The 70,114-nt window shown below is 47.6% G+C and overlaps 2 protein-coding genes and 1 pseudogene across 2 annotated transcripts; 2 read left to right on the top strand and 1 right to left on the bottom strand.

Annotated features, from left to right (window-relative positions):
* Nucleotides 1-6,370: 6,370 nt before the first annotated feature.
* LOC140532079 (SUN domain-containing protein 2-like) lies at nt 6,371-11,203 on the top strand. The gene is made up of 11 exons (XM_072650626.1): nt 6,371-6,445; nt 6,689-6,940; nt 7,095-7,172; nt 7,904-7,947; nt 8,299-8,464; nt 8,779-9,000; nt 9,182-9,266; nt 9,476-9,591; nt 9,743-9,910; nt 10,754-10,846; nt 11,090-11,203. Exons 1-11 carry the CDS (start codon nt 6,371-6,373, stop codon nt 11,201-11,203), a joined length of 1,413 nt encoding a protein of 470 aa, XP_072506727.1.
* Nucleotides 11,204-23,540: 12,337 nt separating this feature from the next.
* On the top strand, nt 23,541-45,264 carry LOC140534744 (SUN domain-containing protein 2-like). Its single transcript, XM_072656160.1, has 18 exons — nt 23,541-23,637; nt 26,943-27,107; nt 27,785-27,984; nt 28,543-28,677; nt 28,927-29,022; nt 29,293-29,386; nt 30,542-30,612; nt 31,561-31,688; nt 40,116-40,367; nt 40,522-40,599; nt 41,324-41,367; nt 41,719-41,884; nt 42,199-42,420; nt 42,602-42,686; nt 42,896-43,011; nt 43,163-43,330; nt 44,174-44,266; nt 44,510-45,264. Exons 2-18 carry the CDS (start codon nt 26,974-26,976, stop codon nt 44,621-44,623), a joined length of 2,196 nt encoding a protein of 731 aa, XP_072512261.1. The 5' UTR covers nt 23,541-23,637; nt 26,943-26,973; the 3' UTR covers nt 44,624-45,264.
* A 3,919-nt stretch (nt 45,265-49,183) lies between these two features.
* On the bottom strand, nt 49,184-49,826 carry LOC140532078 (large ribosomal subunit protein eL29-like; annotated as a pseudogene).
* Nucleotides 49,827-70,114: the final 20,288 nt, after the last annotated feature.

Here is a 70,114-nt window from a genome sequence, read left to right as displayed (position 1 = left end):
AGATGAGGTGCTGGATGTCAGATGCACAATGAGGTCCACGATTTTGGACACAGCCAGTGTCAGAATTTGATTTGTCTGACTTCTCATGTCAGCTGCAAGGAGTTTTTTTTTCAGATGTGGGGGGGAAAACAATCAGTGGAATGATCACTCACAGGCAGAAGAATTTGGAGGAGGCAAATCAGCCTCAAGGATTAGATTTCATCACATTTTTAAAGGCAACTAAAAAACCCCATAGTTGCTATTCCAAATGAGCATAAGGCAACAGAGGGCAAAGGAAGTCCAGGAGGAAGCTGAGAAGATCATTTTGTCCTTGTGACCCCAACACTCGGCATAGCCTGTTACACTTAGTGGGAGTGTATCAGTGTTTGTTGGCTGTCATTGTACTAAGTCCACAAAACAACGTGCAAGGGAAGAAGACACAACTATTATTTGTCAGTAAGAAAGTCCCCAGGCACAGGATACATGATCAGCACCAAAAGATGTCACAACGAAACCAAAGGACCATCTTCACGGAATGAGAAATGCTGGTTACACGAATCATTTCAGCATCAAGGACCAGATCAGTGACTGGGCCCCACAAAGGTCAAAATCCAGCAAGTTAGAAGAAAGGGGGACAAAAGGGGAAAAAACATACCGTACAGCTCCAACAGCTCCAGTCCTTCCTCTTCAGATGTGTCAACCACTCAGGCACGGCAAAAGGAACACTGACTCATAGCATCGTTTCCTAAGGATGTTTGACTGCTGCCCCAAAACATCACATTCCAGTGAGAAGGCCAGCAATCCTAGAGGCTGCCTCCGTCAGAGACCAGCGGCTCTTGGCAAGCAAAGAAACCAAAGGCAACACTGGATCTGAAAATAGGCCACTGGCGCAAGAGAAGAAGAGGGTGGTGACTAAAGGATACAAACAGTGGCCCCGTGAAACGGCAAACATCAGGAAGGGCCCTCAGCCTCCCTCTTCAGCTCAGTCCTGAGAGTGGAGGCCCCCAAATTCTTGAGTCAGCTCCTTCCCCTCTCAGTGACTCACCTTGTTAGGAAGCTGTTCCTGCCTCTGAAATGTGCCACAACTTCTACCTTGCCAGGACAAGCAAAGCAACTCTAACCCCGTCCATGTCCACAAAGTCTGAAAACCGTTTTCACGTCTCCTCATCGTGTTGTGTGTTTCCAAAAGTTTTCTTGATATCATTGGTTTTTACATAACCTACCTTTCCCAGTGTGTCTTCTCAGAAAGAGAAGCAGGGAATTTGGAAAAACCCTGCAAAGCTTGTGTGATCTACTAGTGAAAATCATTTTGAATTAGGTACATCTTTACACACACACACACACACACACATCCCACTGACTTTGAAGACTTGTCTCTAGCTTTTGCTTTCATGTGACCCACCTTGCTCAGTGTATCCTTCCCATTTTGCCCTCCCACAGAGCCAGCCCTTAAGCAAAAGAATAAACCAAAAAGGGGAAGAAAAGTTCAGACAGCAGGCGAGCCCAGCATTAGATGCAGGTTCCCTGCCAGTATTTCCCACCCTAGCCAGGACGGGAAGGGAAGAAGATCCTCATGGGTCATCTCTGTTCTTTCCATTTCCATGGTTGTCTGTGGTGCTTGTTTTCTTGTTCTCCTCATTCATTTATTCCACTTTTCCCCAGTTCATGTAAGTCTTCTAATTAAGCAGAGTTGTGGCTTCGTACAGCATAGACATATTTCTTTGTATCCATAAGCCACTCCTCTGTCAATGAGTTCTTTGCTACCAAAGAACTTTCTTAGTGGTTCAATTGGTATGGCACTGAATAAGTTAATTTAGGTAGTTTTATCATTTTTATGCTACTGGCTTGACCTACCCACGAGGAGTGAGTACATCTCCAACTGTTGAGATCTCTACGTATGAAGAATGTTTTGTAATTGTGTTCATATAGTTCCTGTGTGTGTCTTGGCAGGCAAACTCTCAGGTTGTATACAGTATACAATTGTATACAGTTATTTTCAATGGAATTTCTCTTTCTATCTCTTCCTGCTGGATTTTCTTGATTAATGTATAGAAATGCTGATGGTTTTGATGGGCTTCCAACTTTCTTTAAGTAATTGTTTGAACTGGTTTTGTTTTAAACTGGTTTTTTAGATGACTCTCTAGGGTTCTCTTGGTAAACCATTGTATCATCTACCAAAAGAGATAGTTTTGGTTCCTCATTGCAGTTTTTTCCCTTCAGTTTCTTTTCTGCCTTATTGCTATATCTAGCAGTTGCTGTAACTGGTACAACACTGAATAGCAATGGTTGGCAATGGACTTTCTTCCTTTACCGTGATCTTACTGGGAAGGCTTATCCCCATTACATATCATGCTTGCTCTTGGTTTTAGTTAGATAATACTTATTTTAAAGAAGACTCCATTTATTCCTGTGCTTTCTAGTGTTTTTCAACAGGGATGAGGCATTTTGTCAAAAGCTTTGTCTGCACCTGTTGAAATCATATAAATTTGTTGTCTATGTTATTGATATAATCAGTTACATTTATAGTTTTCCTAATAATTGACCCAGGCCCAACTTCTTGGTATCAATCCAGCTTGGTCACAGTGTCACAATATATCTTTGTGATATATTCCTGTAATCTCCTTTCTTAGCATTTAATATTTTTCATCAATATTCATTAATGAAATTGATCTATAGTTCCCTTTCTTGGGGAGACGTGACTCTCCTTGGTTTGGGTATCAAGATTATATTTTTGTCATAGAAAGAATTTGATAAGATTCTATCTTTACCTGTTTTTCAAATCGTTTATTTAGTGTTGGAATTGATTACTTTTTAATCATTTGGAAAAATTTGATTTAGTCCTGGGGTTTTTTCTTAGAGAGATCATTTATAGCTTGTTTCGTTCCTTTTTCTAAGATGGGGTTATTTAAGGGCTCTGTTAAACAGGACTATTTATATTTGTAAAATTCATTTCATTTAGATTTTCATTTTTATTATTGGCATGTAGTTGGGCAACAAAGCTCCTAGTAATTACTTTTATTTTCTCTTCATAGATTGTAAATTCACTGTTTTCATTTTCTGATGTAATAATTTGGTTTTCTTTTGTAAAAATTAAATTAGCCAAGGATTTATCTATTTAATTGTTTTTCTCAAAGCTTATAGTTTTATTTATTAGTTCATTGGGGTTTTGTTCTTTCAATTTCGTTCATCTTTCTATCGATTCAAGATTTTAATTTTGGTGTTTAATTGGGAAGGGATTAATCTGTTGGTTTTCTAAATATTTTAGTTGCATGTCTAATTCTTTAATCTTTTTTTTTTCTCTCTTTGATTGATGTAAGCATTTGAAAATATACATTTCCCTCTAAGTCCTGCATTGACTGCATCCCCAAAATTTAGTTATGTCATTGTCACCATGAAATTGTTAACCATTTCTATGATTTGTTCTTTGACTCATCCATTCTTTAGGATCCATTCTGTAAGATCCATTCTTTTTCTCCAACTCCTCTATTTGTGTATCTTTCTGTTTCAAGCATATTTCTTGTAAATAACATATTGTTGGATTCTGGTTTCTAATCCATTCAACTGTATTCTTCCATTTTATGAGTGAGTTCATCCCATTCCCATTCACAGTTGTGTTCATTAAATGTATATTTTTTTCCATGCTATTCTTTTACACTCATCCTTTTGTTTTTTACTCTGTCCCTTCTTCAGTAGTCTTTTGTTTCTGACCTTTGCCTCCCTTAATCTATCCCGTCATTCTTCCCTCCCCCTCACCTTTCTCTTAGACACTTTTCCTCCTACTTCTCCTTGCGTAAAATGAATCTCTCCATCTCATTGTGTGTGTATGTGTATTCTTCCCTCTTTCAACCAGTTCAGATGAGAATAAGGTTCGTGTTGCCTGTTCCCCTCTTCTGTCCCTCCCATTGTATAAACTCTTTCTAGTGCTCCCCATTTATGAGATAACTTTCCCCATTCTTTCTCTCCTTCCCCACAACCTTCCAGTGCATTTCTCTTCTCCACCCTTCCATTCTTTTGAGATCCTCACAACATAATACAGTCATTCAGGTCGCTATCTATTTAGACTGCTTCTAGGACCCGTGGTGATCATAAAATTCTGAAGTGGTTACATGTATCATCTTGCCACACAAGGGATCTAAACAATTTGCCCTTTTTTAGTGACTTGTGATTTCTCACTCATGTTCACCTTATTATTCTTCTCCTGAGTTCTGTGTTTGAATGTCAAATTTTCTATTCTGTTCTGGTCTTTTCATCAGGAATGCTTGAAAGTTCTCTATTTCAGGAAGGGTCCTTATTCCCCTGTAGGACGATACACAGTTTTGCTGGGTAGTTTAATCTTATTGTGGGCTCTAATCCTAGATCTTTTCCACTCCAGAATATGATATCCCAAGCCCTGTACTCCTTTAATGTGGAAGCTTCTAAATCTCATGTGTCCTGACAGTACTGGATTATTTCTCTCTGGCTATTTGCAGAATTTTCTCCTTGACCTGGCAGTTCTGGATTTAGAACAGTTGCTGGGAGTTTTCATGTAGGGGTTTCTTTCAGGAAATGATTTGTGGTTTCAAGTTCTACTTTGCCCTCTGATTCTAACACATCGGGGCATTTTCCTTTGTAATATCTTAAAATATTATGTTGAGCTCCTTTTTTGTTCCTGGCTTTTGGATAGACAAATGACTCTCCAATTCTCTCTCCTCAATCCATTTCTAGGTCATTGGAGTTTTGTATGAGATCCTATACATTTTCTCTTGAATTGATTTTATTTTTTGTTGTTGTCTCCTAGAGTTATTAGCTTCTATTTGCTCAGTTCTAATTTTTAAGGAATTCAGTATTTTTGTGCCTCTTTTACTAATTATTCATTCTTTTCTCATATCTTTCTTGTACCGCTTTTTAAAAATTTTTCCTCTTCCACTCTTAAAATCACTTTTTGTTCATTTTTATCTCATTCTTTAACTCTTCTAGGAATTCTTGTTCAACTCTTATCCAATCTACCCTTTTTCTTGGAGGATTTGCTTAAAGATATCTTCAAGTCATTGGCTTCTTCTGTCTTTCTGTCTTGAGCCATAGTAGCCCTTTGTGGTCAGGTTCAGTTTTGTTTACTCATTCTTCCAGCCTATTTCTTGACTATGAACTTGATGTTGGCATTGGGCTCAGCTCACCTCTGGGCTTTCTTAGTTCAGTCCGCAAACTTTCAGTGCTTCCATAGTGGTGATATCTGTTCACTGCTATTCTTGTCTGAGTTGTGCAAGTTCCTGACTCAGGTTTAGGTCTTCTGGCTTGCGGGTGCTGGAGTTTCTGTAGAATGATATTGGACTCAGTCATTGTTAGCACACTTTGAGGTTCTGCAGGTTCAGAGGGACCGAACTTATTGACTCTTCTTGCGTCTGGGTCTCCTACCCGAGGTATCCCACTGCAGGACTAAAAGTGAACATTGAGCCCCCAGCTGTGCTCTGGGGCTCAGGTCCAGAACCTCTTTGCAGAACCCCTTTCTTGATCAGTGCTCAGCTAGGGCCTCGCTCACTCATAACTGCTCCTCTCAGCCCTACGTCTGTAGCCTAGAAGAGTCATTTGGCCCCCTTCATGCTCCCAGGATAGCCTGGGATCTGCTCCTGCTCAGGGATTCAGTTCTAGCCCTTTTACCATCCTTGGGCAATGAAATGCTTCCCACTGTCCTGGCTGCCATTATGTTGGGCTCCTGGCCAGCCCCCACCTCAGTGTCCACAGCTCTCTTATTTCTTAAGCTTCCCTGGGCTGGAGAAATGACGCACAGGGATGTTTTCTTGGCTTTCCTCATGAGAATGTGGTCTGGCACATTATCTAGATGGTTAGAGAGGAGGTGGGCTGGGCTCATCAAAAATGCCCACCCTCCCTCTGTTCTCTTGGTTCTGCCCCTGTGCTGTGTGGTTGGTGGGGAGGGGACCTTCTGCATGCTTAGCCTCCTTTGTACCTCTTGGGGAGTTCTCTGACCTGGCTTTTTGCCCTGAGCTCTCTCAGCTTCTTCGACATTTCGACCCTGGTGACCCTGGCCCTCCCTCATCACTCTCCTGGCTCACTGCCGCAGTGTCCTGAGTGGCCTCCCTGCCTCCAGTCTGTTCTGCACTCTGCTCTCAAAGGAACTTTCCTTAAGAACAGAGCAGACCAAGTGACTTCCCTCCTCAGTCAATGGCAGGGCCTCCCCTTTGCCCCCCAGAGGAAAACAGCACCACCCTGTCTTTCCAGCCTTAGCCTCATTGGTCTTCTGTACTCCTTTCACACTCGGTGACCCTACCCAAATGGCTGCCCCCATGCTGAGAATTCATTCTGGTGCTCTTTCTTCCAGTCAGCCTGTCAACCCACATGTATTTATTAAGCACTTCCTCAGTGCCGGGTCCCGGCCTAGGGGACACAGGTACACAAAATGAAACCATTCCCATTGACCAGGAACTTCCATTCTCAGGCGGAGACCAACAATGCTTACGTTTTTGTAAATAGCGTAAGTGTGAAATGAAGAAATCTGCCGACAGCAGTTAAACGACCTGGTGGCTTTTAATGTCCTTGTCTCCTCCATTCAAATGGAAGTTCTTTGTACACAAGAAAGGTTTCCTTCTTGGTCCTTGTGTTCTCAGCACTCAGCCCCACCTCGGGCACACAGTGGTGCTTAACAAATGCCCAGTGCTCCTTGTTCCTCCTCCTAAGAGACTTTTCATCTTTGTGTGTTTTCCTCCTTGTTCCCAAGGCTGAACAGCATGTCCTGTCCAAGGTTCATGCCCTAGAAAGGCGGCTGGAAACTCTGGCTTCTGAATACTCTGCACGTTGGCAGAAGGAGGCCATCAGGCTGGAGTTGCTGGAGCTGCAGGGGGCCAGTGGGAATGGAGGTGGAAAAAGCCTGAGCCACGAGGATATTTCAACTCTCCTGGAGGGCCTGATGAGCCAATGGGAACCCACCCTGAAGAAGGACTTCCGTAGGGACACCACTGCCCACATCCAGGTGAGGAGAACGCTCTGCTAAGAAGACCAGGTCGGCAAGCCCAGCTAGTGGAAGGCATAGAGGTCTTGAGGTGAGGCAGCACTCTGGGCTTGGCAGGACCTGCCAAGTTCTCTGGGTCTTGTTGAACGCCTGTCTCCTTTTTTGTGGTCTCCAGGAAGCACTCACCACCCTCAGGGCAGAACATCGGCAAGATTTGGATAATGTTCTAAAGAAGATTTCTCAGGCATCCCAGGTAATCCAGAAGCTCTGACGCTTCTGGAGGCAGAGACACAGGGGATGGAGGGCGGGGGGGGGGGGGGGGGGGGCCGGGCCGAGGGGGGCGGGGTGGGGGAGAGGGGGCAGAGACGTCTTGGGGGAGGTCACTTGTAGCTGGAAATGTTGGTGCTGCTGTCAGTAGACCTAACACTTGCTTACAGGTTTCTGGCCAGATTCCATACTTGTATGGGAGCATATTCGATTGACTCATTGTCCCTGAGAGCTCCTGTCTGAGGACTCTGGATCCCCTTGTCCGAAGGATAAGCAGAGAGCTTACTGATCTAAAGCAACCTAAGCCTCCTCCTGTAGCTCCTTTCTGGAACCCCTTTCCTGTACTGAGCACATCCATGCATGAAGACTAGGGAGGGATAAGATTGTCAATGAGAAGACTGTAACTCAACAGCTGAGTTTGAAACTCTTTTCAGGGACTGAGAAGTGACCTCACCACTCTAGGGAAAGTGGTTCATGCCTAATCTCAGCTGAGTTGGGGTCTCTGTCAGATGCCTCCTCTTGGTGGGATGATAAGGGAGGAGTCCAGTCTTTGAAAGGTCTAGCCCAAACTCAAGGTCAAGATTTCTGGAGCCCAACAGTTTGCAGAGACTCAGATCCTCCTTAGCAGACAGAGGGTCCACCCAGAGGAGACAATGAGTCCCCAGAGTGTGGTTTGGTGTTTTCATCAGTCTCATTGTGCCATCATCTTCCTTACAGGAGCTGGAAAGCTGGGTGCTCCAGCTAAAATCTGAATGGCAGAGGTAAGGCCCCAAACTAACTGGCAAAGAGAAGAGGAGGGAAGGAAGGCTAGAAAACTAGACCAGAGAAAGCACCACTGAGATTCTCTGGGGGGGTGTCAGTAGAGCCAGAATACTTGGGTTAGCATGTCCATAGGATTAATCCCAGCTGGTAAGGACCTCAGAGAGCAGATGAGGGTCCTGAGGCCTGGGAAGGAAATGACTTGCCCAGGGTCACACAGGGAGTAAATGTCAGGGAAGACTTGCACCCAGATCTCTGGTTCTGTTCTTTCCCTTTGATAGTGGTTCTGCTTGACTCTATCCTGTGTCACTAGCCAGTGGCTGCCCTTCCCTTTTCCTTTTGTCACTGTCTAGTTTGGCCCAAGAAGCCCTCCAGGAAAACATATTAAAGGCTATGGGTCCACTGGAGGCCCAGCTGGCTGGCCTGAGACAGGAACTGGCAGCCCTGAGCCAGAGACAGGCTGCAGTGGCAGAGGAAGTAGACCTTTGGCCACAGAAGATGGCAGCCCTGCGCAGTGATGTGAGTCCTCCAGTCCACCACTTAGACCACATGTGCCCCTCTCTCCAAGGTGGGCTGCCTGAGCATCTGCCCAGGGAGACCCAACCCTCTAAGGTGTCCACTGGGGTCCAAAGAGATCTTTTTTGGTAGACCTGAAAGCAGTGGAAAAATGCCAGTCACTTGGTTCACAACCGTCCCTTCCCTGGCACCAGGAAGACATGCATAGGCTCTGAGCTCTCAGAGTCTTTCTAGACACCCCCTCCCCAGGTCCCCTGTCCCGGCCCTCTTTCTTCCTTACCTCTACTGTTTTGTGGATGGTCTCTGGTGGTTTCTAGGTGGAGTCTCAGTTCCCAGCCTGGATCAGTCAGTACCTTCTTCGAGACAAGGGCGCTAAGGCTGGGCTTCTTCAGCTGGAGGAGGTACAGGCCCAACTTCGGGACCTGGAGCACAGAATCCTCACTCAGGTGGCAGAAGGGCAGGTCAAATCTGCCAGTGAAGCTGCTGCCAGCCTGAGGCTGACCCTTCACAAGGAAGGAGTGACTGGGGTCACAGAGGAGGTGAGGCCTGCCCCATTCCCTGTCTGCCTGTCGGAGGTCATGGGTTTGCCCTGAGAGGAGCCTCCAGGGAAGGAAGGGGAAGCCCTGGCAGAGCAGGTAGCACACGTGGCCCTCTGGTGAAAGGGCTGGGCCAGTTCTGCAGGCAGCTAGGCCCATGAGTCCATCCATGCCTGTCTTTTAGGATGTGCACCAGATTGTGAATGAGGCCCTGAAGAGATACAGTGAAGACCGCATTGGGCTAGTGGATTATGCCCTGGAGTCCTCAGGTAGGTAGCCTGTAGAAAGCCAGAGGGCTGGGGACATGATGGTTGCCCATTAAGGGACAGCAGGAATTAAAAACTCATGATGCCCCTTATGGGACGGGGCAGTTGAAGGGCTGATGCCCTGGCAGTGACCCCTCATCTTCAGGACTACCTCTGTGTCCTGCCAGCCCTCAGCTGCCCCCACCTCACTTCTCTCCCTCTTGTTCTTTCAGGGGCCAGCATCATCAGTAGCCGCTGCTCAGAGACCTATGATACCAAGACGGCCCTTCTCAGTCTGTTTGGCATCCCCTTGTGGTACTATTTCCAGTCCCCAAGAGCCATCCTCCAGGTATGACAGAACAAAGGGCCCCCAGCTTGGCTCTCTGCCATCTCCCACCTTCTGTGGGGGCTGGGCTCTCAAGGTGGGAGGATTACACAATGGAAATCTATTCCATTGGCTGCCCACCTTACTTGTCACCTGACTTGTCTTCTGCCCACAGCCAGATGTTTACCCTGGCAACTGCTGGGCATTCCGGGGCCCCCAGGGCTTTGCTGTGGTTCGATTATCTGCCCGCATCCACCTCAGTGCTGTCACCTTGGAGCATGTACCCAAAGCCCTGTCTCCCATCAGCAACATCCCTAGCGCCCCCAAGGATTTTGTCATCTTGGTGAGTATCTGAGCCTTGCAGCTCTCCATTCCAGTATGCCTGACAGCCATTTCTTAACAGCAGCATTGTGAGGTGAGGAATGGAAGGATGTGCCCATTTTACAGCTGGGATATTGAGGCTGGTCTCTGGACTCCACAACCAGCCCTTTCCCTGCTCCCCCTCTTCTTAGAGAGAAGCCAGAAGAGGACAGCTGACAGCAGTCAAGATTTCAATGCTGTCTCAGGGTCCTTTTATACAACTCCTTTATACATGGGTGCCTCCATGGCCAGGTGTCCCATGGGGGAGCTGAGTGGGGATGATGAGCACCATTCCCTACAGTCACCTCCTTAGGGCAGAGTTGGAATGTCCTCATAAGGAGGATGTGGGTGAAAAAAGTGGAGCCAGAGGAGAAGAAGAAACGTGTAGGGGAACAGGATGCTTCAGGACCTAAATCCTGATAGATGAAGAAACTGAGGCACCTACAATTAAATTGTGTGTCCCAAGCCATTCAGCAGCTTAGGGGAAGAGGCAGAGAAGGAGGCCAGGGGCTTGGAGGGAAAAGGATCTGTCTACTGAGTTAGTGAGAGATGCTGGAAGGTGAGGGGACCAAAGAAGGAAACATCATGGTGGCTTTTGCTTTCTCCCCTTTACTCTCCCCAATGTATCCCCCACTACACCCCCTTCCTCCTCCTCTTCCACCTCCTCCTCCACAACCTCCCCTTCCTTTGCCTCCCTGGATTGATCTGGATTCATGTCCTAACAGCATGACCTTTCCTCTAACCCCCTCCCATCCATCCATCCATCCATCCATCCATCCATCCATCCATCCATCCATCCCTTCCCTTTGCTTTTCCTTCTCTGTAGGGGCTAAATGAAGATTCACAGTCGGAAGGGGTGGCCCTCGGGCACTTTACCTATGATAATGCTGGGGAGTCCATTCAGACCTTCCACTTTCAGGTATGGAGGGCTGGCCCCACAGTGTCCCAGGGAGGCTGGTGCTCTTGAAGGCTAGATCACCAGCCATGGGGATGCTGTGGCTTTGCTAGGAGCTGCAGTTTGAGCCAGGACCCCATGGTTCTGATAGCAACCTGAGGGATAACATTCAGCCACTGAAGAAGGCCTGGGGGGGACGGGCTCTGGGGTCAGGATGTCCACCAAGGGATCACGAGCCTTCCTGACCCCAGTCTCCTCTTCCCACAGGGCAATGACACAGCCCCATACCAGGTGGTCGAACTTCGGATCTTAAGCAACTGGGGTCACCCTGAGTACACCTGCATTTACCGCTTCCGGGTCCATGGGAAGCCTGCCAATTAGCCTCTCCCCCCCAGGGCCTTTCCCCTCTTTCCCCCTTCAGCCCCTCCCCTCCCCCAGCAAGCACTTCATCCCACTTTCTCGCCCTCTCCCACACTTCATCCCTTATGGCCACTGTGGCTTCTGGGAGAGATACAAGGTGGGAGCCTACCACCATGGAGCAGTTTGGCCCCACCCTGCCCTCTCTGATGGAGAGGAGATCACCAGCTCAGCTATTTGTTTCACTCCCCATCCTCTTGAGGGTCAGGTGGCCCAGCTCCCTACCAGGCCCTGCCTGCCCTCAGGAGGTGTATACACAGCTATGTATGATATCTTGAAGGTGTGAGTCAAGACATCATGAGGGCCTTATTATGCTCAGCAGCACTCAGAACCACAGCTTAGGCCACCTTAGCTTACCTTGCCCAAGAGTCTAGGTCAAAGAACTTGGTTTATTGAGGGCATGACAACTTGGGCAGTTCCAAAGGGCAGACTGGTAGACAGTCTGTCTTGGGCATGCCCCAGCAGGTGGCTAAAGCTCCCGTCCATGGTAGCATGCATAGTTCTCTTTACCATGGGGCATGATGGGGGCAGTCTTTGAAATCTGAAGTATCTGGGACTGGCCACAATTCCCTGGTGTTAAGTTTATTGGGATAGAGTTGGGGTTAGTTTTTTGGAGTTAAGGCTGGGATGGGAAGGGAAGGGCAAATTCTTTGGCCCTGCGGGCCGATTGTATTATGTATATAGATAGATATTTATATTTATACATAGATCTCTTTGTTCTTTGTTATCAGACAGAAAAGCTACAGGCTTCATTTCCGGCTTCCTCCCCCTGGGGCCCAGGGTGATATTCACTCCAGCTCCAGCTTGGGGTGGGGGGCAGGCTGTCAGGCACGGATCCTCACAGTGACATTGCCATCCTTCCTGCCTTTTACTGTAGGAGGGAAGGCAGGCCTTCACACCACAGGGCTGGCCACTGGTCCCTGAAGCAAGCAGGGGCACTCACTCATCTGCAGGCTTTGGGGGTCACCAGCAGACAGTGGCAGGCTGACCCTAGCTGGCCCTCAACCCAGTTTGCTCCCTCTGCTTCTGTTCGCTTACCAGGAAGCTGGCGTCTGAGCAGCCCTGCATAGGAACCTACAGATGGGGTCTTAGTTCTTCCCCATCACAAAGGCTACTGTTTAATTCTTTACTTTGATTTTTTAATCAACAAATTCTAATTTATGCCTATGCAAATATAAATTTTCCCTGGGATCTGTGGCTTCTCCTTGTCCACCTGTTGCTCTTGAGGCCAACTTGGAGTAGTGGGGAAAAGAAGGTGGTATTCTGGTAGAAACTCCCTGGTTAAAGGGTGGCTTCCTTGCTGCTGAGTGAGGCCTGGGAGGGATTGTCCTGGGCATCGAGAGGGAGCTAAGCCCAGGCCTGGGCTGGGAGAAGCAAAGCTGGGTAAGGGAACCAGAGGAGGCTTTCTCATTTCTGCCTGCTCCTTTAAAGCTCACCCAAGGCCTCTCCTGGTCTTAATCCTCCCTCAGTGCGCCCAAATTGATGTTTTATACTTCCTTGTGTGTGTCTGCATATCCATACATAAACACACACCTATCCAGACAGACATTCCTCTGTGTGCCTGCTCCATCTTTCAGGAGCAGGACAGCTTTCTAAGGAAAAGAGCTTTGTGTCTGCCTTGGTCTCCCCCATAGCTAGCACAAGGCCTGCCACCCAGCAGACACTTTATCTGAGCATTGCTATTCACTTCAACTCAGGTGTAAAGAAAGAATATACTCTACAGCCTTCTCAACAAGGGGTCACCAGCATGCCTTTGACACCCTCCAGCAAGGGTTAAACACGTCACAAACTGCCAGCCGTCCTCTTCCACTTTCAGACAGCTCAAGTTGTTGGGAAATTTGTCCTGAAATCAGGCTGAAATCTATCTTTGGGCATCTTCCACCCACTATTCCTCGTTCTTTCATCCTGGGTCAAGCAGAACACGCTAATCCCCCTTCCACATCACTTTTCAAATAGTAGCATTAGAGAGTGGCTACTGCGTGCCAGCCACTGTGCCGAGCACTTTACAAATATCTCCTTTGATCCACACAACAACCCTGTGAGGTAGGCACCATTTCTAGACCCATTTTGCAGATGAGGAAATGTAGGCACAGAGGTGAAATGACTTGTCCAGGGTCACACAGCTGGTAAGTATCTGAGGGAGAATTTGAACTTGGATCTTCCTGCTTCCAGGTGCAGAGTTCCATCTCCTGTGCCACCTGAAGACAGTTCTCATGGTCCTCTGACAGCTTCTCAAGGGCCTTACACCATGTTCTTGGAGCCCTTCATCCTTCTGTTCACTCTTCTCTGAATGCACCTCACCTTGGTCATTTCTTTCCCACACTGTGATGCTCTGGCCTGAACACTGCCCTCTAGCTGTGGTCTCCTCAGGACAGACTTGGGCTGACCTATTACTGACCCCCCTTCCTAGATCGTAGGCCTCTCCATGCCCCTCAGGAAGGCACTGGTCATTCCAACCATCAAGTTTAACTAGTGATTCACACAGACACTGCTATCCCCTAAAATCCCCAAATCCTTTAACAGGAGCCATGGCTGCATCACCCTCCCCCACTCATTGGTTTTTCTTTTCTAATTCTTGTTGAGGACTCTGCTTTTACCTCCACTGGATATTTTCATTTGGATAGAATCCTAAATTTTAGCTAGCTGAAACCTCCTCCATCCTATCAGTCATGTGACATCTCCACCCCTCCCTCCCAGCTCTAGCATTGGCACATTTGGACAAGCACACCTTGTGCTATTTCACTGAAGTCGTTGATAAAAATGCTGAACAAGCACGGAGAAAAGGGGAGATCCCTGGGGCAATCAGGACAATTCCCCTGAGACCTCCCAGGGAGCTGGCATCAGCTCATTAGCCAGCACTCGACAGGTAGGGCAATGTAACCCGTTAACCCTTTCCAAATCCACCTGTCATCTGAGATTCAGACTGTGCTAAAATCTGACTGCACTTTGCAGAATTGCTCTGATCCAAGCAAAGACTAGCAGCTCATCAGACACCATTTTACAAGGGATCTGGGATCTTGGCAGCGTAGGCAGGAAATGCACATTTTTATCCTGTGCAGTTCTGCCCTCCTGTCACGAAAACAAACTGCTTCGTGGACCAAAGGAGAGATAGTGCTCAGAGTCTGAAAAAGTGCTTGTTCAACTGAGGTTGGAAATGGCTTTCTTGATGGAGCAGTTCCCACCTGCTTGATGAACTCATGCACCTTATATAAAGCAGTGAACAGGAAGGGAGAGTTCAGGATTCTCTGTCCAGAGTCACTTGCCCATAATGTCTCATTGAGGCACAAAGCACAAATGGGGCAAGAACATAAAATCAGGGTTACCTAAGGGACATTTAGAATAGGCTGGAGCTCACCTTGAGATGGGAGAGAAGGGAGAGTGAGGTTAATAAACCTTTGCCTCTACGCTTCTAACTTAAGGGGGGAGTGGTGGGGGGGAAGAGTTTAAAAAGGAAAGTAAGTTAATCTGGGTCCTACAATTACCTAAAGGTAACCTGTCCAATCCAGTAGGCAGAGATGCAGAGATTTTACAGAGCTCTAGGGAGCCCAGCCTCTTAACAGGCATGACCTGGATGAAGATCCCGACCAGGAGACTGAGAAAGGGCAGTCAAACATGAAGGAAGAAAAACAGGTGAGGTTGGACTCATGAAAACCTGGAGAGAAAAGAGTGGGAAGGAGAAGAAGACCCTGGATTCAATCCTGGGTCCGTTACTCTTCTCTCTTCATTCTACTTCACTCAGTGATCTCATCAGCTGCCATGGATTGAATCACCCTCTCCATGCTCATGATTTCTCAAATCTACCTATTCTGCCTAAAACCCTGTGCTGACCTCCAGTCTTTCATCTCTCGTTGCTTTGTTGATGCCACAAATTGGATGTCGTGTAGACATTTTCAACTCAACATGTCCAAAACAGAACTCTTCATATTCCCCCTGTTCTTTCCCCTCCTACCTTCCCTATTACTGTAGAGGGCACCACCATCTTCCAGGCTCCTAACCTTGGCATCATCTTCAAATCCTAACTTCTGTCCAAGGGATTGCCAAAGATTGTCCAATTTACCTCTGCAACATCTCTTGTGGATTTCAGCTTTGCAGCACCTCTCATCAGTTTCACCTCTCCAACATCCCTTGCAGATTTCACCCTTCAACATCTCTCAGATTTCATCTTTGCAGCATCTCTGATCAGTTTTACCTCTCCAACATCTCTTGTCCATTTCAGCTTTGCAACATTTGTCATCAATTTCACCTCTCCAACATCTCTTGTCCATTTCAGCTTTGCAGCACCTCTCATCAATTTCACCTCTCCAATATCTCTCACAGATTTCATCTTTACAGCATCTCTCATCGGTTTCACCTCTCCAATATGTCATGCAGATTTCACCCTTCAACATCTCTTGCAGATTTCACCTTGGCACCATCTCTCCTCAGGCTCACCTCTGCAGCATCTTTCAAAAACAGAACTTTCTTCTCTGATGCTGCCCCTACCCTAGTCCAGGCCTCATCTCCTGTGCACTGTTGTTTTCTTATGACTCACCATTTATTTTATTTGTACAAAGTAGTGAAGAATCATACCATGGCTGGGGGAAAATGATGTTTTAGGATTTAAACAAGTTCTTTCATTTTGAAACATCTCTTTTGAAGGCTTGGGACTAGCAATCTTAGCTCCAGCATCTTTGGGTTTGGACTCAGCAGGCTTCCCAGCCTTGGAATCACTGGGCTCTGTGTCCTTAGAATCAGACTTGGCTGCCGTGGGATCAGACTTGGTGACCTTGATGGCAGACTTGGTGACCTTAAGGTCAGTGCGCTTTGGAGCCTTAGAGTCAGGCTTCATGATCCTGAAGCCTGGACGTTTGGTGGCAACCCTAGGGCCTGGATGCTTAGTGGCCACCTTGTGGCCAGCATGCTGGGCACTCGCCTCAGGGATCTTAGCCCTAAGAAGTTTGACCTCGAAGGCCTTGGTGGCTTCATGGCTTCTGCTTGGACCTTGGGAATTGTTTGGTTTCTTTGGTTTACATCTTCTTCAGCTCCTTCTTGTGTTTCTTGGCAAAGCATGTGTTTCTCAGAAACTTGGAGTTGACCCATCTCAGAGACATGTATCACCGTGACTTAGGTTTCCTGATGCCCTTTCTGTGCCATTTTTGTGATTGGTTGTGGCTAGTATGGTTCTTAGACTTAGCCATCTTTACACAACAACCTTCACTAACAGGCATTCCACCCACTAGAAGAAGTCAAAGCTAGAGACAGGATAGGTCATGCCTGCACTACTGCAGTATTTCCTGGTGGATGTGCCTCCCTCAAGTCTCTCCCTCCTCCTTCCAGTTGTCAAACTGATTTTCCTGAGGTGCAGGTCTATGCCACTCAACTCCTCAATAAACCTGTGACTCTCTATTGCCTCCAGGATCAAATACAGAATCCTCTCTGAACGAGAGTTCAAAACCCTCCCTAACCTAGCCCTCTCCTGCCTTTCCACTCGTCTCGCACTTCACTCCCCACTTCTTCAATCCAGTGACACTGGCCTCCTGACTCTTCCTTGCACATGACCGTCCATCTTCCATGCTGGGAATGTTGTCCCTCCTTTTTTCTGCTTCCCTAGCTCCCTTCAAGCACCAGTTAAAATCTTACCTTCTACAAGAAGCCTCCCCCAACTCGCCTTCATTCTGTCTTCTGCTGACTTTTCCCTCTTTTTCAGTACATTCTTTGTACTCATTTTTTGCACATTGTCTCTCTCATCAGATTGTGAGTCCCTTGAGGGCAGGCACCCTGTTTTTGTCTTTCTTTCTATTCCTACCTTTTAACACACCTGGTGCATGATAAGTATTTAATAAATATTTATTGACTGAATGATCCTATTAAAAGCTGCAGAGCGATGGATGGAGGATAAGGACTGAGAGAGGACTGAGAGAGGATCGGACAGTCAAGAAGTCACCAGTTTGGGTGGAATAATGAGGTTGGAGGCCAGACTACAGAGGGTAAAGAGAGTGAAAGAAAGGAAGTGAATGTGCCTCTTGTAGACAATGTACCCAATCAATAAACATTCCTCAATCCAGCAGAGGACATGAGGGACAGAAACATCCAAATGTGGTCAATGGTAACCTCATTTCTTACAGAAACACCAACACATCTGCTGCATTTTTAGTATTTTTGTTGTCTCCTTGGCAGTTTCGTTTTTGATATATACTCTCGGGGTGGTTCAATCTCACACCTAGATTGCTGGAAATTTAGCTTTTCCTTCCACAATTTTTCTCCGTTTTTATAAAGGCAGAGGGGATCTTTCTTCATGATCTTCCATCGCCCTAATTCAGGTTTTGGGAACGAGGTCATGTTCTAAACCTGTGTTGCCCTTGGTTGCCACATTTCTCTATTTGATAATGGGATCAGGTGGTGCTTGGCTAAATATTTTCTAGGATATTTTGACCTCCTCTAGGTGGCAATTGCTTTATGTTGATTCAATTTCTGCCCTTTCCTTCCTCTGTTTCCTACTTTTCACCACTTTTCACTTACTTGAGTGGGTCAAGTTGAAGCTATTTGGATTGCATGCCATCTTATCTTTCTCTCTAATTTGGGGGTTTTGTCCTCTGCTTTAACAAGATGATTTGACTGCAAAGATTATTCAGAAATGATTCCCACATCGATAACCAATCATTTCTTATCCATTAAGATACATTTTAGGCTGAGATTGTTTGGCATTTGACACACCCAGGGATTTCCTACACTCATGTTTTTTGTTTTTGTTTTTTAAATTAATTTATTTATTTAACTTTTAACATTCATTTTCACAAAATTTTGGGTTCCAAATTTTCTCCCCATTTCTCCCCTTCCCCCTAAAACGCCAAGCATTCTAATTGCCCCAATCACCAGTCTGCCCTCTCTTCTTGCCCTTCCCTTGTCCCCATCTTCTCTTTTGTCCTGTAGGGCCAGATAACTTTCTATACCCCATTACCTGTATTTCTTATTTCCTAGTAGCAAGAAAAATACTTGACAGTTGTTCCTAAAACTTTGAATTCCAACTTCTCTTCATCCCTCCCTCCCCAACCATTCCCTTTGGGAAGGCAAGCAATTCACTATAGGCCATATCTGTGTAGTTTTGCAAGTGACTTCCATAATAGTCGTGTTGTGTAAGACTAACTATATTTCCCTCCATCCTATCCTGCCCCGCATTGCTTCTATTCTCTCTTTTGATCCTGTCCCTCCCTAAGTGTTGACTTCAAATTGCTCCCTCCTTCCACTGCCCTCCATTCTGTCATCCCTCCCACCCTGCTGATCCCATTCTCCCCCACTTTCCTGTATTGTAGGATAGGTTTTCATACCAAAACGAGTGTGCATTTTATTCCTTCCTTTAGTCGAATGTGATGAGAGTAAGCTTCATGTTTTTCTCTCTCCTCCCCTCTTTTTCCCTCCACTGAAAAGTCTTTTGCTTGCCTCTTTTATGAGAAATAATTTGCCCCATTCCATTTCTCCCTTTCTCCTCCCAATACATTTCTCTCTTGCTGCTTAATTTCATTTCTTTAAGATATGATCTCATCCTATTTAATTCACTCTGTGCTCTGTGTGTGTGTGCATGTGTGTGTGTATGTGTAACCCTACCAACTACCCAAATACTGAAAAGTTTCAAGAGTTACAAATATTGTCTTTCCATGTAGGAATGTAAACAGTTCAACTTTAGTAAGTCCCTTTGACTTCTCTTTGCTGTTTACCTTTTCATGCTTCTCTTCATTCTTGTGTTTGAAAGTGAGATTTTCTTTTCAGCTCTGGTCTTTTCATCAAGAATGCTTAAAAGTCCTCTATTTTATTGAATGACCATTGTTTCCCCTGAAGTATTATACTCAGTTTTGCTGGGTAGGTGATTCTTGGTTTTGGTCCTACTTCCTTTGACTTTGGGAATATCATATTCCACGCCCTTTGATCCCTTAATGTAGAAGCTGCTAGATCTTGTGTTATCCTGATTGTATTGCCACAATATTTGAATTGTTTCTTTCCAGCTGCTTGCAATATTTTCTCCTTGACCTGGGAACTCTGGAATTTGGCCACAATGTTCCTAGGAGTTTCTCTTTTTGGATGTCTTTCAGGTGGTGATGGGTGGATTCTTTCAATATTTATTTTGCCCTCTCATTCTAGAATATCAGGGCAGTTTTCCTTGACAATTTCATGAAAGATGATGTCCAGGCTCTTGTTTTGATCACGGCTTTCAGGTAGTCCCATAATTTTTAAATTGTCTCTCCTGGATCTATTTTCTAGGTCAGTGTTTTTCCAATGAGGTATTTCATGTTATCTTCCATTTGTTCATTCTTTTGGTTTTGTTTTGTGATTTCTTGGTTTCTCATAAAGTCATTAGCCTCCATCTGTTCCATTCTAATTTTGAAAGAACTATTTTCTTCAGTGAGCTTTTGGACATCCTTTTCCATTTGACTGATTCTGCTTTTTCAAGCATTCTTCTCCTCATTGGCTTGTTGAACCTCTTTTGCCAATTGAGTTAGGCTATTTTTAAAGGTGTTATTTTCTTCAGCATCTTTTTGGGTCTCTTTTAGCAAGGTGTTGACCTGCTTTTCCTGTTTTTCTTGCATCTCTCTCATTTCTCTTCCCAGTTTTCCCTCCACCTCTCTAACTTGATTTCCAAAATCCTTTTTGAGCTCTTCCATGGCCTCAGCCCATTGAATGTTGATTTTGGATGTTTGGGATACAGAAGCCTTGACTTCTATGTCTTTCCCTGATGGTAAGCCTCGTTCTTCCTCATCTGAAAGGATGGGAAGAGATGTCTGTTCACCAAGAAAGTAACCTTCTCTGGTCTTATTTTTTTTCCATTTTTTGGGCATTTTCCCAACCAGTTACTTGACTCTAGGGTCCTTTGTCAAGAGTAGGGTATACTTTGAGAATCTGTGAGATCTCAGTTGCTCCAAGGTGGCACGATCAAGCATGTGCTGCTCTGGACGCAGAAAGGGATTTTTATGTCCAGAATCTTAGCAATTACCTCTCCACAGCCACCTAGCCTCCAGTTCCATCAAGTCAGCACTGGGGGCTGATTTTCAGATAAGCTGTATGGGCAGGTGTAACGGGACGAGTTAGAGCCAACCCCTATCCATTTCAGGACGCCACACTGAGAGCCTGCCTAGATAACCTAGGGGCTTGTCAGTAGGGGTGGAACTAGATGGATTTCAGGAGGAAGGGTCTCGTCTTTGTTTGCAACGTGGCAGTTCTTTGTCCTGGCTCCGGATGTCCAGTGGAGAAGACACCCATATAAGGAAAGGTGATAGGTGATAGGTTCAATGTGAAAGGTGATAGCTGATAGGTTCAACGTAAGGCTTAGGAATGTTTTACATAAAGACTACATATGCATGTGAATGAGATGAAATACACGGAGTCTTCACCACCTTTGTCTCCCGCCCCATTTCATTACTCACGAGATCAAGGCCTCTTGCTGGACAAGAGCCTTGGGTTGCGGTCAGGGGTTCCCGTAAATGGTCTAGGGGACCCCAACAGGCGGGGCCGCCATTCAGTGTGAGACAAAGACCAGCTAGGCCAGGTCCTCCACCCAGGGCTGAGGTAAGACTCAGCTCTTCAGTGCCCCCAGGGGTTTGTACGCTGTATGGGCTGCTGTGCACCCTCTGTGGCTGCTGCCTGCTGCTGGAGCTATAGGAAGGCCCTGCTCCCTTCCTGGCCAACTGAATAAACCACATCACAGATCTTTGGCGACTGTGGGTTGAGGGATCTGAGAACCTGCTGCTGCAACTGGAGATTCCACAACTGGAAATTCCACTCCTGAGGTGTCCTCCTTCCAGAGTCTCATCGCGTTGCTCCACGCCAAATCAGGCGGGCAAGGCCAGGCTGGGCTCCACGCTCCGCTCAGCGTCCAGCACAAACGATGTTTCTGTGGGCCTTTCAGGTCACCGTCGGCTGAAAATCTCCTCCACTCTGTTGTTCTCCACTTCTGCTGCTCCACGATTTGTTGAGAGTCCCTCTCTACAGGTATTTTGTGGGCTGTGTGGGGAGACCCTACATAAGTGTGTTTTTCTAGTCCCCCATCTTGGCTCCGCCACCCCACTCATGTTTTTTCATATTAACGAAAATCCACCTCTGGTCTCCCTTATCTATGGGAAAAAAACCCTTATAATAAATATATACAATTCAAATTCCTGCAATTAAATTTTTTTCAATTCTTCTAACTCTTCCTGAAACAAGTATTTCTGCTACATAGATGACTGAACTCTTTCCTTTCCTAATCCTAGGTTACACTTTGCAATGTCTTTTTTGCCATTTTCTCTGCCCACCTTTGCACTGAAATCACCAAATATCAAGGTGTATATTGACTTCATCTGGAGAAATCTACCGTTTTTCTCCATAGAATTTCTTGTCCTCATCTTTTGCTCTGATGTTGACTCCAAAGCTCCAAGGAGGTTTCGGGAGCTGCTGTATTTGCGTTTGGCTAATGAGATCTGTAAAGTAAGTAGGCTGAATCACCTGAGTCACTTCTTGTTTGTTAGATCCAATGATATCAATCCTTTTCTTGATTTCTCAAAGAGCCTGTGAGCCATCCTTCCATTTCCTGATTTCTGTGGCTTCATTTATAGCAAAAATGTCAATATTGATACACATGCTATCCTCCAATGGAATGCTGAATAGGAATCAATGGAGAAGGATCTCACATTTAAGGAAGTGCAGTTCAACTGAAGTTCAAACTATACCCAAAGGACTATACAACTGTGTTATATGTACCCTTTGACCCAGCAATACCACTACTAGGTCTGTATTCCAAAGAGATCATAAAGAAGGGAAAGGACCCACATGCACAAAAATGTTTATAGCAGCTTTTTGTGAGAGCAAAGTATTGGAAATTGAAGGGATGCTCATCGATTGGGAAATGGCTGAACAAGCTGGGGTGTATGAATGGAGTGGAATACTACTGTGCTATGAGAGTCATGAGTAGGCTGATTTCAGAAAAACCTGGAAAGGCTCACATGAACTCATGCTGAGTGAAGTGAGCAGAACTACGAGAACATTGTACACAGTAACAGCCACTTTGTGTGATAAGTAACTTTGATAGACTTCGTTCTTCTGAGAAGTACAAGGCTCTAAGACAATTCCAAAAGACTCGTTGGAAGAAATGACATGGACCTCCAGACAAAGAACTGTGAAGTCTGACTGCAGATTTAAGAGCACTATTTTTCTCTGTTTTTCTTTCTCGTTTTTCCCTTTTCTTCTGATTCTTCTTTCACAACATGACTAATGTGGAAACGCGCGTAATATGATTGTCCACATATAGCCTATATCAGAGCGTTTTCTGTCTTGGGGAAAGGGAAGGGGAGACGAAAGGAGAAAATGATTCTGGAACTCAAAACCTTATAAAAGTGAATGCTGAAAAGAAGTATTTTTTTAAATAGAAAAGAAAATGAGGTTCAAAGCTGCAATTTCATAGCCACCTTCTGCTTCCTTTTCTGACACTGTCTGTTATCACTGGAGTCCTGCAAGAGGGATGCCCACAAATTTTGTCTTTTTGTTTTAGGAATTGCCATGGCCAAAAGTCACCACCTGGTGGCGAGCCCATAGCTAAGACTGCTCAGGATCCTCATGCTCCTATCTCAGCAGCCTCCTCTTGTCCGATGCCTTCCCTGCCCCAGTTGTCAGGGTTCTCGCCATCCTCATACTGACTCATTCATGTACACGGAACAGAAGAGACGCTCTCTGAGGACAGAGGCCACTTCACTGCTCTTTCTGTATCTCAGTCCCTACAATGTAGCAAGAACTTCTCAGATTATACAGAGCTGAATGGACTTACCACCTCCACACTGATCTGGGGCTTCCATTCCCCATTATCCATTGTGGTGTCCGATCCTTCCTATCCCAGAGATCATTCTCCTCAAAAGAGAAAATAGAAGTAAAGGAGAAGATTGTATCAGCTCATTTATGCCAATCCCTTCCTTGTACTTTCTCTTACCTGCAACATAGCTTGCTTGCAATGCACTCGCACGCACGCACACACACACACACACACACACACACACACACACACACACACGCAGAAATTTACACTTGAATCTAAAATATTGAAGCGAGTTAGACCTAATTATGGGAAATCGAATGATTCCAACCATTCTCAAGTTATTTCCATTTTTTTAAGAGCTGGAGCGGGAGGATAAGAAGGTAGTCTAATCGGCACCCAAATAAAGGATGTTGAGAAATAAAACAGATATTAAGGTACTTGTGGAATTCACACACGAGGTTTACGTGGACCCACTCCCCGCGCGCGCCCCCGCCTCAGCTCGCCACCGCTTTGCCCCCGCGCCCCATTGTCCGCCCGCCCAACGTTCGCCCCGCGTTCCCCCAATGTTCCTCCCGCGTGTCCACGGTAGCGGCCGACGCGGACGCGATCGCGGCTGGCGGGCGGGGGAGGGTCGGAGCCGTTTCTGCAGGTACCTTCTCTGCATGTACCCGGGCGGGTCAGGGCCGGGAGAGGAGGGGGCGGGGGAGGGGCCACGGCTCGGGCACGGTGCCCTCCTCTGTGCCAGGACACGGCCGCCCCCCCAAACCTGGGCACAGAGGCGGCCCCTCCCCTTGTCTGCCCCCCAAACCTGGGCACAGCTCTCCCGCCAGAGTTGCCCCTGGTGCAGCTGCCTCTGGTTCATCCCCTAACCTCTCCCCCAAATCCCCAGCATCCAGGGATGTCGGTAACTGAGTTGGGTCCCTCGGTGCCAGGCCTTCTTGCCCCCTTGCTTCCTCTCCCCACAAACAACCCCAAAATGGAGTTGCCCAGGCCCGGACTCACTTCCCAGTGCCAAGGCCTGGCATGCCTTTCCACCTCCCTCTGGGCCAAAGTTGTGTTGATTTTCCCAGTGAGTGTGTGCATACACGTGTCTGTGTGACTTGTGTGTATTTGGAGAGGGTGGGAGAGCTGGCAACAGTCCCGTGCCCAGACCTGATGCACCCTGTCCCCTGGCCCCAGATGCCCCCCTTGGCTGGCCAGACTGGGACTCATCACCCACTCTTTGCCTGGTCTTGGCCAGGCTCATCCTCCCAGTGCCAGAGGCCAGCTGCCCTCCAGCTTACCCTCTAACGTGGGGCATCCCCAGCCCGGGGATGATCCTCCCAGGATGAAGGCCCTGCTGCCCCTGGCTCACTGGGTGACCCTGCCAGAGCATCATGGCCCCCTTCCTAGTTCCTCCCTGAAGGAAATCCTCTCAGGCCACTGGCCACTTCCCTCCACTTCCCCTGAACTTTGCAGAGCTGAACCAAACTCAGACTCCCGGCACGTGCAAGTGATCCCTTTTCTTTGGGTTAGCAGCTCCTGAAAAGGACTGTGGAGGGTGTTGTGGGTCATCGCTGGGCAGATGAGAGAAGGCCAGGCTGCTCCACGCTGGAGCTATTGAAAAGTGTCAATGTTTGTGGTTGAAACCTTACCAATCCCCCAGGCCCTTTCTGGGCAGCCTGGAAGAGTCTGTCCATCTCTGGCCCTGCAAATTCTGTTCACAATCTGGGCAGATCCTGTGTGCTCACCAGCCTGAGCCAACAGGAGTCCATCCCTGTGGGTCAGTGACTGCCAGAGCAAGACAGTAGGTGGCCTTCAGATGAAAGTCACTTGGCTGGGGAGGCATGTGAAGGTTCAAGTCAGGGGGATGGTAGCATCTTGGCCTGACAGTCCCCAGGAGACTGTGGGAGACTAGTGAGATTCTGGGTAAAATCAGCTCTCATTTGCACATAACAGGATGGAGTGGGGTGAGTCAGGATAAAGCAGAGGGATGTAGGGGGCAGGTGCCCCAGGTTCTAACACCACCCTGGCCCTGCTGGTGACCATGTGATGGCAGATGAGGCAGTATCTTTCTAAACTGGGCTTTTATCCTCTCACATGAAAACAAAGGACTCTTCTTGATGAGCGCCACCTTATTGGGGGCCAGTACTGTGACTGCCTCTGAAATCTCCAAGGACCCTTTCAATACTAATATTCTATGGTTGTAGGTCAGCATAGGAAGTAGTAGCAGAGAGAGAGTTCTGCCTTTACTGGGCCTGCAACCATGCCTTGTGCTGTTCAAAACATGGGGGTTTTTTGAGGGGGGGAGGGCAGAGCAGGGATTAGATTATGATGACAGAGGGTAGGGTTGGCTTTTCCCTTTGACTGTAGAATTCAGAATAGTCAAGAGCTTAGATTCTCTGTCTTTATGATACTGGAATGCTGAAGATAAGGCTACCTGGCAGACCGGGGGCTTTCCTTGGCAATTTGCGGGGTGCCCATACAGCCTTTTCAGGCCTCCCCTGGGATGTGGTTAGGTTTGTATCCACAACAGCCTGACTACTAGCTGTACTGCTTTGTTTGAGGCCTCGGGCAAAGACTCCACCCAAGCATGGGGGAGGGAGGGTGAGAGCTGATGCTGATGCCCGAGTGGGTGGGCATTCAAAGACTCCAGTGGGGCAGACTTGATTACCATGTGGGGGTGGAAGCTAGCAAGGGACATCAGGCCAGCTGTCTGCCTTGGCTGCTGCCGATTTCCCTCTTCCTGTCCTTGCCAAGTGGGCACCCCATCTTCAGAGAAGCTCACGGGTCGACCAAATGGGCTTCCTTAGCCAGGGAGACATGTGGTTTCTTGCTTTTTAGGACAAGTCTAGTAGGAACTCTCCCTGCTAGCCAAACCAGGCCTTCTTGTTCTCCCAACTGGCAGAGACATCCATTGGGGTCTCTGTCCCACGACCCAAGCAAGCATCTTGGAAATGAAAGCAGTAACCCCCAGAATACAGCTTCTGGCAAAGGTCACAGGCCCTCCAAAATCAAGGTTGGGTATATTAGAGATGGTTTTATAGCATGGATAGACTAGGAAACCAAGCTGAGATCCCCTACAACCTGGTCTCGTCTGTAATCTGAGTTAGGGGTGGTCTAATTCATGTTCATGACATCCATGTCTCCTAAGGCTGGGACAGCCTCCCTTTTGTATCAGCCCTCTGTCACTGAAACTTTGCTTGTGCAATCCTTGACAATTCAGAAATCCCTGAGGAGGCAGTGAGGTTGGAGCTGAGGGAGCTGGGGGACAGGAAGGCCCAGGGCCTGCTTTGGAGGCTCTTCCTCCAAAGAGGTATGGGGACCCCTCGAGAATTTACCACTTGTCTGTTTACTCATTTGTAAAATGAGTTCAATAATCCAGTTGTCCATTGAAGGCTCTTACTAAAGAAACACATGACCTAAGGGGTGGGGTTAGTATCTGATGGTTAGCTTGGACCCCATCCACCCTCCAGAATGATCACAGAACTGGGTGCTGTTGGGGATGAGGGGAAACAAAGACATGGAAGGGAAAGCAGGCCTTTCCCTCAGAGTTAACAACTATGGCGAGAAGGAAATTGTGTGTGTGTGAAGCGACCTGAGAACAATCCCAAGGCAAGTGTCAAAACCCCAGATTCAGTAAAGACACCAAGGGAGACATTCCAAATGGAGGCTGGAGAGAGAGTGGGGGCAGCGCTTCACCAGGGAAGCCACCTGCAAGAAGATGTCACGGCCAGCTCAGGCACAAAGCTGGCAGGCTTGGCCCTGGTGAGCAGCCACCCTCAGCGTCTGGGAGACACTTCAGAAACTCTTTAGGAAAGCGCCTCTCTGTCCCAGTGCAGCCAGCTTTCCTTTTGGAGGAATCCATCCCTCCCCTTCAACGTCTCCCCCATCAGGCTCTTCTCAGGGGGTCCCAGAAAATCACACCTAGTCAGTCAGTAAGCACAGCTTCTCATTACTTTTTGCTTCTTCCAGGAATTTCTAGCACTTCTAGAGTGAGATTTTGATGATGTCTCGACGCAGTCAGCGCCTGAGCCATCGTTACCATGTTGATGATGATGGAGGCAGCAGCAGCAGCAGCAGTGGAGGAAGTTCCCTGGTGGCTGGTCAGCACACTGCCTTCAAGGACAGTCCCTTAAGGTAAGCCACTCCACAGCGGCCCTAGGTCATCTTCCAGATCACAACCACTCAGGGCAGCCAAGGGCCTGGCCAGCTTCCATGTGCACCTTTCTTTCCTGCCCCCATCTTTGGTGGAAACATCACTCTAGTGCTTTCTTTCCCCACAAATGCGAGAATTTCCTGTCCCCAGCACCGTCTCTTCCCCTTCTACCCCAACCTGGGCTGCTGCTGCCTTCACTCTCTGAGAACAGGAACTAGGGAGGGGTGACTTTGAGCATTGAGAGGGCCAGAAACTGAGGCTTAAAGCTGGGCAGGGAACAACCATCATGTGGCCCAGTACCCACGGTTTCTGGGGTGAGCTGCAGGGCCTAGCAAGAGCATAGGAAGCCATGGGGGTGATGGACCTGTGGGGGAGGAGACAGGTTCAGGTGGCTTTAGCTCCTCTTGTACCTCATCATGGTGGTTCCATTTGGAAAGAGGCCCTGCCTGGCCCATGGGAGCTGGGGATTTGTTCCAATGTTATAAAGGATTCATCTGTTGAAGGAATAAGAACAGAAGAGGGCTTTGGGGATCATTTCTTTTCATCCTAGAAGCTCCTTGAAAGTCTCTTCCTCCTCCAGGCCTTTCTCCCCCTGTTTTTCTCCTGCTTCATCTCCTTCACCCTCTTTCCTTTGCTCTTCATGCTTGGCGCCCCCCAGGACTCTGAAGAGGAAATCTGGCAGTGTGAAACGCCTCTCACCAGCCCCTCACCTGGGCCCTGCTTCCAATCCTCACACTACCTACTACAGTGAATCAGTGGTCAGCGAGTCCTACGTCAGGGGCCCCCGGGTCGCCTCGGTGGACAAAAGCTCCATCCTACAAGATCAGCTGGACAGCGATGTCTACTGGAGTGAACGTGGTGAGCTCTGGCCAGAGCTTGACAAACCCGAGGGCTTGGGCTGGGGAGAAGGAAGGAAGCTCCTCCCTGTCTTCTAAAGATTCCTAAGGAGGCTAGTGTCTGTTGGGAGTTACCTTACTCCTCCAGGTTGGCTCATCTCCCTGGATCCTCCCAGGTGGGAGATCCTTCCATTCTCCTGAAGCCCCTCAGTCCCACAGATGGCACTTTTCCAGATCTGGCTGACAATAACCATGCCTCCTAAGGCAGAAGGCCACCTGGTTTTGTGCAGCCAATGAGCTAAAAATCATCTTTACATGTTTCAGTAAAGTTCCATTACACTTAAAAACATAAAAAGTGTTCTTACCTCATACAGAAATAGGAAGGGGGCCAGATTTTGCCCTTGTGCAGAACTCCATTCCCGCCCTAAACCACATGGGGGGTGGGCTTCTGGGCTCAGACCCCCAAAGGGGTGGGAAGTCTGACTTCTGAAAAGTTCTGCCAGGTGTTCCACCTCTGGCAGCTGCTGTTGCTGGAAGCCTGAAGCTCCCTGCTTATCAGGCACCTCCATGCTCTGTGCAGGTGGGGACTTGGTGAGGAGGAGGAGAGGCCTGGGAGGTGCTGAGAAGAGTAAGATCAATGGACTGAATGAGGGCAAAGTCACCTATGATATCTATGGATCTTCCTCAGGATACTCCTCGGAGGATGACTCTGCAGGTAGGCAGCACTTCCTGCCTACTGGAACTCCATCCCCTGGACGCTGCCCCGTGTACTTTGAAGGGTGCCCCATCCAGGGGGGATGGGGAGAACATAGATTTCAGATAAAAGGATAGAGAACTCTGCAGTCTGGCTCCAGGTGGGGGTTTGGAGGTTGGGAGGGCCCAAGCCTCAGCATGGTAATGGGGATGCCTGGGGCCCACTTGTGTCTCCTTCTGGGTGGCTCCTCATGTCTTCACTTTCCTGCAGGGCACACACTTATGGACCAGCCTGGCTCAGCATCCTCATTAAGGAATGCTGCCTCCCAAGTTGGCGCTTTCTTGTGGGTGGCCATCACTTTTCCAGGTGGGTTCTGGGAGTGGGTGGGCACACTGCCCAGGGCAGTCCCTGCTGTGGGCCCATAAGAGCTTCCTCATTCCTACGCTGGGGCACACCAGGCCTGGGTGCTAACCCTAGGACAGTGTGTGGAGACAGGCTTTTATGGCAGGATCCCCAGGCACAGCTAGAAAGCCTTGGGAGATTCAAGGAGCAGCTGCAGAGTGGGCAGGCTGGGAGCAAGCTAACTCTGGGATAGGAGGGCGAAGCCTTTGAACCCCTCTGCTGGGACTTTTACAGGTTGGCTCTTTGGCCTGTTCTACTGGTGGCTGGGCACTACCTGCTACCGCCTGACCACAGCTGCCTCCCTGCTGGACGTCTTTGTCTTAACCAGGTCAGTGAGGCCTCCCTGGGCTCTGCCAGAACCAAAGAACCCATGCTTGAAAAAGCTTCACCACGCTTGAGCTCAGTTCAGCTTTTGAGACTTTTGTGCCATGAATCTTATGACAGAAGGTCAGGTCAGGGTCAGGGGTGTGCTGGAATCAGCTGGAACCAGCTTGAACCTGCTCCTGAGTGTCAGCTACCAGTCAGGGCTCCTCTGGGTATCTAGACTGAAGAAGAAGATGGGACAAGTTGTGTGTGCCTTCACCCCCTTCAGAACTGCTTGTTAACCCTTCCCCAGCACATGCCAATCCCCATGAGCACAGGTGCTGCTCTATTCCTGAGTATCTTGGAGGAGCTGTCCCCTCAGTAGTTCCTGCCTCTCATCTCCACTGACTCTGGTGGCTTCACCTTGGCCAGTTGGAAAGTCCTGAGCTCCCAGGGGTTGTAGTCTCTTCCCAGTCCTTCGGGTAGCCAGGCCATCCTTACAGTTTCTCTGTGGGGGGTCATGTCCAGGTTTCCAGGCAGCCTCCAGGGCTGTGTCCAGGAGCCTGTAGAGCAGGGGTAGGGAACCTGCGCTCTCCAGGCCACATGTAGCCTTCTAGGTCCTGGGGTGCAACCTTTGGACTGAGGCCAAGTTTTACAGAACAAATCCTTTTCTTAAGGAGATTTGTTCTTGGAAGTCTAGATTCAGTCAAAGGGCCACCCTTGAGGACCTCAAGTGCCACATGTGATCTCCAGGCTGCAGGTTCCCTATCTAGCTCTGGATTCTTGGGGCCACAGGCTAGGCCCAGGGAGACTAGCCAACCTTGTCAGGGCTTACTCCTTCCAAGTCCCAATTTGACAAGCACTGAAATGATTTAGCCAAAAGAAGCCTGCCCAATTCACTAGCATATAAGCACATTCCTGAGAGCCCTGGGAGGGAGATGCCTTCCACCAGCCCTGTCACCTTTCATAACAACATTCACACATTTGACCAAGGTCAAATTTTCTCCTTCCACTTGACCTCGAGGGCTGTCCATAAAAGCCCAGAGCTCCCCATCGTAGCTGTCCCAGGGTGGGGGCACACCCTTTGTTGGTTTCCTCAGCAGCTCAGGGAGGGTCGCACAGGAATCTGGTGGGGAAGACCAGGCACTAATGTCTCCTCCTTCATCCCCATGAAATCCAGGAGCTTTTCAACTCTGAAGAAGTTGTTTCTGCTTCTCTTGATGCTGTTGCTTCTGGCTTCGCTGGCTTACGGTGAGCCTTGCTGAGTCCCCAGGGCACCCTGCCAGCCCAGACAGACAAGGGCTTGGGGGCAGGGCTGCTGAACGCAAGTCTGGAAGACAGAGCTTTGAAGGGGAGCCTTTAGCCTTTAGGGGAAAAGGGACCCAGGCCTTGTATGGGAAAGTTCTTGTGCCTGAAATGGGATAGACGGCCTGTGTCTCCTCCTCTTGATCCAATCCCACAAGCCTTTCTTGTGCATCTTCTGTATGCAGGCCTCCCAGACTCATGCTGCATGCCTACTATGACAGTGCTGGCTTTACATGGGTGTTTGATCTGCCCCCTCAGTGGTCACTGTCAAGGCACTTGAGGGTGGGGGAACTGGTAGAAGAGCTGAGTCCACAATGAATGGGTTAGCTGGGCAGGACACAGCCAATGCCAGCTCTGGAGGCCTTTGCCCCTTCTCACTGGGGAGAATGGACAGGGTGGTCCTCCCTGGATGGTCCCAAAAGAGCTGTACTCTGTTCAGGAACCATGACATCACTTACCCCCTACTATGAGATGAAGCCCAGCTTGGGAATGGTGACACCACAAGCTGTCAGTTACCAGGACCTCTATTCAGCTGGCATCTCCTGAAAGCACTCTGATCCTCCAGAAGAGACAGGGCTGTATGTGGACCAGGCTTGGGACCAGGAGGCAGGACTTCTCCATGTCCTCTCCCCAGCTGCTTCTTGTCCCTCATTTTTCTCATAATCCAAAAGTGTGTAATGACTCCTGAAAGGATCATGAGAGATGCCTTTCCTGAAGGGTCTTGCCTTCCAGATCATGGGGCCCATAATGCATGCACCTTCCTTGGGCCAGGGTCTGAGCCCATGTGGATGTGACACTGCCAGACACAGTCCAGGTGTAGGTCCTCATCCTGGACATGTTTCCCTTCTGGTGCCTCAGCCTCTGCCTTCATTAGCCTTTCCTCCCATGTGCTAGGTGCTTGGTATTTTTACCCCTATGGACTACAGACATTCCACCCTGCTATGCTGTCCTGGTGGGCAGCAAAGGGCAGCAACAGGAGAGAGGAGGTGTGGGAAGCAGGAGAATCCACCCCATATTTCCAGGTGAGTGCCTGGGTGAGTGCCAGGAACACTTTGTGCAGGACAGGCAGACAGTCTGCTCACAACCAAGTCTGTTCCAATCAACCCCAGAATCACTCAGTCCACTACCATTTCTTAAGTGTGGCCTACTGTGTGTCAGGCACTGTGCTAAGGGATGGGAATTCAAAGAAAGAATTCAAACCCAAACAAACAAGCCCACAGTCCCTGCCCTGAAGGAGTCCCCGAGTCATGAGGAAACAACTAGGTACAATGGAGATCTACCAGGACAGATGGGAGTGAAGCAGTAGAGGGAGTTGGCTATGCTGTTTCTTCTATGGCAGCCATACAGACTATTACCATACCATCTTTGAAGACAGTTCTGGCCTGGCAGGATCTTCCAGGTGGTGTCCTCTCCTAGCGCTGTCTTTGAAACAGCTCTGCAGCACTATGAGGCATCAGAGGAGGGGGAAGCAGGATTAGCCAGAGGAAGCTGCTTTTGTTTCCATTTTGTAATGAACAAAAGTCTGTTTTATTTCCCTTCTCCCTCTCCCACCCATTCAGAAAAATGAAAAGCAAACCACTTGTAACAAATGTGCAGAGTTAAGCAAACCAGTCCCTTTTTGGCCATGTCTAAAAGATCTATGTCTCCTTCTGCCTCCTGAGGCCATCTCTCCGTCAGAAGTTGGGTCATTTTCCAGAAAAGTACTTGGTCACTGCATCGATCAGAGTTCTAAAGTCTTTCAAAGTTGCTTCTTTGTGGTTCTTCTCACTCTGCTCTGCACCAGTTCATACAAAGTCTTCTCAGGTTTCTCTCAATACCACCTATTTCATTGTTTCTTAGAGCACGGTTGTATTCAATCCTTACACCATAATTTATTCAGCTCTTGCCCAGTTCGGGGGCAAGCCAGTAGTTTCCATTTCTTTGTCTTTGCTGTTTGGGTGCCAAGTGTGTGTCATGCAGAAGATAGGTCATTCATCTCAGTGGTGACAGTCTCTTCTTAATGGTCTGTGCTGTGGGGCAAGAGATGAGAATATAAATCCAGGCTATAATGAAGCCTTCATTTAGTAACCTCGATTTATCCATGGATTTCCATCTCCAAACTCATCAATCTTTGCACCAGGGCCACTCACAAGCAGCATTAGGAGACTCTCTCACCTTGGATATGCAGATCCCTGGGGAGCCAGGGTCAGAAAACCTGGGCTCAAGTTTGAGCTTTGCCACTTGCTAGCTTTGGGACCTGGGGCAGTTCAATGCCAACCTCTCAAGACTCAGCCTCCCGCGTTCCCCCGCTGCCTTCAACTGAAATCATAGTTGCCTCCCCCAAAAGGCCTTCCCTAACACCTTGTCACACAGTGAAGTGATTCTGGAGGGGGGGGGGGTCTCCAGAAATTGGTAGCAGAGCCCAGACTATCAGAGTTGATCAAGCTGGGAAGACTTGAAGGCTGTGTGCAGATCCTGGTGTCTGCCCACCAGAAGCTTGGCCACCAGGTGATTGGATTTGGGGAGTCATGATGACTTGGGAAGCAGATAAAAAGACCAAACAACCTTTGCCTTCTGCAGCCACCTTCTGTTTGTGGACAGAGGTCAGGGGACCTCAGAGAAGGACAAAGAGTACTTGGTCTCCCTCAGTCCTCACACAGTCCAACCACAGTCTAAGTGGTTGACATTATTCCAGTGTAATCTGAGGGGTGACATGGAGTGGTGGGATAAAGGACATGGCTCTAGAAACAGCAACAGATGAGGTGCTGGATGTCAGATGCACAATGAGGTCCACGATTTTGGACACAGCCAGTGTCAGAATTTGATTTGTCTGACTTCTCATGTCAGCTGCAAGGAGTTTTTTTTTCAGATGTGGGGGGTAAAACAATCAGTGGAATGATCACTCACAGGCAGAAGAATTTGGAGGAGGCAAATCAGCCTCAAGGATTAGATTTCATCACATTTTTAAAGGCAACTAAAAAACCCCATAGTTGCTATTCCAAATGAGCATAAGGCAACAGAGGGCAAAGGAAGTCCAGGAGGAAGCTGAGAAGATCATTTTGTCCTTGTGACCCCAACACTCGGCATAGCCTGTTACACTTAGTGGGAGTGTATCAGTGTTTGTTGGCTGTCATTGTACTAAGTCCACAAAACAACGTGCAAGGGAAGAAGACACAACTATTATTTGTCAGTAAGAAAGTCCCCAGGCACAGGATACATGATCAGCACCAAAAGATGTCACAACGAAACCAAAGGACCATCTTCACGGAATGAGAAATGCTGGTTACACGAATCATTTCAGCATCAAGGACCAGATCAGTGACTGGGCCCCACAAAGGTCAAAATCCAGCAAGTTAGAAGAAAGGGGGACAAAAGGGGAAAAAACATACCGTACAGCTCCAACAGCTCCAGTCCTTCCTCTTCAGATGTGTCAACCACTCAGGCACGGCAAAAGGAACACTGACTCATAGCATCGTTTCCTAAGGATGTTTGACTGCTGCCCCAAAACATCACATTCCAGTGAGAAGGCCAGCAATCCTAGAGGCTGCCTCCGTCAGAGACCAGCGGCTCTTGGCAAGCAAAGAAACCAAAGGCAACACTGGATCTGAAAATAGGCCACTGGCGCAAGAGAAGAAGAGGGTGGTGACTAAAGGATACAAACAGTGGCCCCGTGAAACGGCAAACATCAGGAAGGGCCCTCAGCCTCCCTCTTCAGCTCAGTCCTGAGAGTGGAGGCCCCCAAATTCTTGAGTCAGCTCCTTCCCCGCTCAGTGACTCACCTTGTTAGGAAGCTGTTCCTGCCTCTGAAATGTGCCACAACTTCTACCTTGCCAGGACAAGCAAAGCAACTCTAACCCTGTCCATGTCCACAAAGTCTGAAAACCATTTTCACGTCTCCTCATCGTGTTGTGTGTTTCCAAAAGTTTTCTTGATATCATTGGTTTTTACTTAACCTACCTTTCCCAGTGTGTCTTCTCAGAAAGAGAAGCAGGGAATTTGGAAAAACCCTGCAAAGCTTGTGTGATCTACTAGTGAAAATCATTTTGAATTAGGTACATCTTTACACACACACACACACACACACACACACACACACACACGCACACATCCCACTGACTTTGAAGACTTGTCTCTAGCTTTTGCTTTCATGTGAACCACCTTGCTCAGTGTATCCTTCCCATTTTGCCCTCCCACAGAGCCAGCCCTTAAGCAAAAGAATAAACCAAAAAGGGGAAGAAAAGTTCAGCAGAACACAGCAGGCGAGCCCAGCATTAGATGCAGGTTCCCTGCCAGTATTTCCCACCCTAGCCAGGACGGGAAGGGAAGAAGATCCTCATGGGTCATGTCTGTTCTTTCCATTTCCATGGTTGTCTGTGGTGCTTGTTTTCTTGTTCTCCTCATTCATTTATTCCACTTTTCCCCAGTTCATGTAAGTCTTCTAATTAAGCAGAGTTGTGGCTTCGTACAGCATAGTCATATTTCCTTGTATCCATAAGCCACTCCTCTGTCAATGAGTTCTTTGCTACCAAAGAACTTTCTTAGTGGTTCAGTTGGTATGGCACTGAATAAGTTAATTTAGGTAGTTTTATCATTTTTATGCTACTGGCTTGACCTACCCACGAGGAGTGAGTACATCTCCAACTGTTGAGATCTCTACGTATGAAGAATGTTTTGTAATTGTGTTCATATAGTTCCTGTGTGTGTCTTGGCAGGCAAACTCTCAGGTTGTATACAGTATACAATTGTATACAGTTATTTTCAATGGAATTTCTCTTTCTATCTCTTCCTGCTGGATTTTCTTGATTAATGTATAGAAATGCTGATGGTTTTGATGGGCTTCCAACTTTCTTTAAGTAATTGTTTGAACTGGTTTTGTTTTAAACTGGTTTTTTAGATGACTCTCTAGGGTTCTCTTGGTAAACCATTGTATCATCTACCAAAAGAGATAGTTTTGGTTCCTCATTGCAGTTTTTTCCCTTCAGTTTCTTTTCTGCCTTATTGCTATATCTAGCAGTTGCTGTAACTGGTACAACACTGAATAGCAATGGTTGGCAATGGACTTTCTTCCTTTACCGTGATCTTACTGGGAAGGCTTATCCCCATTACATATCATGCTTGCTCTTGGTTTTAGTTAGATAATACTTATTTTAAAGAAGACTCCATTTATTCCTGTGCTTTCTAGTGTTTTTCAACAGGGATGAGGCATTTTGTCAAAAGCTTTGTCTGCACCTGTTGAAATCATATAAATTTGTTGTTTATGTTATTGATATAATCAGTTACATTTATAGTTTTCCTAATAATTGACCCAGGCCCAACTTCTTGGTATCAATCCAGCTTGGTCACAGTGTCACAATATATCTTTGTGATATATTCCTGTAATCTCCTTTCTTAGCATTTAATATTTTTCATCAATATTCATTAAGGAAATTGATCTATAGTTCCCTTTCTTGGGGAGACGTGACTCTCCTTGGTTTGGGTATCAAGATTATATTTTTGTCATAGAAAGAATTTGATAAGATTCTATCTTTACCTGTTTTTCAAATCGTTTATTTAGTGTTGGAATTGATTACTTTTTAATCATTTGGAAAAATTTGATTTAGTCCTGGGGTTTTTTCTTAGAGAGATCATTTATAGCTTGTTTCGTTCCTTTTTCTAAGATGGGGTTATTTAAGGGCTCTGTTAAACAAGACTATTTATATTTGTAAAATTCATTTCATTTAGATTTTCATTTTTATTATTGGCATGTAGTTGGGCAACAAAGCTCCTAGTAATTACTTTTATTTTCTCTTCATAGATTGTAAATTCACTGTTTTCATTTTCTGATGTAATAATTTGGTTTTCTTTTGTAAAAATTAAATTAGCCAAGGATTTATCTATTTAATTGTTTTTCTCAAAGCTTATAGTTTTATTTATTAGTTCATTGGGGTTTTGTTCTTTCAATTTCGTTCATCTTTCTATCGATTCAAGATTTTGATTTTGGTGTTTAATTGGGAAGGGATTAATCTGTTGGTTTTCTAAATATTTTAGTTGCATGTCTAATTCTTTAATCTGTTTCTTTGTCTCTTTGATTGATGTAAGCATTTGAAAATATACATTTCCCTCTAAGTCCTGCATTGACTGCATCCCCAAAATTTAGTTATGTCATTGTCACCATGAAATTGTTAACCATTTCTATGATTTGTTCTTTGACTCATCCATTCTTTAGGATCCATTCTGTAAGATCCATTCTTTTTCTCCAACTCCTCTATTTGTGTATCTTTCTGTTTCAAGCATATTTCTTGTAAATAACATATTGTTGGATTCTGGTTTCTAATCCATTCAACTGTATTCTTCCATTTTATGAGTGAGTTCATCCCATTCCCATTCACAGTTGTGTTCATTAAATGTATATTTTTTTTCATGCTATTCTTTTACACTCATCCTTTTGTTTTTTACTCTGTCCCTTCTTCAGTAGTCTTTTGTTTCTGAACTTTGCCTCCCTTAATCTATCCCGTCATTCTTCCCTCCCCCTCACCTTTCTCTTAGACGCTTTTCCTCCTACTTCTCCTTGCGTAAAATGAATCTCTCCATCTCATTGTGTGTGTATGTGTATTCTTCCCTCTTTCAACCAGTTCAGATGAGAATAAGGTTCGTGTTGCCTGTTCCCCTCTTCTGTCCCTCCCATTGTATAAACTCTTTCTAGTGCACCCCATTTATGAGATAACTTTCCCCATTCTTTCTCTCCTTCCCCACAACCTTCCAGTGCATTTCTCTTCTCCACCCTTCCATTCTTTTGAGATCCTCACAACATAATACAGTCATTCAGGTCGCTATCTATTTAGACTGCTTCTAGGACCCGTGGTGATCATAAAATTCTGAAGTGGTTACATGTATCATCTTGCCACACAAGGGATCTAAACAATTTGCCCTTTTTTAGTGACTTGTGATTTCTCACTCATGTTCACCTTATTATTCTTCTCCTGAGTTCTGTGTTTGAATGTCAAATTTTCTATTCTGTTCTGGTCTTTTCATCAGGAATGCTTGAAAGTTCTCTATTTCAGGAAGGGTCCTTATTCCCCTGTAGGACGATACACAGTTTTGCTGGGTAGTTTAATCTTATTGTGGGCTCTAATCCTAGATCTTTTCCACTCCAGAATATGATATCCCAAGCCCTGTACTCTTTTAATGTGGAAGCTTCTAAATCTCATGTGTCCTGACAGTACTGGATTATTTCTCTCTGGCTATTTGCAGAATTTTCTCCTTGACCTGGCAGTTCTGGATTTAGAACAGTTGCTGGGAGTTTTCATGTAGGGGTTTCTTTCAGGAAATGATTTGTGGTTTCAAGTTCTACTTTGCCCTCTGATTCTAACACATCGGGGCATTTTCCTTTGTAATATCTTAAAATATTATGTTGAGCTCCTTTTTTGTTCCTGGCTTTTGGATAGACAAATGACTCTCCAATTCTCTCTCCTCAATCCATTTCTAGGTCATTGGAGTTTTGTATGAGATCCTATACATTTTCTCTTGAATTGATTTTATTTTTTGTTGTTGTCTCCTAGAGTTATTAGCTTCTATTTGCTCAGTTCTAATTTTTAAGGAATTCAGTATTTTTGTTCCTCTTTTACTAATTATTCACTCTTTTCTCATATCTTTCTTGTACCGCTTTTTAAAAATTTTTCCTCTTCCACTCTTAAAATCACTTTTTGTTCATTTTTATCTCATTCTTTAACTCTTCTAGGAATTCTTGTTCAACTCTTATCCAATCTACCCTTTTTCTTGGAGGATTTGCTTAAAGATATCTTCAAGTCATTGCCTTCTTCTGTCTTTCTGTCTTGAGCCATAGTAGCCCTTTGTGGTCAGGTTCAGTTTTGTTTACTCATTCTTCCAGCCTATTTCTTGACTATGAACTTGATGTTGGCATTGGGCTCAGCTCACCTCTGGGCTTTCTTAGTTCAGTCCGCAAACTTTCAGTGCTTCCATAGTGGTGATATCTGTTCACTGCTATTCTTGTCTGAGTTGTGCAAGTTCCTGACTCAGGTTTAGGTCTTCTGGCTTGCGGGTGCTGGAGTTTCTGTAGAATGTTATTGGACTCAGTCATTGTTAGCACACTTTGAGGTTCTGCAGGTTCAGAGGGACCGAACTTATTGACTCTTCTTGCGTCTGGGTCTCCTACCCGAGGTATCCCACTGCAGGACTAAAAGTGAACATTGAGCCCCCAGCTGTGCTCTGGGGCTCAGGTCCAGAACCTCTTTGCAGAACCCCTTTCTTGATCAGTGCTCAGCTAGGGCCTCGCTCACTCATAACTGCTCCTCTCAGCCCTACGTCTGTAGCCTAGAAGAGTCATTTGGCCCCCTTCATGCTCCCAGGATAGCCTGGGATCTGCTCCTGCTCAGGGATTCAGTTCTAGCCCTTTTACCATCCTTGGGCAATGAAATGCTTCCCACTGTCCTGGCTGCCATTATGTTGGGCTCCTGGCCAGCCCCCACCTCAGTGTCCACAGCTCTCTTATTTCTTAAGCTTCCCTGGGCTGGAGAAATGACGCACAGGGATGTTTTCTTGGCTTTCCTCATGAGAATGTGGTCTGGCACATTATCTAGATGGTTAGAGAGGAGGTGGGCTGGGCTCATCAAAAATGCCCACCCTCCCTCTGTTCTCTTGGTTCTGCCCCTGTGCTGTGTGGTTGGTGGGGAGGGGACCTTCTGCATGCTTAGCCTCCTTTGTACCTCTTGGGGAGGTCTCTGACCTGGCTTTTTGCCCTGAGCTCTCTCAGCTTCTTTGCCATTTCGACCCTGGTGACCCTGGCCCTCCCTCATCACTCTCCTGGCTCACTGCCGCAGTGTCCTGAGTGGCCTCCCTGCCTCCAGTCTGTTCTGCACTCTGCTCTCAAAGGAACTTTCCTTAAGAACAGAGCAGACCAAGTGACTTCCCTCCTCAGTCAATGGCAGGGCCTCCCCTTTGCCCCCCAGAGGAAAACAGCCCCACCCTGTCTTTCCAGCCTTAGCCTCATTGGTCTTCTGTACTCCTTTCACACTCGGTGACCCTACCCAAATGGCTGCCCCCATGCTGAGAATTCATTCTGGTGCTCTTTCTTCCAGTCAGCCTGTCAACCCACATGTATTTATTAAGCACTTCCTCAGTGCCGGGTCCCGGCCTAGGGGACACAGGTACACAAAATGAAACCATTCCCATTGACCAGGAACTTCCATTCTCAGGCGGAGACCAACAATGCTTACGTTTTTGTAAATAGCGTAAGTGTGAAATGAAGAAATCTGCCGACAGCAGTTAAACGACCTGGTGGCTTTTAATGTCCTTGTCTCCTCCATTCAAATGGAAGTTCTTCGTACACAAGAAAGGTTTCCTTCTTGGTCCTTGTGTTCTCAGCACTCAGCCCCACCTCGGGCACACAGTGGTGCTTAACAAATGCCCAGTGCTCCTTGTTCCTCCTCCTAAGAGACTTTTCATCTTTGTGTGTTTTCCTCCTTGTTCCCAAGGCTGAACAGCATGTCCTGTCCAAGGTTCATGCCCTAGAAAGGCGGCTGGAAACTCTGGCTTCTGAATACTCTGCACGTTGGCAGAAGGAGGCCATCAGGCTGGAGTTGCTGGAGCTGCAGGGGGCCAGTGGGAATGGAGGTGGAAAAAGCCTGAGCCACGAGGATATTTCAACTCTCCTGGAGGGCCTGATGAGCCAATGGGAACCCACCCTGAAGAAGGACTTCCGTAGGGACACCACTGCCCACATCCAGGTGAGGAGAATGCTCTGCTAAGAAGACCAGGTCGGCAAGCCCAGCTAGTGGAAGGCATAGAGGTCTTGAGGTGAGGCAGCACTCTGGGCTTGGCAGGACCTGCCAAGTTCTCTGGGTCTTGTTGAACGCCTGTCTCCTTTTTGGTGGTCTCCAGGAAGCACTCACCACCCTCAGGGCAGAACATCGGCAAGATTTGGATAATGTTCTAAAGAAGATTTCTCAGGCATCCCAGGTAATCCAGAAGCTCTGACGCTTCTGGAGGCAGAGACACAGGGGATGGAGGGCGGGGAGGGGGGGCGCGGGGGGAGTGGGGCGGAGGGGTGGAGAGCGGGCAGAGACATCTTGGGGGAGGTCACTTGTAGCTGGAAATGTTGGTGCTGCTGTCAGTAGACCTAACACTTGCTTACAGGTTTCTGGCCAGATTCCATACTTGTATGGGAGCATATTCGATTGACTCATTGTCCCTGAGAGCTCCTGTCTGAGGACTCTGGATCCCCTTGTCCGAAGGATAAGCAGAGAGCTTACTGATCTAAAGCAACCTAAGCCTCCTCCTGTAGCTCCTTTCTGGAACCCCTTTCCTGTACTGAGCACATCCATGCATGAAGACTAGGGAGGGATAAGATTGTCAATGAGAAGACTGTAACTCAACAGCTGAGTTTGAAACTCTTTTCAGGGACTGAGAAGTGACCTCACCACTCTAGGGAAAGTGGTTCATGCCTAATCTCAGCTGAGTTGGGGTCTCTGTCAGATGCCTCCTCTTGGTGGGATGATAAGGGAGGAGTCCAGTCTTTGAAAGGTCTAGCCCAAACTCAAGGTCAAGATTTCTGGAGCCCAACAGTTTGCAGAGACTCAGATCCTCCTTAGCAGACAGAGGGTCCACCCAGAGGAGACAATGAGTCCCCAGAGTGTGGTTTGGTGTTTTCATCAGTCTCATTGTGCCATCATCTTCCTTACAGGAGCTGGAAAGCTGGGTGCTCCAGCTAAAATCTGAATGGCAGAGGTAAGGCCCCAAACTAACTGGCAAAGAGAAGAGGAGGGAAGGAAGGCTAGAAAACTAGACCAGAGAAAGCACCACTGAGATTCTCTGGGGGGGTGTCAGTAGAGCCAGAATACTTGGGTTAGCATGTCCATAGGATTAATCCCAGCTGGTAAGGACCTCAGAGAGCAGATGAGGGTCCTGAGGCCTGGGAAGGAAATGACTTGCCCAGGGTCACACAGGGAGTAAATGTCAGGGAAGACTTGCACCCAGATCTCTGGTTCTGTTCTTTCCCTTTGATAGTGGTTCTGCTTGACTCTATCCTGTGTCACTAGCCAGTGGCTGCCCTTCCCTTTTCCTTTTGTCACTGTCTAGTTTGGCCCAAGAAGCCCTCCAGGAAAACATATTAAAGGCTATGGGTCCACTGGAGGCCCAGCTGGCTGGCCTGAGACAGGAACTGGCAGCCCTGAGCCAGAGACAGGCTGCAGTGGCAGAGGAAGTAGACCTTTGGCCACAGAAGATGGCAGCCCTGCGCAGTGATGTGAGTCCTCCAGTCCACCACTTAGACCACATGTGCCCCTCTCTCCAAGGTGGGCTGCCTGAGCATCTGCCCAGGGAGACCCAACCCTCTAAGGTGTCCACTGGGGTCCAATGAGATCTTTTTTGGTAGACCTGAAAGCAGTGGAAAAATGCCAGTCACTTGGTTCACAACCGTCCCTTCCCTGGCACCAGGAAGACATGCATAGGCTCTGAGCTCTCAGAGTCTTTCTAGACACCCCCTCCCCAGGTCCCCTGTCCCGGCCCTCTTTCTTCCTTACCTCTACTGTTTTGTGGATGGTCTCTGGTGGTTTCTAGGTGGAGTCTCAGTTCCCAGCCTGGATCAGTCAGTACCTTCTTCGAGACAAGGGCGCTAAGGCTGGGCTTCTTCAGCTGGAGGAGGTACAGGCCCAACTTCGGGACCTGGAGCACAGAATCCTCACTCAGGTGGCAGAAGGGCAGGTCAAATCTGCCAGTGAAGCTGCTGCCAGCCTGAGGCTGACCCTTCACAAGGAAGGAGTGACTGGGGTCACAGAGGAGGTGAGGCCTGCCCCATTCCCTGTCTGCCTGTCGGAGGTCATGGGTTTGCCCTGAGAGGAGCCTCCAGGGAAGGAAGGGGAAGCCCTGGCAGAGCAGGTAGCACACGTGGCCCTCTGGTGAAAGGGCTGGGCCAGTTCTGCAGGCAGCTAGGCCCATGAGTCCATCCATGCCTGTCTTTTAGGATGTGCACCAGATTGTGAATGAGGCCCTGAAGAGATACAGTGAAGACCGCATTGGGCTAGTGGATTATGCCCTGGAGTCCTCAGGTAGGTAGCCTGTAGAAAGCCAGAGGGCTGGGGACATGATGGTTGCCCATTAAGGGACAGCAGGAATTAAAAACTCATGATGCCCCTTATGGGACAGGGCAGTTGAAGGGCTGATGCCCTGGCAGTGACCCCTCATCTTCAGGACTACCTCTGTGTCCTGCCAGCCCTCAGCTGCCCCCACCTCACTTCTCTCCCTCTTGTTCTTTCAGGGGCCAGCATCATCAGTAGCCGCTGCTCAGAGACCTATGATACCAAGACGGCCCTTCTCAGTCTGTTTGGCATCCCCTTGTGGTACTATTTCCAGTCCCCAAGAGCCATCCTCCAGGTATGACAGAACAAAGGGCCCCCAGCTTGGCTCTCTGCCATCTCCCACCTTCTGTGGGGGCTGGGCTCTCAAGGTGGGAGGATTACACAATGGAAATCTATTCCATTGGCTGCCCACCTGACTTGTCACCTGACTTGTCTTCTGCCCACAGCCAGATGTTTACCCTGGCAACTGCTGGGCATTCCGGGGCCCCCAGGGCTTTGCTGTGGTTCGATTATCTGCCCGCATCCACCTCACTGCTGTCACCTTGGAGCATGTACCCAAAGCCCTGTCTCCCATCAGCAACATCCCTAGCGCCCCCAAGGATTTTGTCATCTTGGTGAGTATCTGAGCCTTGCAGCTCTCCATTCCCGTATGCCTGACAGCCATTTCTTAACAGCAGCATTGTGAGGTGAGGAATGGAAGGATGTGCCCATTTTACAGCTGGGATATTGAGGCTGGTCTCTGGACTCCACAACCAGCCCTTTCCCTGCTCCCCCTCTTCTTAGAGAGAAGCCAGAAGAGGACAGCTGACAGCAGTCAAGATTTCAATGCTGTCTCAGGGTCCTTTTATACAACTCCTTTATACATGGGTGCCTCCATGGCCAGGTGTCCCATGGGGGAGCTGAGTGGGGATGATGAGCACCATTCCCTACAGTCACCTCCTTAGGGCAGAGTTGGAATGTCCTCATAAGGAGGATGTGGGTGAAAAAAGTGGAGCCAGAGGAGAAGAAGAAACGTGTAGGGGAACAGGATGCTTCAGGACCTAAATCCTGATAGATGAAGAAACTGAGGCACCTACAATTAAATTGTGTGTCCCAAGCCATTCAGCAGCTTAGGGGAAGAGGCAGAGAAGGAGGCCAGGGGCTTGGAGGGAAAAGGATCTGTCTACTGAGTTAGTGAGAGATGCTGGAAGGTGAGGGGACCAAAGAAGGAAACATCATGGTGGCTTTTGCTTTCTCCCCTTTACTCTCCCCAATGTATCCCCCCCTACACCCCCTTCCTCCTCCTCTTCCACCTCCTCCTCCACAACCTCCCCTTCCTTTGCCTCCCTGGATAGATCTGGATTCATGTCCTAACAGCATGACCTTTCCTCTAACCCCCTCCCATCCATCCATCCATCCATCCATCCAGCCATCCAGCCATCCATCCATCCCTTCCCTTTGCTTTTCCTTCTCTGTAGGGGCTAAATGAAGATTCACAGTCGGAAGGGGTGGCCCTCGGGCACTTTACCTATGATAATGCTGGGGAGTCCATTCAGACCTTCCACTTTCAGGTATGGAGGGCTGGCCCCACAGTGTCCCAGGGAGGCTGGTGCTCTTGAAGGCTAGATCACCAGCCATGGGGATGCTGTGGCTTTGCTAGGAGCTGCAGTTTGAGCCAGGACCCCATGGTTCTGATAGCAACCTGAGGGATAACATTCAGCCACTGAAGAAGGCCTGGGGGGCACGGGCTCTGGGGTCAGGATGTCCACCAAGGGATCACGAGCCTTCCTGACCCCAGTCTCCTCTTCCCACAGGGCAATGACACAGCCCCATACCAGGTGGTCGAACTTCGGATCTTAAGCAACTGGGGTCACCCTGAGTACACCTGCATTTACCGCTTCCGGGTCCATGGGAAGCCTGCCAATTAGCCTCTCCCCCCCAGGGCCTTTCCCCTCTTTCCCCCTTCAGCCCCTCCCCTCCCCCAGCAAGCACTTCATCCCACTTTCTCGCCCTCTCCCACACTTCATCCCTTATGGCCACTGTGGCTTCTGGGAGAGATACAAGGTGGGAGCCTACCACCATGGAGCAGTTTGGCCCCACCCTGCCCTCTCTGATGGAGAGGAGATCACCAGCTCAGCTATTTGTTTCACTCCCCATCCTCTTGAGGGTCAGGTGGCCCAGCTCCCTACCAGGCCCTGCCTGCCCTCAGGAGGTGTATACACAGCTATGTATGATATGTTGAAGGTGTGAGTCAAGACATCATGAGGGCCTTATTATGCTCAGCAGCACTCAGAACCACAGCTTAGGCCACCTTAGCTTACCTTGCCCAAGAGTCTAGGTCAAAGAACTTGGTTTATTGAGGGCATGACAACTTGGGCAGTTCCAAAGGGCAGACTGGTAGACAGTCTGTCTTGGGCATGCCCCAGCAGGTGGCTAAAGCTCCCGTCCATGGTAGCATGCATAGTTCTCTTTACCATGGGGCATGATGGGGGCAGTCTTTGAAATCTGAAGTATCTGGGACTGGCCACAATTCCCTGGTGTTAAGTTTATTGGGATAGAGTTGGGGTTAGTTTTTTGGAGTTAAGGCTGGGATGGGAGGGGAAGGGCAAATTCTTTGGCCCTGCGGGCCCATTGTATTATGTATATAGATAGATATTTGTATTTATACATAGATCTCTTTGTTCTTTGTTATCAGACAGAAAAGCTACAGGCTTCATTTCCGGCTTCCTCCCCCTGGGGCCCAGGGTGATATTCACTCCAGCTCCAGCTTGGGGTGGGGGGCAGGCTGTCAGGCAAGGATCCTCACAGTGACATTGCCATCCTTCCTGCCTTTTACTGTAGGAGGGAAGGCAGGCCTTCACACCACAGGGCTGGCCACTGGTCCCTGAAGCAAGCAGGGGCACTCACTCATCTGCAGGCTTTGGGGGTCACCAGCAGACAGTGGCAGGCTGACCCTAGCTGGCCCTCAACCCAGTTTGCTCCCTCTGCTTCTGTTCGCTTACCAGGAAGCTGGCGTCTGAGCAGCCCTGCGTAGGAACCTACAGATGGGGTCTTAGTTCTTCCCCATCACAAAGGCTACTGTTTAATTCTTTACTTTGATTTTTTAATCAACAAATTCTAATTTATGCCTATGCAAATATAAATTTTCCCTGGGATCTGTGGCTTCTCCTTGTCCACCTGTTGCTCTTGAGGCCAACTTGGAGTAGTGGGGAAAAGAAGGTGGTATTCTGGTAGAAACTCCCTGGTTAAAGGGTGGCTTCCTTGCTGCTGAGTGAGGCCTGGGAGGGATTGTCCTGGGCATCGAGAGGGAGCTAAGCCCAGGCCTGGGCTGGGAGAAGCAAAGCTGGGTAAGGGAACCAGAGGAGGCTTTCTCATTTCTGCCTGCTCCTTTAAAGCTCACCCAAGGCCTCTCCTGGTCTTAATCCTCCCTCAGTGCGCCCAAATTGATGTTATATACTTTCTTGTGTGTGTCTGCATATCCATACATAAACACACACCTATCCAGACAGACATTCCTCTGTGTGCCTGCTCCATCTTTCAGGAGCAGGACAGCTTTCTAAGGAAAAGAGCTTTGTGTCTGCCTTGGTCTCCCCCATAGCTAGCACAAGGCCTGCCACCCAGCAGACACTTTATCTGAGCATTGCTATTCACTTCAACTCAGGTGTAAAGAAAGAATATACTCTACAGCCTTCTCAACAAGGGGTCACCAGCATACCTTTGACACCCTCCAGCAAGGGTTAAACACGTCACAAACTGCCAGCCGTCCTCTTCCACTTTCAGACAGCTCAAGTTGTTGGGAAATTTGTCCTGAAATCAGGCTGAAATCTATCTTTGGGCATCTTCCACCCACTATTCCTCGTTCTTTCATCCTGGGTCAAGCAGAACACGCTAATCCCCCTTCCACATCACTTTTCAAATAGTAGCATTAGAGAGTGGCTACTGCGTGCCAGCCACTGTGCCGAGCACTTTACAAATATCTCCTTTGATCCACACAACAACCCTGTGAGGTAGGCACCATTTCTAGACCCATTTTGCAGATGAGGAAATGTAGGCACAGAGGTGAAATGACTTGTCCAGGGTCACACAGCTGGTAAGTATCTGAGGGAGAATTTGAACTTGGATCTTCCTGCTTCCAGGTGCAGAGTTCCATCTCCTGTGCCACCTGAAGACAGTTCTCATGGTCCTCTGACAGCTTCTCAAGGGCCTTACACCATGTTCTTGGAGCCCTTCATCCTTCTGTTCACCCTTCTCTGAATGCACCTCACCTTGGTCATTTCTTTCCCACACTGTGATGCTCAGGCCTGAACACTGCCCTCTAGCTGTGGTCTCCTCAGGACAGACTTGGGCTGACCTATTACTGACCCCCCTTCCTAGATCGTAGGCCTCTCCATGCCCCTCAGGAAGGCACTGGTCATTCCAACCATCAAGTTTAACTAGTGATTCACACAGACACTGCTATCCCCTAAAATCCCCAAATCCTTTAACAGGAGCCATGGCTGCATCACCCTCCCCCACTCATTGGTTTTTCTTTTCTAATTCTTGTTGAGGACTCTGCTTTTACCTCCACTGGATATTTTCATTTGGATAGAATCCTAAATTTTAGCTAGCTCCATCCTATCAGTCATGTGACATCTCCACCCCTCCCTCCCAGCTCTAGCATTGGCACATTTGGACAAGCACACCTTGTGCTATTTCACTGAAGTCGTTGATAAAAATGCTGAACAAGCACGGAGAAAAGGGGAGATCCCTGGGGCAATCAGGACAATTCCCCTGAGACCTCCCAGGGAGCTGGCATCAGCTCATTAGCCAGCACTCGACAGGTAGGGCAATGTAACCCGTTAACCCTTTCCAAATCCACCTGTCATCTGAGATTCAGACTGTGCTAAAATCTGACTGCACTTTGCAGAATTGCTCTGATCCAAGCAAAGACTAGCAGCTCATCAGACACCATTTTACAAGGGATCTGGGATCTTGGCAGCGTAGGCAGGAAATGCACATTTTTATCCCGTGCAGTTCTGCCCTCCTGTCACGAAAACAAACTGCTTCGTGGACCAAAGGAGAGATAGTGCTCAGAGTCTGAAAAAGTTCTTGTTCAACTGAGGTTGGAAATGGCTTTCTTGATGGAGCAGTTCCCACCTGCTTGATGAACTCATGCACCTTATATAAAGCAGTGAACAGGAAGGGAGAGTTCAGGATTCTCTGTCCAGAGTCACTTGCCCATAATGTCTCATTGAGGCACAAAGCACAAATGGGGCAAGAACATAAAATCAGGGTTACCTAAGGGACATTTAGAATAGGCTGGAGCTCACCTTGAGATGGGAGAGAAGGGAGAGTGAGGTTAATAAACCTTTGCCTCTATGCTTCTAACTTAAGGGGGGAGTGGTGGGGGGGAAGAGTTTAAAAAGGAAAGTAAGTTAATCTGGGTCCTACAATTACCTAAAGGTAACCTGTCCAATCCAGTAGGCAGAGATGCAGAGATTTTACAGAGCTCTAGGGAGCCCAGCCTCTTAACAGGCATGACCTGGATGAAGATCCCGACCAGGAGACTGAGAAAGGGCAGTCAAACATGAAGGAAGAAAAACAGGTGAGGTTGGACTCATGAAAACCTGGAGAGAAAAGAGTGGGAAGGAGAAGAAGACCCTGGATTCAATCCTGGGTCCGTTACTCTTCTCTCTTCATTCTTCTTCACTCAGTGATCTCATCAGCTGCCATGGATTGAATCACCCTCTCCATGCTCATGATTTCTCAAATCTACCTATTCTGCCTAAAACCCTGTGCTGACCTCCAGTCTTTCATCTCTCGTTGCTTTGTTGATGTCACAAATTGGATGTCGTGTAGACATTTTCAACTCAACATGTCCAAAACAGAACTCTTCATCTTCCCCCTATTCTTTCCCCTCCTACCTTCCCTATTACTGTAGAGGGCACCACCATCTTCCAGGCTCCTAACCTTGGCATCATCTTCAAATCCTAACTTCTGTCCAAGGGATTGTCAAAGATTGTCCAATTTACCTCTGCAACATCTCTTGTGGATTTCAGCTTTGCAGCACCTCTCATCAGTTTCACCTCTCCAACATCCCTTGCAGATTTCACCCTTCAACATCTCTCAGATTTCATCTTTGCAGCATCTCTGATCAGTTTTACCTCTCCAACATCTCTTGTCCATTTCAGCTTTGCAACATTTGTCATCAATTTCACCTCTCCAACATCTCTTGTCCATTTCAGCTTTGCAGCACCTCTCATCAATTTCACCTCTCCAATATCTCTCACAGATTTCATCTTTACAGCATCTCTCATCGGTTTCACCTCTCCAATATGTCATGCAGATTTCACCCTTCAACATCTCTTGCAGATTTCACCTTGGCACCATCTCTCCTCAGGCTCACCTCTGCAGCATCTTTCAAAAACAGAACTTTCTTCTCTGATGCTGCCCCTACCCTAGTCCAGGCCTCATCTCCTGTGCACTGTTGTTTTCTTATGACTCACCATTTATTTTATTTGTACAAAGTAGTGAAGAATCATACCATGGCTGGGGGAAAATGATGTTTTAGGATTTAAACAAGTTCTTTCATTTTGAAACATCTCTTTTGAAGGCTTGGGACTAGCAATCTTAGCTCCAGCATCTTTGGGTTTGGACTCAGCAGGCTTCCCAGCCTTGGAATCACTGGGCTCTGTGTCCTTAGAATCAGACTTGGCTGCCGTGGGATCAGACTTGGTGACCTTGATGGCAGACTTGGTGACCTTAAGGTCAGTGCGCTTTGGAGCCTTAGAGTCAGGCTTCATGATCCTGAAGCCTGGACGTTTGGTGGCAACCCTAGGGCCTGGATGCTTAGTGGCCATCTTGTGGCCAGCATGCTGGGCACTCGCCTCAGGGATTTTAGCCCTAAGAAGTTTGACCTCGAAGGCCTTGGTGGCTTCATGGCTTCTGCTTGGACCTTGGGAATTGTTTGGTTTTTTTGGTTTACATCTTCTTCAGCTCCTTCTTGTGTTTCTTGGCAAAGCATGTGTTTCTCAGAAACTTGGAGTTGACCCATCTCAGAGACATGTATCACCGTGACTTAGGTTTCCTGATGCCATTTCTGTGCCATTTTTGTGATTGGTTGTGGCTGGTATGGTTCTTAGACTTAGCCATCTTTACACAACAACCTTCACTAACAGGCATTCCACCCACTAGAAGAAGTCAAAGCTAGAGACAGGAAAGGTCATGCCTGCACTACTGCAGTATTTCCTGGTGGATGTGCCTCCCTCAAGTCTCTCCCTCCTCCTTCCAGTTGTCAAACTGATTTTCCTGAGGTGCAGGTCTATGCCACTCAACTCCTCAATAAACCTGTGACTCTCTATTGCCTCCAGGATCAAATACAGAATCCTCTCTGAACGAGAGTTCAAAACCCTCCCTAACCTAGCCCTCTCCTGCCTTTCCACTCATCTCCCACTTCACTCCCCACTTCTTCAATCCAGTGACACTGGCCTCCTGACTCTTCCTTGCACATGACCGTCCATCTTCCATGCTGGGAATGTTATCCCTCCTTTTCTCTGCTTCCCTAGCTCCCTTCAAGCACCAGTTAAAATCTTACCTTCTACAAGAAGCCTCCCCCAACTCGCCTTAATTCTATCTTCTGCTGACTTTTTCCTCTTTTCAGTACATTCTTTGTACTCATTTTTTGCACATTGTCTCTCTCATCAGATTGTGAGGCCCTTGAGGGCAGCCACCCTGTTTTTGTCTTTCTTTCTATTCCTACCTTTTAACACACCTGGTGCATGATAAGTATTTAATAAATATTTATTGACTGAATGATCCTATTAAAAGCTGCAGAGTGATGGATGGAGGATGAGGACTGAGAGAGGACTGAGAGAGGATCGGACAGTCAAGAAGTCACCAGTTTGGGTGGAATAATGAGGTTGGAGGCCAGACTACAGAGGGTAAAGAGAGTGAAAGAAAGGAAGTGAATGTGCCTCTTGTAGACAATGTACCCAATCAATAAACATTCCTCAATCCAGCAGAGGACATGAGGGACAGAAACATCCAAATGTGGTCAATGGTAACCTCATTTCTTACACAAACACCAACACATCTGTTGCATTTTTAGTATTTTTGTTATCTCCTTGGCAGTTTCGTTTTTGATACATACTCTCGGGGTGGTTCAATCTCACACCTAGATTGCTGGAAATTTAGCTTTTCCTTCCACAATTTTTCTCCGTTTTTATAAAGGCAGAGGGGATCTTTCTTCATGATCTTCCATCGCCCTAATTCAGGTTTTGGGAACGAGGTCATGTTCTAAACCTGTGTTGCCCTTGGTTGCCACATTTCTCTATTTGATAATGGGATCAGGTGGTGCTTGGCTAAATATTTTCTAGGATATTTTGACCTCCTCTAGGTGGCAATTGCTTTATGTTGATTCAATTTCTGCCCTTTCCTTCCTCTGTTTCCTACTTTTCACCACTTTTCACTTACTTGAGTGGGTCAAGTTGAAGCTATTTGGATTGCATGCCATCTTATCTTTCTCTCTAATTTGGGGGTTTTGTCCTCTGCTTTAACAAGATGATTTGACTGCAAAGATTATTCAGAAATGATTCCCACATCGATAACCAATCATTTCTTATCCATTAAGATACATTTTAGGCTGAGATTGTTTGGCATTTGCCACATCCAGGGATTTCCTACACTCATGTTTTTTGTTTTTGTGTTTTAAATTAATTTATTTATTTAACTTTTAACATTCATTTTCACAAAATTTTGGGTTCCAAATTTTCTCCCCATTTCTCCCCTTCCCCCTAAAACGCCAAGCATTCTAATTGCCCCAATCACCAGTCTGCCCTCTCTTCTTGCCCTTCCCTTGTCCCCATCTTCTCTTTTGTCCTGTAGGGCCAGATAACTTTCTATACCCCATTACCTGTATTTCTTATTTCCTAGTAGCAAGAAAAATACTTGACAGTTGTTCCTAAAACTTTGAATTCCAACTTCTCTTCATCCCTCCCTCCCCAACCATTCCCTTTGGGAAGGCAAGCAATTCAATATAGGCCATATCTGTGTAGTTTTGCAAGTGACTTCCATAATAGTCGTGTTGTGTAAGACTAACTATATTTCCCTCCATCCTATCCTGCCCCGCATTGCTTCTATTCTCTCTTTTGATCCTGTCCCTCCCTAAGTGTTGACTTCAAATTGCTCCCTCCTTCCACTGCCCTCCCTTCTATCATCCCTCCCACCCTGCTGATCCCATTCTCCCCCACTTTCCTGTATTGTAGGATAGGTTTTCATACCAAAACGAGTGTGCATTTTATTCCTTCCTTTAGTCGAATGTGATGAGAGTAAGCTTCATGTTTTTCTCTCTCCTCCCCTCTTTTTCCCTCCACTGAAAAGTCTTTTGCTTGCCTCTTTTATGAGAAATAATTTGCCCCATTCCATTTCTCCCTTTCTCCTCCCAATATATTTCTCTCTTGCTGCTTAATTTCATTTCTTTAAGATATGATCCCATCCTATTTAATTCACTCTGTGCTCTGTGTGTGTGTGCGTGCGTGTGTCTGTGTGTGTGTGTGTGTGTGTGTGTGTGTGTGTGTGTAATCCTACCAACTACCCAAATACTGAAAAGTTTCAAGAGTTACAAATATTGTCTTTCCATGTAGGAATGTAAACAGTTCAACTTTAGTAAGTCCCTTTGACTTCTCTTTGCTGTTTACCTTTTCATGCTTCTCTTCATTCTTGTGTTTGAAAGTCAGATTTTCTTTTCAGCTCTGGTCTTTTCATCAAGAATGCTTGAAAGTCCTCTATTTTGTTGCAAGACCATTGTTTCCCCTGAAGTATTATACTCAGTTTTGCTGGGTAGGTGATTCTTGGTTTTGGTCCTACTTCCTTTGACTTTGGGAATATCATATTCCACGCCCTTTGATCCCTTAATGTAGAAGCTGCTAGATCTTGTGTTATCCTGATTGTATTGCCACAATATTTGAATTGTTTCTTTCCAGCTGCTTGCAATATTTTCTCCTTGACCTGGGAACTCTGGAATTTGGCCACAATGTTCCTAGGAGTTTCTCTTTTTGGATGTCTTTCAGGTAGTGATCAGTGGATTCTTTCAATATTTATTTTGCCCTCTCATTCGAGAATATCAGGGCAGTTTTCCATGATAATTTCATGAAAGATGATGTCCAGGCTCTTGTTTTGATCACGGCTTTCAGGTAGTCCCATAATTTTTAAATTGTCTCTCCTGGATCTATTTTCTAGGTCAGTGTTTTTCCAATGAGGTATTTCATGTTATCTTCCATTTGTTCATTCTTTTGGTTTTGTTTTGTGATTTCTTGGTTTCTCATAAAGTCATTAGCCTCCATCTGTTCCATTCTAATTTTGAAAGAACTATTTTCTTCAGTGAGCTTTTGGACATCCTTTTCCATTTGACTGATTCTGCTTTTTCAAGCATTCTTCTCCTCATTGGCTTTTTGAAATTCTTTTGCCAATTGAGTTAGGCTATTTTTAAAGGTGTTATTTTCTTCAGCATCTTTTTGGTTCTCTTTTAGCAAGGTGTTGACCTGCTTTTCCTGTTTTTCTTGCATCTCTCTCATTTCTCTTCCCAGTTTTCCCTCCACCTCTCTAACATGATTTTCAAAATCCTTTTTGAGCTCTTCCATGGCCTCAGCCCCTTGAATATTGATTTTGGACGTTTGGGATACAGAAGCCTTGACTTCTATGTCTTTCCCTGATGGTAAGCCTCGTTCTTCCTCATCTGAAAGGATGGGAAGAGATATCTGTTCACCAAGAAAGTAACCTTCTCTGGTCTTATTTTTTTTCCATTTTTTGGGCATTTTCCCAACCAGTTACTTGACTCTTGGGTCCTTTGTCAAGAGTAGGGTATACTTTGAGAATCTGTGAGATCTCAGTTGCTCCAAGGTGGCACGATCAAGCATGTGCTGCTCTGGACGCAGAAAGGGATTTTTATGTCCAGAATCTTAGCCATTACCTCTCCACAGCCATCTAGCCTCCAGTTCCATCAAGTCAGCACTGGGGGCTGATTTTCAGATAAGCTGTATGGGCAGGTGGAACGGGACGAGTTAGAGCCAACCCCTATCCATTTCAGGACGCCACACTGAGAGCCTGCCTAGATAACCTAGGGGCTTGTCAGTAGGGGTGGAACTAGATGGATTTCAGGAGGAAGGGTCTCGTCTTTGTTTGCAACGTGGCAGTTCTTTGTCCTGGCTCCGGATGTCCAGTGGAGAAGACACCCATATAAGGAAAGGTGATAGGTGATAGGTTCAATGTGAAAGGTGATAGCTGATAGGTTCAACGTAAGGCTTAGGAATGTTTTACATAAAGACTACATATGCATGTGAATGAGATGAAATAAACGGAGTCTTCACCACCTTTGTCTCCCGCCCCATTTCATTACTCACGAGATCAAGGCCTCTTGCTGGACAAGAGCCTTGGGTCGCGGTCAGGGGTTCCCGTAAATGGTCTAGGGGACCCCAACAGGCAGGGCCGCCATTCAGTGTGAGACAAAGACCAGCTAGGCCAGGTCCTCCACCCAGGGCTGAGGTAAGACTCAGCTCTTCAGTGCCCCCAGGGGTTTTTACGCTGTATGGGCTGCTGTGCACTCTCTGTGGCTGCTGCCTGCTGCTGGAGCTATAGGAAGGCCCTTCTCCCTTCCTGGCCAACTGAATAAACCACATCACAGATCTTTGGTGCCTGTGGGTTGAGGGATCTGAGAACCTGCTGCTGCAACTGGAGATTCCACAACTGGAAATTCCACTCCTGAGGTGTCCTCCTTCCAGAGTCTCATCATGTTGCTCCACGTCACATCAGGCGGGCAAGGCCAGGCTGGGCTCCACGCTCCGCTCAGCGTCCAGCATAAACGATGTTTCTGTGGGCCTTTCAGGTCACCGTCGGCTGAAAATCTCCTCCACTCTGTTGTTCTCCACTTCTGCTGCTCCATGATTTGTTGAGAGTCCCTCTCTACAGGTATTTTGTGGGCTGTGTGGGGAGACCCTACATAAGTGTGTTTTTCTAGTCCCCCATCTTGGCTCCGCCCCCCCACTCATGCGTTTTCATATTAACGAAAATCCATCTCTGATCTCCCTTATCTATGGGAAAAAAAACCCTTATAATAAATATATACAATTCAAATTCCTGCAATTAAATTTTTTTCAATTCTTCTAACTCTTCCTGAAAGAAGTATTTCTGCTACATAGATGACTGAACTCTTTCCTTTCCTAATCCTAGGTTACACTTCGCAATGTCTTTTTTGCCATTTTCTCTGCCCACCTTTGCACTGAAATCACCAAATATCAAGGTGTATATTGACTTCATCTGGAGAAATCTACCGTTTTTCTCCATAGAATTTCTTGTCCTCATCTTTTGCTCTGATGTTGACTCCAAAGTTCCAAGGAGGTTTCGGGAGCTGCTATATTTGCGTTTGGCTAATGAGATCTGTAAAGTAAGTAGGCTGAATCACCTGAGTCACTTCTTGTTTGTTAGATCCAATGATATCAATCCTTTTCTTGATTTCTCAAAGAGCCTGTGAGCCATCCTTCCATTTCCTGATTTCTGTGGCTTCATTTATAGCAAAAATGTCAATATTGATACACATGCTATCCTCCAATGGAATGCTGAATAGGAATCAATGGAGAAGGATCTCACATTTAAGGAAGTGCAGTTCAACTGAAGTTCAAACTATACCCAAAGGACTATACAACTGTGTTATATGTACCCTTTGACCCAGCAATACCACTACTAGGTCTGTATTCCAAAGAGATCATAAAGAAGGGAAAGGACCCACATGCACAAAAATGTTTATAGCAGCTTTTTGTGAGAGCAAAGTATTGGAAATTGAAGGGATGCTCATCGATTGGGAAATGGCTGAACAAGCTGGGGTGTATGAATGGAGTGGAATACTACTGTGCTATGAGAGTGATGAGTAGGCTGATTTCAGAAAAACCTGGAAAGGCTCACATGAACTCATGCTGAATGAAGTGAGCAGAACTACGAGAACATTGTACACAGTAACAGCCACTTTGTGTGATAAGTAACTTTGATAGACTTCGTTCTTCTGAGAAGTACAAGGCTCTAAGACAATTCCAAAAGACTCGTTGGAAGAAATGACATCGACCTCCAGACAAAGAACTGTGAAGTCTGACTGCAGATTTAAGAGCACTATTTTTCTCTGTTTTTCTTTCTCGTTTTTCCCTTTTCTTCTGATTCTTCTTTCACAACATGACTAATGTGGAAACGCGCGTAATATGATTGTCCACATATAGCCTATATCAGAGCGTTTTCTGTCTTGGGGAAAGGGAAGGGGAGACGAAAGGAGAAAATGATTCTGGAACTCAAAACCTTATAAAAGTGAATGCTGAAAAGAAGTATTTTTTTAAATAGAAAAGAAAATGAGGTTCAAAGCTGCAATTTCATAGCCACCTTCTGCTTCCTTTTCTGACACTGTCTGTTATCACTGGAGTCCTGCAAGAGGGATGCCCACAAATTTTGTCTTTTTGTTTTAGGAATTGCCATGGCCAAAAGTCACCACCTGGTGGCGAGCCCATAGCTAAGACTGCTCAGGATCCTCATGCTCCTATCTCAGCAGCCTCCTCTTGTCCGATGCCTTCCCTGCCCCAGTTGTCAGGGTTCTCGCCATCCTCATACTGACTCATTCATGTACACGGAACAGAAGAGACGCTCTCTGAGGACAGAGGCCACTTCACTGCTCTTTCTGTATCTCAGTCCCTACAATGTAGCAAGAACTTCTCAGATTATACAGAGCTGAATGGACTTACCACCTCCACACTGATCTGGGGCTTCCATTCCCCATTATCCATTGTGGTGTCCGATCCTTCCTATCCCAGAGATCATTCTCCTCAAAAGAGAAAATAGAAGTAAAGGAGAAGATTGTATCAGCTCATTTATGCCAATCCCTTCCTTGTACTTTCTCTTACCTGCAACATAGCTTGCTTGCAATGCACTCGCACGCACGCACACACACACACACACACACACACACGCAGAAATTTACACTTGAATCTAAAATATTGAAACGAGTTAGACCTAATTATGGGAAATCGAATGATTCCAACCATTCTCAAGTTATTTCCATTTTTTTAAGAGCTGGAGCGGGAGGATAAGAAGGTAGTCTAATCGGCACCCAAATAAAGGATGTTGAGAAATAAAACAGGTATTAAGGTATTTGTGGAATTCACACACGAGGTTTACGTGGACCCACTCCCCGCGCGCGCCCCCGCCCCAGCTCGCCACCGCTTTGCCCCCGCGCCCCATTGTCCGCCCGCCCCACGTTCGCCCCGCGTTCCCCCAATGTTCCTCCCGCGTGTCCACGGTAGCGGCCGACGCGGACGCGATCGCGGCTGGCGGGCGGGGGAGGGTCGGAGCCGTTTCTGCAGGTACCTTCTCTGCATGTACCCGGGCGGGTCAGGGCCGGGAGAGGAGGGGCGGGGGAGGGGCCAGGGCTCGGGCACGGTGCCCTCCTCTGTGCCAGGACACGGCCGCCCCCCCAAACCTGGGCACAGAGGCGGCCCCTCCACTTGTCTGCCCCCCAAACCTGGGCACAGCTCTCCCGCCAGAGTTGCCCCTGGTGCAGCTGCCTCTGGTTCATCCCCTAACCTCTCCCCCAAATCCCCAGCATCCAGGGATGTCGGTAACCGAGTTGGGTCCCTCGGTGCCAGGCCTGCTTTCCCCCTTGCTTCCTCTCCCCACAAACAACCCCAAAATGGAGTTGCCCAGGCCCGGACTCACTTCCCAGTGCCAAGGCCTGGCATGCCTTTCCACCTCCCTCTGGGCCAAAGTTGTGTTGATTTTCCCAGTGAGTGTGTGCATACACGTGTCTGTGTGACTTGTGTGTATTTGGAGAGGGTGGGAGAGCTGGCAACAGTCCCGTGCCCAGACCTGATGCACCCTGTCCCCTGGCCCCAGATGCCCCCCTTGGCTGGCCAGACTGGGACTCATCACCCACTCTTTGCCTGGTCTTGGCCAGGCTCATCCTCCCAGTGCCAGAGGCCAGCTGCCCTCCAGCTTACTCTCTAACGTGGGGCATCCCCAGCCCGGGGATGATCCTCCCAGGATGAAGGCCCTGCTGCCCCTGGCTCACTGGGTGACCCTGCCAGAGCATCATGGCCCCCTTCCTAGTTCCTCCCTGAAGGAAATCCTCTCAGGCCACTGGCCACTTCCCTTCACTTCCCCTGAACTTTGCAGAGCTGAACCAAAGTCAGACTCCCGGCACGTGCAAGTGATCCCTTTTCGTTGGGTTAGCAGCTCCTGAAAAGGACTGTGGAGGGTGTTGTGGGTCATCGCTGGGCAGATGAGAGAAGGCCAGGCTGCTCCACGCTGGAGCTATTGAAAAGTGTCAATGTTTGTGGTTGAAACCTTACCAATCCCCCAGGCCCTTTCTGGGCAGCCTGGAAGAGTCTGTCCATCTCTGGCCCTGCAAATTCTGTTCACAGTCTGGGCAGATCCTGTGTGCTCACCAGCCTGAGCCAACAGGAGTCCATCCCTGTGGGTCAGTGACTGCCAGAGCAAGACAGTAGGTGGCCTTCAGATGAAAGTCACTTGGCTGGGGAGGCATGTGAAGGTTCAAGGCAGGGGGATGGTAGCATCTTGGCCTGACAGTCCCCAGGAGACTGTGGGAGACTAGTGAGATTCTGGGTAAAATCAGCTCTCATTTGCACATAACAGGATGGAGTGGGGTGAGTCAGGATAAAGCAGAGGGATGTAGGGGGCAGGTGCCCCAGGTTCCAACACCACCCTGGCCCTGCTGGTGACCATGTGATGGCAGATGAGGCAGTATCTTTCTAAACTGGGCTTTTATCCTCTCACATGAAAACAAAGGACTCTTCTTGATGAGCGCCACCTTATTGGGGGCCAGTACTGTGACTGCCTCTGAAATCTCCAAGGGCCCTTTCAATACTAATATTCTATGGTTGTAGGTCAGCATAGGAAGTAGTAGCAGAGAGAGAGTTCTGCCTTTACTGGGCCTGCAACCATGCCTTGTGCTGTTCAAAACATGGGGGTTTTTTGAGGGGGGGAGGGCAGAGCAGGGATTAGATTATGATGACAGAGGGTAGGGTTGGCTTTTCCCTTTGACTGTAGAATTCAGAATAGTCAAGAGCTTAGATTCTCTGTCTTTATGATACTGGAATGCTGAAGATAAGGCTACCTGGCAGACCGGGGGCTTTCCTTGGCAATTTGGGGGGTGCCCATACAGCCTTTTCAGGCCTCCCCTGGGATGTGGTTAGGTTTGTATCCACAACAGCCTGACTACTAGCTGTACTGCTTTGTTTGAGGCCTCGGGCAAAGACTCCACCCAAGCATGGGGGAGGGAGGGTGAGAGCTGATGCTGATGCCCGAGTGGGTGGGCATTCAAAGACTCCAGTGGGGCAGACTTGATTACCATGTGGGGGTGGAAGCTAGCAAGGGACATCAGGCCAGCTGTCTGCCTTGGCTGCTGCCGATTTCCCTCTTCCTGTCCTTGCCAAGTGGGCACCCCATCTTCAGAGAAGCTCACGGGTCGACCAAATGGGCTTCCTTAGCCAGGGAGACATGTGGTTTCTTGCTTTTTAGGACAAGTCTAGTAGGAACTCTCCCTGCTAGCCAAACCAGGCCTTCTTGTTCTCCCAACTGGCAGAGACATCCATTGGGGTCTCTGTCCCACGACCCAAGCAAGCATCTTGGAAATGAAAGCAGTAACCCCCAGAATACAGCTTCTGGCAAAGGTCACAGGCCCTCCAAAATCAAGGTTGGGTATATTAGAGATGGTTTTATAGCATGGATAGACTAGGAAACCAAGCTGAGATCCCCTACAACCTGGTCTCGTCTGTAATCTGAGTTAGGGGTGGTCTAATTCATGTTCATGACATCCATGTCTCCTAAGGCTGGGACAGCCTCCCTTTTGTATCAGCCCTCTGTCACTGAAACTTTGCTTGTGCAATCCTTGACAATTCAGAAATCCCTGAGGAGGCAGTGAGGTTGGAGCTGAGGGAGCTGGGGGACAGGAAGGCCCAGGGCCTGCTTTGGAGGCTCTTCCTCCAAAGAGGTATGGGGACCCCTGGAGAATTTACCACTTGTCTGTTTACTCATTTGTAAAATGAGTTCAATAATCCAGTTGTCCATTGAGGGCTCTTACTAAAGAAACACATGACCTAAGGGGTGGGGTTAGTATCTGATGGTTAGCTTGGACCCCATCCACCCTCCAGAATGATCACAGAACTGGGTGCTGTTGGGGATGAGGGGAAACAAAGACATGGAAGGGAAAGCAGGCCTTTCCCTCAGAGTTAACAACTATGGCGAGAAGGAAATTGTGTGTGTGCGAAGCGACCTGAGAACAATCCCAAGGCAAGTGTCAAAACCCCAGATTCAGTAAAGACACCAAGGGAGACATTCCAAATGGAGGCTGGAGAGAGAGTGGGGGCAGCGCTTCACCAGGGAAGCCACCTGCAAGAAGATGTCACGGCCAGCTCAGGCACAAAGCTGGCAGGCTTGGCCCTGGTGAGCAGCCACCCTCAGCGTCTGGGAGACACTTCAGAAACTCTTTAGGAAAGCGCCTCTCTGTCCCAGTGCAGCCAGCTTTCCTTTTGGAGGAATCCATCCCTCCCCTTCAACGTCTCCCCCATCAGGCTCTTCTCAGGGGGTCCCAGAAAATCACACCTAGTCAGTCAGTAAGCACAGCTTCTCATTACTTTTTGCTTCTTCCAGGAATTTCTAGCACTTCTAGAGTGAGATTTTGATGATGTCTCGACGCAGTCAGCGCCTGAGCCATCGTTACCATGTTGATGATGATGGAGGCAGCAGCAGCAGCAGCAGTGGAGGAAGTTCCCTGGTGGCTGGTCAGCACACTGCCTTCAAGGACAGTCCCTTAAGGTAAGCCACTCCACAGCGGCCCTAGGTCATCTTCCAGATCACAACCACTCAGGGCAGCCAAGGGCCTGGCCAGCTTCCATGTGCACCTTTCTTTCCTGCCCCCATCTTTGGTGGAAACATCACTCTAGTGCTTTCTTTCCCCACAAATGCGAGAATTTCCTGTCCCCAGCACCGTCTCTTCCCCTTCTACCCCAACCTGGGCTGCTGCTGCCTTCACTCTCTGAGAACAGGAACTAGGGAGGGGTGACTTTGAGCATTGAGAGGGCCAGAAACTGAGGCTTAAAGCTGGGCAGGGAACAACCATCATGTGGCCCAGTACCCACGGTTTCTGGGGTGAGCTGCAGGGCCTAGCAAGAGCATAGGAAGCCATGGGGGTGATGGACCTGTGGGGGAGGAGACAGGTTCAGGTGGCTTTAGCTCCTCTTGTACCTCATCATGGTGGTTCCATTTGGAAAGAGGCCCTGCCTGGCCCATGGGAGCTGGGGTTTTGTTCCAATGTTATAAAGGATTCATCTGTTGAAGGAATAAGAACAGAAGAGGGCTTTGGGGATCATTTCTTTTCATCCTAGAAGCTCCTTGAAAGTCTCTTCCTCCTCCAGGCCTTTCTCCCCCTGTTTTTCTCCTGCTTCATCTCCTTCACCCTCTTTCCTTTGCTCTTCATGCTTGGCGCCCCCCAGGACTCTGAAGAGGAAATCTGGCAGTGTGAAACGCCTCTCACCAGCCCCTCACCTGGGCCCTGCTTCCAATCCTCACACTACCTACTACAGTGAATCAGTGGTCAGCGAGTCCTACGTCAGGGGCCCCCGGGTCGCCTCGGTGGACAAAAGCTCCATCCTACAAGATCAGCTGGACAGCGATGTCTACTGGAGTGAACGTGGTGAGCTCTGGCCAGAGCTTGACAAACCCGAGGGCTTGGGCTGGGGAGAAGGAAGGAAGCTCCTCCCTGTCTTCTAAAGATTCCTAAGGAGGCTAGTGTCTGTTGGGAGTTACCTTACTCCTCCAGGTTGGCTCATCTCCCTGGATCCTCCCAGGTGGGAGATCCTTCCATTCTCCTGAAGCCCCTCAGTCCCACAGATGGCACTTTTCCAGATCTGGGTGACAATAACCATGCCTCCTAAGGCAGAAGGCCACCTGGTTTTGTGCAGCCAATGAGCTAAAAATCATCTTTACATGTTTCAGTAAAGTTCCATTACACTTAAAAACATAAAAAGTGTTCTTACCTCATACAGAAATAGGAAGGGGGCCAGATTTTGCCCTTGTGCAGAACTCCATTCCTGCCCTAAACCACATGGGTGGGGCTTCTGGGTTCAGACCCCCAAAGGGGTGGGAAGTCTGACTTCTGAAAAGTTCTGCCAGGTGTTCCACCTCTGGCAGCTGCTGTTGCTGGAAGCCTGAAGCTCCCTGCTTATCAGGCACCTCCATGCTCTGTGCAGGTGGGGACTTGGTGAGGAGGAGGAGAGGCCTGGGAGGTGCTGAGAAGAGTAAGATCAATGGACTGAATGAGGGCAAAGTCACCTATGATATCTATGGATCTTCCTCAGGATACTCCTCGGAGGATGACTCTGCAGGTAGGCAGCACTTCCTGCCTACTGGAACTCCATCCCCTGGACGCTGCCCCGTGTACTTTGAAGGGTGCCCCATCCAGGGGGGATGGGGAGAACATAGATTTCAGATAAAAGGATAGAGAACTCTGCACTCTGGCTCCAGGTGGGGGTTTGGAGGTTGGGAGGGCCCAAGCCTCAGCATGGTAATGGGGATGCCTGGGGCCCACTTGTGTCTCCTTCTGGGTGGCTCCTCATGTCTTCACTTTCCTGCAGGGCACACACTTATGGACCAGCCTGGCTCAGCATCCTCATTAAGGAATGCTGCCTCCCAAGTTGGCGCTTTCTTGTGGGTGGCCATCACTTTTCCAGGTGGGTTCTGGGAGTGGGTGGGCACACTGCCCAGGGCAGTCCCTGCTGTGGGCCCATAAGAGCTTCCTCATTCCTACGCTGGGGCACACCAGGCCTGGGTGCTAACCCTAGGACAGTGTGTGGAGACAGGCTTTTATGGCAGGATCCCCAGGCACAGCTAGAAAGCCTTGGGAGATTCAAGGAGCAGCTGCAGAGTGGGCAGGCTGGGAGCAAGCTAACTCTGGGATAGGAGGGCGAAGCCTTTGAACCCCTCTGCTGGGACTTTTACAGGTTGGCTCTTTGGCCTGTTCTACTGGTGGCTGGGCACTACCTGCTACCGCCTGACCACAGCTGCCTCCCTGCTGGACGTCTTTGTCTTAACCAGGTCAGTGAGGCCTCCCTGGGCTCTGCCAGAACCAAAGAACCCATGCTTGAAAAAGCTTCACCACCCTTGAGCTCAGTTCAGCTTTTGAGACTTTTGTGCCATGAATCTTATGACAGAAGGTCAGGTCAGGGTCAGGGGTGTGCTGGAATCAGCTGGAACCAGCTTGAACCTGCTCCTGAGTGTCAGCTACCAGTCAGGGCTCCTCTGGGTATCTAGACTGAAGAAGAAGATGGGACAAGTTGTGTGTGCCTTCACCTCCTTCAGAACTGCTTGTTAACCCTTCCCCAGCACATGCCAATCCCCATGAGCACAGGTGCTGCTCTATTCCTGAGTATCTTGGAGGAGCTGTCCCCTCAGTAGTTCCTGCCTCTCATCTCCACTGACTCTGGTGGCTTCACCTTGGCCAGTTGGAAAGTCCTGAGCTCCCAGGGGTTGTAGTCTCTTCCCAGTCCTTCGGGTAGCCAGGCCATCCTTACAGTTTCTCTGTGGGGGGTCATGTCCAGGTTTCCAGGCAGCCTCCAGGGCTGTGTCCAGGAGCCTCTAGAGCAGGGGTAGGGAACCTGCGCTCTCCAGGCCACATGTAGCCTTCTAGGTCCTGGGGTGCAACCTTTGGACTGAGGCCAAGTTTTACAGAACAAATCCTTTTCTTAAGGAGATTTGTTCTTGGAAGTCTAGATTCAGTCAAAGGGCCACCCTTGAGGACCTCAAGTGCCACATGTGATCTCCAGGCTGCAGGTTCCCTATCTAGCTCTGGATTCTTGGGGCCACAGGCTAGGCCCAGGGAGACTAGCCAACCTTGTCAGGGCTTACTCCTTCCAAGTCCCAATTTGACAAGCACTGAAATGATTTAGCCAAAAGAAGCCTGCCCAATTCACTAGCATATAAGCACATTCCTGAGAGCCCTGGGAGGGAGATGCTTTCCACCAGCCCTGTCACCTTTCATAACAACATTCACACATTTGACCAAGGTCAAATTTTCTCCTTCCACTTGACCTCGAGGGCTGTCCATAAAAGCCCAGAGCTCCCCATCGTAGCTGTCCCAGGGTGGGGGCACACCCTTTGTTGGTTTCCTCAGCAGCTCAGGGAGGGTCGCACAGGAATCTGGTGGGGAAGACCAGGCACTAATGTCTCCTCCTTCATCCCCATGAAATCCAGGAGCTTTTCAACTCTGAAGAAGTTGTTTCTGCTTCTCTTGATGCTGTTGCTTCTGGCTTCGCTGGCTTACGGTGAGCCTTGCTGAGTCCCCAGGGCACCCTGCCAGCCCAGACAGACAAGGGCTTGGGGGCAGGGCTGCTGAACGCAAGTCTGGAAGACAGAGCTTTGAAGGGGAGCCTTTAGCCTTTAGGGGAAAAGGGACCCAGGCCTTGTATGGGAAAGTTCTTGTGCCTGAAATGGGATAGACGGCCTGTGTCTCCTCCTCTTGATCCAATCCCACAAGCCTTTCTTGTGCATCTTCTGTATGCAGGCCTCCCAGACTCATGCTGCATGCCTACTATGACAGTGCTGGCTTTACATGGGTGTTTGATCTGCCCCCTCAGTGGTCACTGTCAAGGCACTTGAGGGTGGGGGAACTGGTAGAAGAGCTGAGTCCACAATGAATGGGTTAGCTGGGCAGGACACAGCCAATGCCAGCTCTGGAGGCCTTTGCCCCTTCTCACTGGGGAGAATGGACAGGGTGGTCCTCCCTGGATGGTCCCAAAAGAGCTGTACTCTGTTCAGGAACCATGACATCACTTACCCCCTACTATGAGATGAAGCCCAGCTTGGGAATGGTGACACCACAAGCTGTCAGTTACCAGGACCTCTATTCAGCTGGCATCTCCTGAAAGCACTCTGATCCTCCAGAAGAGACAGGGCTGTATGTGGACCAGGCTTGGGACCAGGAGGCAGGACTTCTCCATGTCCTCTCCCCAGCTGCTTCTTGTCCCTCATTTTTCTCATAATCCAAAAGTGTGTAATGACTCCTGAAAGGATCATGAGAGATGCCTTTCCTGAAGGGTCTTGCCTTCCAGATCATGGGGCCCATAATGCATGCACCTTCCTTGGGCCAGGGTCTGAGCCCATGTGGATGTGACACTGCCAGACACAGTCCAGGTGTAGGTCCTCATCCTGGACATGTTTCCCTTCTGGTGCCTCAGCCTCTGCCTTCATTAGCCTTTCCTCCCATGTGCTAGGTGCTTGGTATTTTTACCCCTATGGACTACAGACATTCCACCCTGCTATGCTGTCCTGGTGGGCAGCAAAGGGCAGCAACAGGAGAGAGGAGGTGTGGGAAGCAGGAGAATCCACCCCATATTTCCAGGTGAGTGCCTGGGTGAGTGCCAGGAACACTTTGTGCAGGACAGGCAGACAGTCTGCTCACAACCAAGTCTGTTCCAATCAACCCCAGAATCACTCAGTCCACTACCATTTCTTAAGTGTGGCCTACTGTGTGTCAGGCACTGTGCTAAGGGATGGGAATTCAAAGAAAGAATTCAAACCCAAACAAACAAGCCCACAGTCCCTGCCCTGAAGGAGTCCCCGAGTCATGAGGAAACAACTAGGTACAATGGAGATCTACCAGGACAGATGGGAGTGAAGCAGTAGAGGGAGTTGGCTATGCTGTTTCTTCTATGGCAGCCATACAGACTATTACCATACCATCTTTGAAGACAGTTCTGGCCTGGCAGGATCTTCCAGGTGGTGTCCTCTCCTAGCGCTGTCTTTGAAACAGCTCTGCAGCACTATGAGGCATCAGAGGAGGGGGAAGCAGGATTAGCCAGAGGAAGCTGCTTTTGTTTCCATTTTGTAATGAACAAAAGTCTGTTTTATTTCCCTTCTCCCTCTCCCACCCATTCAGAAAAATGAAAAGCAAACCACTTGTAACAAATGTGCAGAGTTAAGCAAACCAGTCCCTTTTTGGCCATGTCTAAAAGATCTATGTCTCCTTCTGCCTCCTGAGGCCATCTCTCCGTCAGAAGTTGGGTCATTTTCCAGAAAAGTACTTGGTCACTGCATCGATCAGAGTTCTAAAGTCTTTCAAAGTTGCTTCTTTGTGGTTCTTCTCACTCTGCTCTGCACCAGTTCATACAAAGTCTTCTCAGGTTTCTCTCAATACCACCTATTTCATTGTTTCTTAGAGCACGGTTGTATTCAATCCTTACACCATAATTTATTCAGCTCTTGCCCAGTTCGGGGGCAAGCCAGTAGTTTCCATTTCTTTGTCTTTGCTGTTTGGGTGCCAAGTGTGTGTCATGCAGAAGATAGGTCATTCATCTCAGTGGTGACAGTCTCTTCTTAATGGTCTGTGCTGTGGGGCAAGAGATGAGAATATAAATCCAGGCTATAATGAAGCCTTCATTTAGTAACCTCGATTTATCCATGGATTTCCATCTCCAAACTCATCAATCTTTGCCCCAGGGCCACTCACAAGCAGCATTAGGAGACTCTCTCACCTTGGATATGCAGATCCCTGGGGAGCCAGGGTCAGAAAACCTGGGCTCAAGTTTGAGCTTTGCCACTTGCTAGCTTTGGGACCTGGGGCAGTTCAATGCCAACCTCTCAAGACTCAGCCTCCCGCGTTCCCCCGCTGCCTTCAACTGAAATCATAGTTGCCTCCCCCAAAAGGCCTTCCCTAACACCTTGTCACACAGTGAAGTGATTCTGGAGGGGGGGTGGTCTCCAGAAATTGGTAGCAGAGCCCAGACTATCAGAGTTGATCAAGCTGGGAAGACTTGAAGGCTGTGTGCAGATCCTGGTGTCTGCCCACCAGAAGCTTGGCCACCAGGTGATTGGATTTGGGGAGTCATGATGACTTGGGAAGCAGATAAAAAGACCAAACAACCTTTGCCTTCTGCAGCCACCTTCTGTTTGTGGACAGAGGTCAGGGGACCTCAGAGAAGGACAAAGAGTACTTGGTCTCCCTCAGTCCTCACACAGTCCAACCACAGTCTAAGTGGTTGACATTATTCCAGTGTAATCTGAGGGGTGACATGGAGTGGTGGGATAAAGGACATGGCTCTAGAAACAGCAACAGATGAGGTGCTGGATGTCAGATGCACAATGAGGTCCACGATTTTGGACACAGCCAGTGTCAGAATTTGATTTGTCTGACTTCTCATGTCAGCTGCAAGGAGTTTTTTTTTCAGATGTGGGGGGGGAAACAATCAGTGGAATGATCACTCACAGGCAGAAGAATTTGGAGGAGGCAAATCAGCCTCAAGGATTAGATTTCATCACATTTTTAAAGGCAACTAAAAAACCCCATAGTTGCTATTCCAAATGAGCATAAGGCAACAGAGGGCAAAGGAAGTCCAGGAGGAAGCTGAGAAGATCATTTTGTCCTTGTGACCCCAACACTCGGCATAGCCTGTTACACTTAGTGGGAGTGTATCAGTGTTTGTTGGCTGTCCTTGTACTAAGTCCACAAAACAACGTGCAAGGGAAGAAGACACAACTATTATTTGTCAGTAAGAAAGTCCCCAGGCACAGGATACATGATCAGCACCAAAAGATGTCACAACGAAACCAAAGGACCATCTTCACGGAATGAGAAATGCTGGTTACACGAATCATTTCAGCATCAAGGACCAGATCAGTGACTGGGCCCCACAAAGGTCAAAATCCAGCAAGTTAGAAGAAAGGGGGACAAAAGGGGAAAAAACATACCGTACAGCTCCAACAGCTCCAGTCCTTCCTCTTCAGATGTGTCAACCACTCAGGCACGGCAAAAGGAACACTGACTCATAGCATCGTTTCCTAAGGATGTTTGACTGCTGCCCCAAAACATCACATTCCAGTGAGAAGGCCAGCAATCCTAGAGGCTGCCTCCGTCAGAGACCAGCGGCTCTTGGCAAGCAAAGAAACCAAAGGCAACACTGGATCTGAAAATAGGCCACTGGCGCAAGAGAAGAAGAGGGTGGTGACTAAAGGATACAAACAGTGGCCCTGTGAAACGGCAAACATCAGGAAGGGCCCTCAGCCTCCCTCTTCAGCTCAGTCCTGAGAGTGGAGGCCCCCAAATTCTTGAGTCAGCTCCTTCCCCTTTCAGTGACTCACCTTGTTAGGAAGCTGTTCCTGCCTCTGAAATGTGCCACAACTTCTACCTTGCCAGGACAAGCAAAGCAACTCTAACCCTGTCCATGTCCACAAAGTCTGAAAACCATTTTCATGTCTCCTCATCGTGTTGTGTGTTTCCAAAAGTTTTCTTGATATCATTGGTTTTTACTTAACCTACCTTTCCCAGTGTGTCTTCTCAGAAAGAGAAGCAGGGAATTTGGAAAAACCCTGCAAAGCTTGTGTGATCTACTAGTGAAAATCATTTTGAATTAGGTACATCTTTACACACACACACACACACACACACACACACACACACACACAAACGCACACATCCCACTGACTTTGAAGACTTGTCTCTAGCTTTTGCTTTCATGTGACCCACCTTGCTCAGTGTATCCTTCCCATTTTGCCCTCCCACAGAGCCAGCCCTTAAGCAAAAGAATAAACCAAAAAGGGGAAGAAAAGTTCAGCAGAACACAGCAGGCGAGCCCAGCATTAGATGCAGGTTCCCTGCCAGTATTTCCCACCCTAGCCAGGACGGGAAGGGAAGAAGATCCTCATGGGTCATCTCTGTTCTTTCCATTTCCATGGTTGTCTGTGGTGCTTGTTTTCTTGTTCTCCTCATTCATTTATTCCACTTTTCCCCAGTTCATGTAAGTCTTCTAATTAAGCAGAGTTGTGGCTTCGTACAGCATAGTCATATTTCCTTGTATCCATAAGCCACTCCTCTGTCAATGAGTTCTTTGCTACCAAAGAACTTTCTTAGTGGTTCAGTTGGTATGGCACTGAATAAGTTAATTTAGGTAGTTTTATCATTTTTATGCTACTGGCTTGACCTACCCACGAGGAGTGAGTACATCTCCAACTGTTGAGATCTCTACGTATGAAGAATGTTTTGTAATTGTGTTCATATAGTTCCTGTGTGTGTCTTGGCAGGCAAACTCTCAGGTTGTATACAGTATACAATTGTATACAGTTATTTTCAATGGAATTTCTCTTTCTATCTCTTCCTGCTGGATTTTCTTGATTAATGTATAGAAATGCTGATGGTTTTGATGGGCTTCCAACTTTCTTTAAGTAATTGTTTGAACTGGTTTTGTTTTAAACTGGTTTTTTAGATGACTCTCTAGGGTTCTCTTGGTAAACCATTGTATCATCTACCAAAAGAGATAGTTTTGGTTCCTCATTGCAGTTTTTTCCCTTCAGTTTCTTTTCTGCCTTATTGCTATATCTAGCAGTTGCTGTAACTGGTACAACACTGAATAGCAATGGTTGGCAATGGACTTTCTTCCTTTACCGTGATCTTACTGGGAAGGCTTATCCCCATTACATATCATGCTTGCTCTTGGTTTTAGTTAGATAATACTTATTTTAAAGAAGACTCCATTTATTCCTGTGCTTTCTAGTGTTTTTCAACAGGGATGAGGCATTTTGTCAAAAGCTTTGTCTGCACCTGTTGAAATCATATAAATTTGTTGTTTATGTTATTGATATAATCAGTTACATTTATAGTTTTCCTAATAATTGACCCAGGCCCAACTTCTTGGTATCAATCCAGCTTGGTCACAGTGTCACAATATATCTTTGTGATATATTCCTGTAATCTCCTTTCTTAGCATTTAATATTTTTCATCAATATTCATTAAGGAAATTGATCTATAGTTCCCTTTCTTGGGGAGACGTGACTCTCCTTGGTTTGAGTATCAAGATTATATTTTTGTCATAGAAAGAATTTGATAAGATTCTATCTTTACCTGTTTTTCAAATCGTTTATTTAGTGTTGGAATTGATTACTTTTTAATCATTTGGAAAAATTTGATTTAGTCCTGGGGTTTTTTCTTAGAGAGATCATTTATAGCTTGTTTCGTTCCTTTTTCTAAGATGGGGTTATTTAAGGGCTCTGTTAAACAGGACTATTTATATTTGAAAAATTCATTTCATTTAGATTTTCATTTTTATTATTGGCATGTAGTTGGGCAACAAAGCTCCTAGTAATTACTTTTATTTTCTCTTCATAGATTGTAAATTCACTGTTTTCATTTTCTGATGTAATAATTTGGTTTTCTTTTGTAAAAATTAAATTAGCCAAGGATTTATCTATTTAATTGTTTTTCTCAAAGCTTATAGTTTTATTTATTAGTTCATTGGGGTTTTGTTCTTTCAATTTCGTTCATCTTTCTATCGATTCAAGATTTTAATTTTGGTGTTTAATTGGGAAGGGATTAATCTGTTGGTTTTCTAAATATTTTAGTTGCATGTCTAATTCT

Source organism: Notamacropus eugenii, chromosome 3, assembly GCF_028372415.1.
Source record: "Notamacropus eugenii isolate mMacEug1 chromosome 3, mMacEug1.pri_v2, whole genome shotgun sequence".
Taxonomy (NCBI): Eukaryota; Metazoa; Chordata; class Mammalia; order Diprotodontia; family Macropodidae; genus Notamacropus; species Notamacropus eugenii.
Note: the sequence above shows the minus strand (reverse complement) of the source record. Positions and strands in the feature narration are given on the sequence as shown.

Excerpts from the sequence above, each read along its gene's own strand:
- LOC140532079 (XM_072650626.1), top strand. The coding sequence starts at position 6,371 with ATGAAACCATTCCCATTGACCAGGAACTTCCATTCTCAGGCGGAGACC. Across the intron at positions 6,941-7,094 it reads ACACCACTGCCCACATCCAG|GAAGCACTCACCACCCTCAG; the intron begins GTGAGGAGAACG and ends TGTGGTCTCCAG. Across the intron at positions 7,173-7,903 it reads AGATTTCTCAGGCATCCCAG|GAGCTGGAAAGCTGGGTGCT; the intron begins GTAATCCAGAAG and ends TCTTCCTTACAG.
- LOC140534744 (XM_072656160.1), top strand. The coding sequence starts at position 26,974 with ATGATGTCTCGACGCAGTCAGCGCCTGAGCCATCGTTACCATGTTGAT. Across the intron at positions 27,985-28,542 it reads TGTCTACTGGAGTGAACGTG|GTGGGGACTTGGTGAGGAGG; the intron begins GTGAGCTCTGGC and ends TGCTCTGTGCAG. Across the intron at positions 30,613-31,560 it reads TCTGGCTTCGCTGGCTTACG|GTGCTTGGTATTTTTACCCC; the intron begins GTGAGCCTTGCT and ends CCCATGTGCTAG.